Source organism: Scomber japonicus, chromosome 13 (assembly GCF_027409825.1).
Source record: "Scomber japonicus isolate fScoJap1 chromosome 13, fScoJap1.pri, whole genome shotgun sequence".
Lineage (NCBI taxonomy): Eukaryota > Metazoa > Chordata > Actinopteri > Scombriformes > Scombridae > Scomber > Scomber japonicus.
In genome coordinates this window covers 27113565-27177908 of record NC_070590.1, presented here as the reverse complement: position 1 = coordinate 27177908, position 64344 = coordinate 27113565, and the positions used below count along the sequence as shown (strand labels likewise).

The 64344-nt window shown below is 41.7% G+C and overlaps 1 protein-coding gene and 1 long non-coding RNA gene across 2 annotated transcripts; one reads left to right on the top strand and one right to left on the bottom strand.

Annotated features, from left to right (window-relative positions):
- Positions 1–15029: 15029 nt before the first annotated feature.
- Positions 15030–16024, bottom strand: LOC128371515 (uncharacterized). The gene is made up of 3 exons (XR_008322810.1): positions 15904–16024; positions 15215–15284; positions 15030–15105 (listed from the first exon to the last, which is right to left on the bottom strand). It is a non-coding gene; the product is annotated as an uncharacterized LOC128371515 (long non-coding RNA).
- A 21502-nt stretch (positions 16025–37526) lies between these two features.
- arhgap32b (Rho GTPase activating protein 32b) lies at positions 37527–63807 on the top strand. Its single transcript, XM_053331832.1, has 13 exons — positions 37527–37601; positions 49163–49312; positions 52549–52651; positions 53592–53736; positions 54346–54428; positions 55072–55179; positions 56870–57015; positions 57102–57303; positions 57694–57839; positions 57962–58036; positions 58137–58973; positions 59310–59989; positions 61219–63807. The coding sequence occupies exons 1-13, from the start codon at positions 37535–37537 to the stop codon at positions 63487–63489; spliced, it is 5013 nt and encodes a 1670-aa protein (XP_053187807.1). The 5' UTR covers positions 37527–37534; the 3' UTR covers positions 63490–63807.
- The last annotated feature ends 537 nt before the right edge of the window (positions 63808–64344 follow it).

The following is a 64344-nucleotide window of genomic DNA, read 5'->3' as shown; positions in this document are numbered from 1 at the left end:
GTCAGTTTATCCCTACCTTGCAAATTTAGTGGTGAAGCAGTCGACATTGAGTTTTATTTCTATTGTGTGTTAAGGGGATACACTGTCAGATCAGGTTTAGAACACAAGTCTAGTGTTGCAGCGGTGCTATCAATCAAAAAACACCATCAAAAAACTGTTAACCCCTTCAATTCAGCTTTATTAGGAGTCATTAAGTCCTTACATGTGTGCTCACTTATGCACCACAAGCACAGGAAGTCAGGCTTTGAAGCATCTTAATGAATATAAAAAAGAGCAGAGATGTAAAGTGATGGAGAGAAAGAGGAAAAATGGTTTCCATTAAGATGCTATTAAGAGAGGTTTGTACTACCTTAATAGTAAGTAATGGTCTGCTCATACAAACAGCTTTCAGATAATAGAGCAGTGAGATGCACTAAGAGACAATTAGTCAAAAAAGCTTTAACAATTTAGCTCCTGTGCAGTGCGTTGAACTACATTTGTAAACATTTGTGATTAATTTAATGACATGCAGTTGTAGAAATTGTATGCCATTCACTTCACTGAGGAAGAGAGTGTTTTAAATAAAGTTGGAAGTGATTCAGATCAGCATCACTTGAGCTCCGCAGGATGCAGGATATCCTCCATCTCACCTAACACAAAAGACCAAGAAGATGTTTCATTCTGTCAGCACGCTCCACTTTTGCCAATTTGAATGTCAGTGTGAAGCAAAGCCAAATGTAAAAAGTTGTCCAGCTGTGTAACGGCGATGTGATACAGATGTGTTTGGGTCCTGATGTTTGCCTGTGAATTTTTCAGGCGAGGAGCGCAGAGATCCCCGAGCTGAGGACAGAGCCCCTCATGCGCTCCTGCAGCAGCAGCACAGCCAGCATGAAGGTCAAGAATGTCAAGAAGTGAGAAGACACACACACACACACACACACACACACACACACACACACACACACACCTGCCTCTGCCAGTCTCCTCCGCCTCTTTCCTTCTTCATCGTTCTTCTATTTTATTGCTTCTGTTTCCTGCTGGAGTTCCTTCCATTCTCCCAGTCTATTTCTGTGTTCTTCCTCCTCCCTTCACTCCCCCTGTTTGCTTCTTATAGTCACACACACATACACACACACACACACACACACACACACACACACACACACACACACACACACACACACACACACACACACTCAATGTATTACCATGAGCAGAGGATGAAGCGCTAACCAAAAAACTCTCTCTCTGTGTGTGATGTTTTTTAGACTTTGCTTCACCAAGGGCCACTTCCCCAAACTGGCAGAGTGCGCTCACTTCCACTACGAAAATGTGGACTTTGGCACAATTCAGGTAAACAGCTTAGAGTTTTTATCACTTAATTTTACACCCAAATGACGATGGATTTAACCCACGACTCCCAGAGCAGCGTGTTTGCTTTCAAAAAAAGCAGTTTGAGAAATCACAGTGACATGGATGTCAATCACAGAGCAGACGAGCAGCTTTGAACTTAGCCTGACTCATGTTCTGTGCTAGTTATCCCCCTGCAGTCTGACACTAAGGAACAGAAAGATGATGCTCATAAAGACACAAGTTTGACTCGCACGTCTCTTACAATTCACATCAAGCGGAATATTTGCAGTTGATATCAAGGAGACGGTTGTTGATCTGCATTGATTTTGATATTCGTTCTGTAAGGTCGCCGTCGGCAACGGCTCGACCTGATTCACTCCAGCTTCGTACAACACAGATCGCCCAGGGGATTTGTGCCGGTTCTCTTAACTACCACTGGCCTACCTGATAATGAAACAAGTATCAGCTTTGATCAATGCTGTTAAAATTGCATTTCTGACATCAATATGCAACTCTCAACCCTTCACTCAACAATTATTGACACTTTGGTGCAGATTTCTCACAGAGATCATAGTTTTTCATTTGCTTTTACATCGACGTGTTTTATATCTCATAGAACTGTTTCTGCTCTACCTCCTGAGATGCAGTTGTCCACTTATCAAAAGATTGGTGGTTTGATTCCCAGGTCTTCCAGTCCACATAATGATGTGTCCATGGGCAAGATACTTAACCCCAAATTGCTCCCGATGGCTGCACCATCAGTGTATAAGCCTGTGTAAATGGGTGAATGTGATATGTAGTTTAAAAGCCCTTTGAGAGAAAAGTGCTATATAAGTACAGTCCATTTACTATCAAAATATCTCTCACAACTTTAATGACAGCAAATTGAATGACTTCAGTTTTCTAGCTAAAATATGTGTCTAGGTCATGGATTTGCAAGCGCACTGTGTTAATTGTCTTCTAGTTTGTCTGGAGTCTGAGTGTACAGCTAATACAGCTAATACAGCTAATCACTGTAAAATAGAGCAATTAAAGATTCACTGCACTGTTGTCCGTGCTCTATTTGCAGATGGTTCAGTTGTTCAACGTTCTGCTTTTCTTTCTTTCATGCTGGGATAGGCTTCAACCCCTTTGTGATGCTGAACAATGAATCGCTAGGTGTACATAATGAAAGAACGGTCATTTTTCTATAGTCTTTAAAACAATATATTATGTACTACTATAGTATATGAATGTTCAAAATGAGGATTTTCTTGCTGAATTTTGGCTTCTCATCATCATACAGCGTGCACCCAGGATTCTTACCTTTGTTAGACAACTTTGCCATTATGTTAAGAGACCAGTAGGGGTCAGCAGTCCATTAAATTTATCCCATGTTGCAGTGAGGAGAGCAGAAGAAGCCCTCCTCCACTTTACCTGCAGTGTTTGTGTTGAAAGAACTCAGGTTTCAACACAGAACCTGTTTGTTTATTCATAAGGGAAACTCCTTTAATATGAACGCTCTTTACTCAGTCAATCGATTGGTTCTGCTTTTTTTAGGTGTGTGTGTGTGTGTGTGTGTGTGTGTGTGTGTGTGTGTGTGTGTGTGTGTGTGTGCGTGCGATCATGAGCATGACGGTCTCACCATTGTGGTTTTTCAGATAGCTTTCAAGTAGTACTGCCTTTTTTTTCTCCTTGTTTGCTTCTCTGTGGTTTTAACATTCATCACAGCTCCCTGTTCTTCTTCTTGACTGAAGAGAACCCCGAGCAGTTTGTTTGCCACAGGATTAATTACTCTGTATGCTTTCTGTGTGCCAATCAGTATATTTTCTGTATAATCTCGCCACGACCAAACATGTTTGCTTGTTTAACGAGTGATTCTGACATGATATAAATACTTAAACATTTGCTCAGTTTAGTGTTTACTCCAATTAAAAGGACTGCTTTTCTGTTCAAAAACTATCAGTGCTTTTCCATTGAGCTCCACATTCTTGCATCGAGCCTCACAGATATTAAAGTGCAGAGTGCTGGGCTGAGGCAGGGTTAGGACCTGGACTCAGGCTGGCACACAGCCTACTGCTGGAAGTACACTGACATATTTTTTCATTTCCATAATAAAAAAAATTATCAAAAACTCGCCAGAGGAGAGTTTGAGTCAGACAAAAGTTTTTGTTGTGGAAACATTAGGATGGCTTAGTCACAGAAGGGATAGAGAGGAGTGTGTGCAGCACTTGCGTGGCAGGTTTTTCCTCATCATACTGGTATTTTAGATCATATTTGACTGGTAATCTGCCAGTACTGTCAGCAGAGAGGAATGTTTTTCTTCAGCAATTCATTGGATTTTGTAGATTTGTAGATTTTGTTACTCTCCAAGCGTTTCATATATTTCTGAATTACTGTTGAGAAAGAAGTTTGATCATTGGAATTTAACCCTTACGTACTGTTCATATTCTGACCCGGCTTCCTTTATAATTGTGCCTGTACAATCAGACTACATTATGAACTTATGTTATCTAAAATGAGAACATAACCATAATGATTTATTTCAAGTGAAGGATGCAACAATATTTGAATATCAGGCTTCATGGTAGCCTTTAACACCCTCTATGTGCAAAAATAGATGATTTTGAAGAAATACATTTCCATTTTTGGACATTGTAAGCCCCTATAGAAAAAATCTTAGCAGCTAATAAGATAGACACCATAATAACAGTCGATAACTTCATCATTTTACCCACAAAAGTTATACAATTTCATTTGAATGCAGAGATCTAACTGGAGATCTCAACATGTATTGTAGGCTTACCTGTAACTGTATAGAGTAACATACTGTCATCCTGCCAGCTGAGCTATGAGCGTGCTGCTACATCTGACGGCAGATCACCTCCCGACAGGGCCACTCACCACAAACACAGGCGTACAATTTCATGCAGATTGGAGGTAAAGTGTCTGCAAATGACATACGCTAAATGGCACACACACACGACCCCTGGCTGTGCATGAGTCAGCTCAGCCGCTAGCGTCACATGCACTTATGGTATATCGAGCAAAGTGAATGAACGAGAATGAAATACGATCATTATCATCAGTGAAAATTATATAATGACTGTAGTTTCCATTCTGCAGCAGCACTATTATAGATAGAGCCTCTTGAAAGAATAAAACAATGTATGATGCAGCTGTGCCATCACACATAATTGTACAGTCAGGCTGCCAGTCCAGTGTGAGAATGAAGCTCACCGTCATGCCTGTGGGAGATGAACTACTTGTAATTCTAAAATTCTGGAATCTCATGCTGCTCTTGAGAAACAGTTTCCTGTGTCGATGAAGGTGATTAGTCCAGCAGCACAGTAGACTTGGCAGAAGTATTTGCACCTGGGTTCTTATTTATCAGAGCATGTAGTTCTTTGTGTGAACCTAATGAGCAGTAATAAAACTCACCTGTCCAACTTCATCTGTTTGTAAATATACTGTACATAGAGAGGTCCATTAGTTTTTCACCTCTGTATCATACATTACACATTCCTTTAACCCTTATATACTGTTCAAGGTACAATTTGACCCTTTTTTTACACTTGAGAGAAGAAACATTTTTCCATCTCTCTCTCTTCCCAAACTGAAGAATACACTCTCTCAAAGCTTCAATAAGGATTAATCACCAATGTATTAATGATTGATGAGGTGTTCATGAATGATTTGAGGTTCTGAAATGATGTATAGAGAGGGATGCAGCGAAGTGCCCTAATATTAACAGTATGTAAGGGTTAAAGTTGCAATACGCAAAATTCAGCCACTAGATGTCGCACTATAGCACCAACATGTTAGACCTAAACAAACGTGTGTGTGTGTTGTTTATTGGATAAAGTTGAGGGGAAAAAAGAAGGAAAGCCAACAATTCACCAAACTGAGTTAAAAACTTCAAACTAAACCATTACTTCACTATATCTATACATAGAAAATAGTTGTATGCTGATATCTAGTGAGGCTGAATATTGTTTATTGCACCTTTTTAAAGTTGCACTTGTATTTGTTTTAGTTAAGTCAATGGAAATGTCCTCACCCAGAGTGTTTATATATGTAAAGAATAACTGGAATGTATGAGTGCAGGGAGGATACTTGACAATCTATAAATTATGCTTACATGGTTGAGGAAGAGTTGACTTTTTGTCTGTAATTTAGTAATCGCTTTACCCACAAAAGCTCTACATACCATTGGGGGGTTGTTGGTCGTCATGGTGAGGAGTGGATCTAAATACATGCACAAGCATCTCTGAAGCACCACGAGAAACTGCTCAATCACAGTCTGAGCGTTTAAGCACAACACTGTGTGGATGCATGGCTTAGAAATGAGCCAATCTCATGGCTTCATTGTTTGTGTTATTAGGAAAAATATATTTCAGGACACATTTTCAAGAACGAAATAAGTAGCACAGCTGTGACATCAACTACAGCGAGGCTCTGTGTAATTGCGCAGATTTCTAAATGAGTTAACAAACATTGCAGAGAAAGCAGTTTGTCTGACAGAGTGATGGCTGCAACATGTGTCGGCTCTGCTGCTCTCATCAGCGTGAGCCTTTCCTTCAGTCCAACTCACTGCAGGTGCTTTTATGCATCAGTTAAAAAAATAAAAATGGCAGTATATTATGACTAGACTGTTCTGGAAAGGTTTTTGTACTAATGAAGATGTTGAAGTAATCATACTCAGGACAGCTGTGGGAGTCTCTACTGATTTTGGCGTTGTAATGTTGATGCAGGCCATGGAAGCATATTGAATGTCAAAACGTCTGCGTGGGACAGCTTCAATCCTGACAATAAAGCTGGAAACTATCCAAAGAGAAAGAATTTATATCCCTGCAGTCTTGCTACATATTGTCTAAAAATGCTCCATTAGCTTGAAGTCTGGGGGTGGTAGAAACCACTTCAGCCACCTGAATTCTCTTTTGTCTCTATAACCTTCATGAGAGGATGAATGCTTTCTGCCAGTACACGAGTCTGCCAGAAGTCTGCTTTTGAAAAAGTTCTAGTGACGTGAAGGGACACAGATGGTCATGAACAAAGCTTAGGTACAGTGTGGCACTGAGAGGAAAATACAGATATATATACCACCAGTCTGTTCCACTGATACAGCACAGAATGGATCCACAGAATAATGCTGTTTATACTTCACTTGTAGGGTAAAAGAATGTAACATAATATACCTCCAACCAATCACATATGCACACAAACACATTTCACAACATTTAAAAAGAGGCAGTCAGATGATAATAAACTGTGCAAGACTGTCCCATAGCTAGAATCTTAGTCTGTAAATGTGGATGGTATTAATCACATATTAAACCACTGATGATGTAACAAGGTGTGATGTCACCCTTTGGTGTCATTGGATCCAGTTTAAAACCCAAAGTTGCAGCTTACGGTCAGCGCCATCTTTTCCATTTGGAGCCAGGACTGTCCATATAAGGAGTGCAGGGTGTTGCCTTTCACACGTAGTGCTGCACACTTGGGCTAAAGTTGGCTACTAAGTTGGTACTAAGTGCTTGCTAGCCTGTGAATAAGCCTTAGCAATGTCTTTCAGTAGCTAATGCTAGTTTGACAGGAGGAGAGGACCATACGTGTGTTAATGTTTTGATTGACAGCCATGAGCTCCTACTCTTGACTTGGGCCTTCTCCGATTGGTTAGAAGGGGCGAGACTCACTTAAAAACTTGAGACGGGAAATATCTTGTGTGCAGTGAGCCTGGCTAACAGACAACAGCTCTCTACATTAGGACTGTTGTAACTCACTGTTGTTTGCTGGATAAACTCCAGCTCACAGAACTTCTGCTGGCTGCATGTTTTTTATTTGTTGCTTTACTGCATCATTCCATTTATGATGGAACTGTCACAGTCCCTGGCAACAACAATTAACAAATAAAATCAAACAATAAACCTGTTGACCCGCTCCACATGCTTCTCATATTGAGTTGCAGCCACACAGTTTGTTGTCAGAATGAAATGGCTGTTTGCCTTAACTAACATGTGTATCTAATAAAGTAGCCGCTTTCTTTAAAACCTCACTTCACCTCATTCTCCCCCTTCTTCTCTAGCAGTATTTTTCAGCGAGCCTCTGCACTACTTGATGTCTCTCTTGAATGGCCTCCAGCTTTTTCCTCTATTCCTCTGCTTTCCCCTCAGTCCTCTCCCAGCCCCGCAGGCTGCCGGCTGCACAATCCAGTCAGCAGTCAGACACCAGGAAAACAACTTTATTGACTTCACTACTACTATCCCACTGTGCCAATCAGGTCCTGCTCTTCCATATGGTTTATGTGAAACCTAGCATTTTAGTCCCGGCCTTGTCGCACATAGACCACGCTGAGGTTCAGGCTCTTACACGTTTTACTATTACTGGCCTTCCAAACCGCATAAGCTGCTGCTGTCCAGGGTCTCAGGGTCACAGTTCTCAACTACTGAAAAGTTCTTTTTTAAAGATGTTATATATCAGCTACCTAATTAATCATAGAGCTGCGTCTCAATTTGTAGATAGTTTGCAGCTTTCATTATCAAACTGACATTCAGCATCTATCATGTCCCTACTGTTTGTTTCTATTTTCAGGGCTTCCATTGTGGTGTTAAGGTCACAGCCTGATAGCTTTTGTGTTGAAGGACTACCTTTCTCCTCTCATCCAGACAGCTAAGAGGCCATTTAATGGCTGTGCGTGCAGGAAATATCATGTAGCAATGAAACTGATATGAATTCAAATTTGAGATAAGAATTCTAAACTGCATTATGCAAAGTTTTTTAAAGATATTGATGTTCTGAGATATAGATCAATAATAAACACGGAGCGTGATGACTCACCCGAGATATTCTGTGTGTGCGTGTGTGAGAGAGAAAGACAAAGAGAACAGTGCGGTGTATCCAGCCCTCCGACAATAATCACGGTAATCAATCTGAGTTTAACAGCTGTGAAGGAGTGGCCCCCCCCCCCCCCCCCCCCCCCCCATCTCAAACAACACTGCGTGCACTTTTAAAAGGGTGTGATTCTTGTGTGTGTGGGTGAATGAGGGCCGTAGCTCGTGTGTATGCGTGCGGTCACGCGTGTGATGAAGAGTGACACCTCCTCCTCTGCCGTTCTTCAGGCCAGCTCGCTGCGGTGTCGCTGTACGACTGATGCGTCTCAGCTGTCTCCACCTTCAGACGATGTGGGGGGTAGGGTGGGGGGGGCACTCATCATTTTTATCCGTGCTCTTACGCATCTATCTATCCATCCATCCCTCCATCACTTTTCCTGCATTAGCCCCTGCTGGCAGAGCATCGTGACACAATATGCTCCCACTGCCCGCTCACCCACCCCTTTTTTTTTTTTTTTTACTCACAAAGGAGCAGGAGTGATGCATAGAATGAATTCCCTCCCCCCAGTGGGAACCAATCTATCAACTAGCAGCACCACACTGAAGACAGCACTGTCCAGAACCAGCACACACACAGCCAGGCTGCCCTTTTTTAAAGGCGCATGGTGGCAAAACAGCAGGAACACTCAAGACAACACTATGCAGCTTTTTTACAGGATGTAAAAGAAAACCAAAGACTGGTCTGATCTCTATAATTATATATGCATACATGTGTGTTAGTGTGGACAAAGCAAACTCAGAGCTTTGGCCCACAAAAAGATGATGTCAAACCTCTGTCACATGTTCACGCAGAGGTCCTCTGACCACTCCTTGTGAGCAGCGGATGATGTAACGCTTACATTCATTCTGCCCTTGTTAGAGGAAACAAAAGACCAGCCACACACACACACACACACACACACACACACACACACACACACACAGACACACATAACCTCTCTCTCTCTCTCTCTCTCTCTCTCTCTCTCTCTCTCTCTCTCTCTCTCTCTCTCTCTCTCTCTCTCTCTCTCTCTCTCTCTCTCTCTCTCTCTTCATCTCTTATGGTTGTTATTGGAGGACAACACTGTACAGCGGTCGGGTTGAAAATATGATGCTGTCTGTTAAGATATAATTCAAGAAAATAAGTCATAACATCATCAGTCACATCCTGGCAAATTGTATCATGACTTTTAATACAACGTCAGTTTGTATTTTACTGTGGAAGACTTGTTTTCATTTTCAAATGTTTGGATTTGGGTCTGAACATCGATGAATGAAATCTAGTAGACTGTGGAGAAAAGAAATGACAGTGAGGTGAAGCCAGCATGAGGGTGTGACACACATCATTCAGAATAAAGGAAGGTCAGCTGTGGCTACATGATGTTAGAGTGTATCATGTAAAATCTTGCTTCTTACATCTTGACTCTTAAAAGCAATGCAATGTCTATCTGCATTGCACAGCTTTGATATATCTCAGTTGTGACCTATAAGCGATGTTTCATATGAATAGTGAAAATGCACAAAACAGAATAAAAAAATGTGTAGCAGTGATGCCCATCCCTTTTTCTTTCTTTTTTTTTTTTTTTTACTAACTAATGTATAATCTTGCAACCTTATCTTATAAGTGATCTTGCTTATTTTAGAGGTTAATCACTGCTAATTTAGACAGACTTGAATTTTAAAGTGGTAATACTTAAGATTTTCAGGGGGCAGCATGTAGGTGCAATTAGTCATCATGATTGACTGTCATTCATTTCACTTAAGACCAAATTGCAAGAAAAATGACACACAAGCTGATATAAAAATGTACCAATCTTCAATGTTAATAACTGAAAATGTTATTATAGAGCAGTTCAAGCTTATAAAACTATTGTCAATAGATCAGAAACATATGTTAGAAATAAAACTGCAGTGTCTGTTTACATGTTAAACAGACACTGCAGCTCTCTTCTATCCCAACTCTCTTCTGTTTCTTTTTCATTAAACACACACTGTATATGCAGCTGTTAACTACTGTAAATACTAATAATTGACATCTTAAAAAAGTTTCATGGACATAAATGAGATATTGTCCCACATCAGCACTTTGAACTGGTTTTCAGCTTGAACAATAGTCAAAAGATTAGAAAAACGTTATATAAGTCTGGTCCATTTACCATTTGAACAATATAAATCCAGTTTTGTTACTATAAATAAAACAGTGTATTAACAGATGAATAGACTGAGGATTTAACTGACAATTTATGACGTAGATGGTCTGTGTTTCATGGTGCTTCTTATACCTCCCACTGAGCTACAAATATAAAACACATCACTTCCTGCTGGATGTTTCCAGGCAAGGCCCTCTGTGGCACTAACAGTTTAGATCAGCAAATGTTCTAAACATATGTTTGTGTTACGGCTCTATACAGATGTACATCCTCACTCAGAGGGATGTTCACCTTCTCCTTCACTGTTTGCGATTCGTCAACTGAACTGACATCCAGCCAGTCAGCGAGAAGCATTACTGACCCAAAACTCTGCTCCACACACACACACACTCTCTCTCTCTTGTTATGGCATTTGCAGCTAGACTAGACTGATTTATTTAACTTTCCTCCTTCACACTTGACAAACCCTCCTGTTTTCTCCTACCTGACCTGGTTGGGAGGGGGGGTTGAGGTGGGGTTTGGGCCTCCAGTGGGGAAATGCCTGGGACGTGGGAACATTTTAGGTTCCAGGAGCGCTGAAAGCATGTTTGGAACACCCCCCCCCCCCTCTGGCCTCATGAAAATGAAGCAGGGATAGAGGAGACAAAATTGCTCTATCCCCTTGACACTGATATGTTTTTATTGTTTTCTGCATTCCAGTCATTTCTGTCAAATAAGATCGTTGGAAGTGTCTAAAAAGGATACATGTAGCTCCTGCATCCCATTCCACTCTTTCTGGACATTATCTAACACATTGGTGTGTGTGAATGTAATGGGCCACAGATAACAGCAGTGTGCAGAGTGCCCTCAATGAGTAGGATTCACATATTGACAATAAACTCTCTGCACTGAGGTGGAAATCCATTTTTAGCCTCAGTGGGCTCTATCATCTGAGGGTTACTCTGCATTAGGTCACTCTCTCCCTTCAATCTGATTGTGTTTCTATGTGTGTGTATGTACAGTAAGCTAATCTATCTCAATGGGATTTGTTTGGTGAACTCGCTCCAAGTTATGATCTCACCCCCATTTTTTACAAGCGATCTCTCTTCGTTTAAATCCCTCCGCACTCCTCAGACCTTTACTAGAGTCATTTTTATAGCTTTAGTAATGATTTTAGACGTAGCTCCCTCACACTTCCTCCTGAAGTACTGCGGCAAAGCCCCACAGGCAGCCTCGCATTTGAAAAACCCCTCTAGTTCTGCAGTCTGACAAAAATAACGGTGTGAAAATAGTGTCATGGGAGAGCAGCCATTATTTTTAATCGTGGCATTACTCTATTTTCTGCAAACTTCCAACCCCCTGCAGTTGAAAATAACACATTAATGAGAGGCTTGGACTTATGTTATTCATAATGGGTGTAATGCTGTATAGCAGAGCAGCTGATGAATCACCAAGAACAATATCCTTGATTTAGAGTCATCATATTCTTAACTCAAGTCAGGCTGACAGTCTGGATAATGAATTGACTTGTTTTCCTATAATCAAATATGTTAAAAAAACAGCTGTGAATTTATATCACATCAGAAATTCTAGCACTCAGTAGCTACACTTTAGTATGCAGTGAGAAAAGTTGTAGCTCTTTGTCCTTGGTGTTGAGTTGTGTTGTTCTGATAATATTCTGATGAAAATATAATATAAAATGTAAAGTTTTTATCATTAGTTTATGTACATTTGTTACCCAGTGTGAAGCACTGTGTAACTTAGGTTTTGAAATGTGCCCTATGCATTATTTTTACTATCATTTAATAACAAATCCTCAAGGTCTCTGGTCAATGAGGTTAAATGAGGACTGAAGGGTCATTTGACCCTGGTAGCTCTTCTAGTACTTCTGCTGGCACAGTACTGAGATCATTTTATTAGCCACACCAGCAGTGCATCTCTGTGAATGGCAATGTCATTCTGTCAGTCAGACACTTTGGTCCAGACGGAAATATCTTGGAAATGTTTTGGCACAATATTTTGTACAGACATTCATGGCTTCCAGATGATGATGATGATGATGATGATGATGATGATGATCCTTATGACATTGGACTACCCTGGACTTTTCCTCTAGTGCCAGAATCAGGTCAAACTGTTAAAGACCGTGTAAAGTGAAATCAGACATTTTCTTCTAAACACATTAAATAGGTCATAAATGTATTTCTAAAAAAGGTGTAAAAAGCATTTCAACCATTTAGATTTGAATTGTGGAGCTAGGCTTCACAAACTGTGTTTCAAGATTTCTGTGTCAGGATTTAGTAGGCGGGTCTGAAATCTCCGCCGCGTTACGTAACGCGGCGGTAATTATCATAAACCCGCCCCTGCTGCTGTTGCAGTATAAATACACTCAGCGCATTAGCCTCAGTCGTTTTCCAGCTCGCTCTCGCGTTTTGGATAGCATCAATTACAGTAATTTTCAGCTAGCTAACTAGTCATGACTCCTCGTGTGTGCATCTTCACTGGAAGTCTGGATTTTTGAGCAGTCCGTTGTGTCTGGTTAGAGGTGCCGCACCGACCGTCTCCCTCCCCGGCTTACGTCCTCTCGTCCCGCCGGTGCTACTGGCATTACGTGCCCGCCACCGACCGTTCCCCTCCCCGGCTTACGTCCCCTGTCCCGCCGGCAGCAGGTGCTACTGGCATTACGTGCCCGCCACCGACCGTCTCCCTCCCCGGCTTATCCTCCCATCCCGCCGGCAGCAGGTGCCTATATCACCGCCACCAGCCCGCCACCGACCGTCTCCCTCCCCGGGTTACATCCTCCCGTCCCGCCGACAGCAGGTGCCATCATCACCGCCACCGGCATTATGTGCCCGTCAGAGAGTGTAAGTAACGTTATGTGCTTATAAGTTATAATACTGTACATTTAGGCAATTAAATGCATTTTGCTGAATGTGCAAATCCTGAAAGTGATTTTACATCATGCACCCTGTCATGCCCGTGTAATGTTAGCATGCATGTAATCGTGACATAATTTGGCCTTATTCCCTGAGCGTCATCCATCCGACAACACAATGATAACCGACAGGTAATATTTTATGTGCACCAATATAGCTATGACAAGGAATTATATGTAGACTGAGGTTTTACGTTTGTGTGTAATGTAAAACATGGACCGAGGGACACCTAAAATGAGCGTCAAAGTGGCTTCCGAGGTACCCACGAGGTATGTTGTGTGTATGTATGCAGTGGTCATGATGACAGCCTAATGTCTCTTTTCTTTTCCAATGTACAGGTCTCAGTGTCTTCCTCCAGCATATCTGGCAGCCACTGTTCCTGTGACTTACCTTGTGCCTAGACTTGGGCGGTATATATTTTTTTCAAGCCTTCATAGCTTCCAGACATTTACCTTGGTGTATGGTATTTATTACACATTTCTGGCGACTAATTTCCGTGGTGACTAAAACATTTGAAATTAAACCACTATAACAGTATGAAGCACTCAGAAAGCACCTTGGTATACTGCAACACCTTTATACCGCCCAAGCCTACTCCTGCCTCAGCCAATCTCAGGACCAGAGCTCCACCGGCCTCCATTGTAAAAGAAGTAAGTTGTGACACACACAAATATATCATTACTCAATAATACATTTATTTTACACATTGGACACATTTTATAAACAAATAACAATATAAGTAAGCAATAAACTATAAATAATAAAACAATCTAAAGGGGAGGTTTAAAACCTGTGTATTCCCCATCTTCATCAGGGTACTCCTGATGAATGCGGAGGACAACACAGGAGGGGATGACAACCCGGTTGTCCTTTCCCAGGTATCCCCAGCACCAGGACACAAAACTCCTGTAGGCCAGGTAGCGAGCACGCCTGTAATAAAAAATGTAGAAAAATACTTTGATTTATATTTTTATGTATGTTTCTTTTTGGTATGTTGTCCTCTGTGTAATCAAATTTGACACTGGAGCTGTCTTTCACAAAACATTATTGACATGTGTTGTCTTTTAGAAGAACCTATCCGAAACCAAACTGAACTTATTTGTTTGATTGATGTAATAAACAAAAAGCCTTTCCCTCCACATTTTTTGTCATGTCTTACAGATTGGGACCTCGGAAGATGAGTTTGATTCATCAACCTGCAGTCTACCTCCTCATATTGGCTAAATGGATGGACAAGAAAATGGACAGCAGTTTTTTTATTCCAAGGAATTTCCACGACCACACAGCTACATTTTCAGAAATAATAATAATGATAATCTAGTGATTGCTTGTATAAATGTCCAATCATGTGCATTCAGTTTATACATCTATATATCAAGGTGATGTACATGTTGGTTGATTTACTATGTAGTGAAAAACAGCTAAAGAATGAACCAGTATTTATCTGTCCAACATGAGAGTTTATATATAGCTCAGGAAGATGAAGGATTAAAATGGATACAGTCAAGCATCACTCATGTGCTTTAAGTGTAAATGAAATACACTGTATACATTAGTTAACTATAATATGATTGTATAAATGATGTAAGTTTATTCCCGGGTACTAAACCTTACCTCTCTTTGAAAGGCATGTCATTTGATCAACACAAGTGTAATTTATAAATATCCGAAATCAGTAAAACAAATATTATATTGTCTACGTTACCCAGATCTTTCCTTTTCCGCCAGTGGTCCATGGTCTGCCTGATAAATGTTTAGGGCATTCTGCAGGGAGTAGGGGTTCAGGCAGACTGGCTCCAAGCCTGGATGAAGAGTCATGCAGCGTGGCTCTTCAGGCAGCTCTCCACATCTACTCTGAACCTATAGGAATATGTGTAATAGGTGTTTTAGTGCTAGACATCTAGTATGCTGCTGCTTATGTATTCATTATTTGAATTATTATTGTGAAAAACAGTTTTCATTTACATACAGCATTCAGCTCCTTGCAGCAGACATTTTCAACCTCTGTGGGCATTGTTCTGCATTCTCCACATGTGCACCTGCACAAGTACATTTTTAATCACAGTGTGACAAATGTTAACCATTTCAGTTGTCAGTTCAGTATGAAGCCTGGTTCAGCAAAACGACCTAATCAGTTGAAGCATATTGTCTTATTCAGCCTGTGTAATGATGACATTCAGCAATCCACAAATTAATCAGAAGACACAAGTAAGTAACTGACTAAGTGAAACTGGCTAGTGTTATATTTTACTTTTTTGTAGTCTAATTAGTTACCTAATGCGTTTCCCCACATTTGTTGAATAATGTGATCTGAAAAAACGAGTAAACTGCCTCCTTTCAAAGCTGGACAAACTGAATTTAAATGGGTTTACCACCCACTACAGTCTAAAACAAATACTAGTACTACCTTTATTAGGTATAAACAAAAGGAGTAATTAAATTAACGAAACATTAATAAAAATCAAGTGTTGTTTAATCTGTGAACAGACAAAACAATCACAATTCTTCATTACATGAAACCCTAACGTTTTTGCTAGGCTATAATAGTCAGTGGGAGCGTAACTCGGTTGCTAGCTTGGCGGCTAACTCGGCTAACTGTAGACTCCCATAGTCAGTAATACATATTGCTAACTTGCATAAATAGGAGAAATACATTACCATTCTGTTGCAGACTGTGAGGCACGAGATTGTGCAGGTTCATTGTCTGAGTCAGTGTCTGGCTCTGATGGCTCGAACATGTAGGGCTGGGTCACTGCAATGCTGTTAGCGCGAGCGTCCATTGCTACTGTTGCTATGTTACACGGAGGCGGCCCCCTTCCGTGCGTAGGTGTGTTTCCAGCGCCTTCAGCAGACACGCCCCCAGCGTTTGACAGCACAGAGAAGTGCTTGATTTTTCATGATTTTAAAAGATAATTTTACATACTTAGACAATTTTTCTAGCATTCAAATTTGGAAGGATGGTTAATAACACATCTGTCTATGATGTGACTAACTCAGAACACAAATATATTTTCACTTTACACGGTCTTTAATGTGTTATGACCAAAAGCTAGCAAAGCTGATCACATTCACATTAGCCTCAGCTCTACTTTGTGTTTATGGCTATCAGGCGATTATTCCCAGTGGTCATCTGCGGTATTGCAGCGAAATATTGCCACTGCAGCCCAAAAAGCATTTTCTCCATAGACCACCATTGTAAAAGAGACGTCTGTAAAACTCCTGACAGGACACCACCAACTGTAAACAAAGTCAATTATGACTCTTTGTTTTATGAATTTTTGATCCATGGAGGTTTTTTGTTTGTAAAACGTTCCTCCAGCCAAGAAAACCAATTTTAAAAACAGTGACATCATTACAATGTAAAGTCTGTGGGCCGAGTAGGAACTCACTGGTGGGGCCAGCAGGGGAAACACGACTGTACATATCCAGTGGTCCAAAACACTGAAGTAAAACCCAGCTACAGACTTTCTTTGGCGTATGCGCCAGCCGAGCCTTTCTTATAGGACTGAATAGGCTCCATGTCTGGTATGGTATCCAGCTCTTACACTACATCCATGGCTGAATCTTAATCTAGCATTTCCACTATGAGCATGTTAGTATGCTGGCACTGCTCTGGATAGCCCCATAGAGCTGCTAGCATGGCTGTAGAGGTTTTGTCTTGTTTTTGTATCACTTTTGGACTCCCTGCATGTCATTAGTGGGTCACTAGTAGGTGCCAAAGAAAACACTGTTGTCCTCAGTTATGGAAGTGGAAGTTATCAGAAGATATTAATTTAATCCTCCCATTTGTGATTCAAGTTCATAACAGGTCTGATTGTAGGACGACAGCACTGTATGATCTTCAATCACAGAAGTTTGGTGAAAATCTATAACAGAAGAATCATAATCAGTAATTCTCAACTCAACTCAACTTTATTTATAAAGCACTTTAAAACAACCACAGCTGAAACAAAGTGCTGTACATAAATACATAAAAACAACACAGGAAACGTAAAAACAATTAACAGGAAATAAATACTAAGATAATTGTTTATTGTTTTTAAAACAAATTAAAAACAATAAAACTAATTAAAATAAACAAACCATAAAACCATAAAACACTAAAACAGGAGCAGAGTCTCATGCACGGTTGAAAGCCAAGGAATAAAAATGAGGAAAAACTACTCTAATAGACAATACCTAAATGACATGTAAAGCTAAGCTATGGTGAATAAATGTGTGCCCCAAGGGAAGATGCTTTTTTCTGTTTTCTTGGGAATTTTTCTCTTTTTTCCATTAATTAGAGTGGAGCTTCAGCTGTGGTTATTCCCCGGACCACATCTGACCTCCCCACATGTGGTCCAACCTGTCGCCGAGCAGAGCTGAAGCTGAACGATGAACTGGGTCATCATTGGATTATCATGCGATATTCATAAGCGGAGTTGTGGCGGCGAATGATTAAATGCTCCGGCAGCCAGTTAAACCAGATATCCCAGTTGGTTCCTCGTTGCTTTTCCTGGAAAGCTGGAACACTTCAGGGCTCGGCGGCGACTGTTTGCAAATTGACACTTTGCTGCATTTCCTCTGTAAATGCTCAGCAGCAGGTGTGGGTGGTGGTGGGCTTTTCTGACATTTTTATCACATATCATATACTTCAGGAATGAAGGTTGCAGCAGTAAAAGTAAGTAAATGATGTTTAAATCTGAAGTTTACTTGGAATGTGTGGATGCTTGATCTAGTCTGCTGTTGTTATTGTAAGATTTTCTTTCTCAAGTGCCACATGGAGAGATTCAGCTACAGGTTGCACGCAGCTCAGCGGCCCCTCTTGGCTCCCACATGTCCTCCTCAGTGAAGCTTGGTTGGCTGCTCTCCTCTCCACCAATAATTCTAGTTTTTTTGTTTTTTTTTAAATCCAGCTCCTGTGTGGATGGTACTATATGAAGTCATCACAGCTGATGCAACCTCCACTTTTTTATCTCCCCCTTTTTTTGTTTGAGGTATTTGGCTGCAACCTGAGAGCAAGGCTGTACAGCAGAGGGGAGGTTCACGTTATATTTTTGGTGACTCTATTTCTACTTTGCAAGTGCGGTGGAGTACACGCTACCACATCCATGCTTATTTATTGTAGGGCCAGTTTTTTTATTTTAAATACAGGGGTCCTCTAGAGTTTAAGCAGCTTCCTGTTTTTGTTGCATTTGCAAAGATGCGGAAAAATGGATGTAATGAATGCATTTAGATAGATTAGTCCTTTGACTCTGTTCATTTTCTACTTGCAAGAGCTGCAGGTTTCCTCACTGGAGCCCTCTCAGTGAAATGCCACTGTGTAAGAGGACAGCCGATAGAGGGACTGCACATGTGGAAGAAAAGAAATGTGCTCTCCTGCAAGTGCACCCCCTCCTCCCCTTTTATTTCTATTACCTCCTGCCCTCTCTCTCTCTCTCTCTCTCGCTCGCTCTCTCTCTCTCTCCCTCCATCCTAGCTCTTTGTCCCGGGGAATGTACCAACCAGAGAGGAGGAAGAGGAGGAAAGAAGGGGGGGAGGGGTGAGCCAGCATGTCAGACAGTGGAGAGAGGAGGAGAAAAAAAAAAGGGAGAGAATAGCATGTGGCGGAGGGACAGAGAAAGCAGACGGCGAGGTCGGCAGAGGATCAACACTGAAAGAAAATAGCTTTCCAAAAAAAAAAGAGAGAAAAGAACAATTGGGTGTTCCCACCTCTCATTATTTCCTGCTGCTAATCAAATTTGGTGTTAACAAAGTTCTGTTGGGTGCACGCCATCAGAGGGAAGGAAGCCAACAAAAGAAAGAAGGAGAGAGAGAGAGAGAGACAGAATCAGGATGGGGCATCACAACGGAGGGATGGGAGAGAGGGCAAAATGGAGGAGATGAAAGCTGTCCCATTATGGAATCCACCATACCTCCACCAGCAGTAACACCTCTCATCCTCCAATAGAGCAGCCGCTAATATCACTGCCTCCCTCCCTGCGTCTGACTCCCTCTCTCTGGGAGAGCTTTACACTGCTGTGTGAAAGAAAGTGGAGAGCTGACATTTACGTCCAGCCGAGGGGAATTGTGTTCCGAAACTGGTGAAACAGGACGAGGCGAGACGGTGGATGTAAATTGTCGAGGAACACGCTCGCGCTAGAGAAATAGAGAGCAGGGGGGACAGGTGTTGGAGTGTTAAAGGAGGGGCGAACTCTGAGCGCAGAGCTGCACGGCATGAAGGGAAGCAAAGTGTAATAACTAAAAAAGAAGGAAGGAGTGCAAACCAAACAGCTGTGAGTACAAAGTGTCTTTCTGCCTTTTTCTTACTCTAGCTTTTTGTTCTTCTCTTTGACTTTTCTGCTGCTGCTCTGCTCTGCAGTTATCGAAGCTAAACCTTCCTTGCTGTCCTTGTGTACCTGCAGGACTCATTACAATTGCGTCCGTCCAAAATCCGTGTGTTGGATTGAACTTTTTTTTTTTTCCTCAGCAGAAACCTTTTATTAGAACTGTTCAACTTTAAACTCTGTCTTTTACTTGCTGTCTTTGTAAAATGAGCACAGTGAATGGGATTTCTTTTGCTTTTAGGAATTGAATGACTCCACTCTTACAATGATGTAAACAAGGAGACAGTGCAGACCACCCATTTATGTGTATTTGTTTTCCAGTCTGACTATATACAGCTGGAGGACAGCGAGATCAGGAGCCCTGAATAAATCTGGAAGCTATGGTTTAATCATTATAAACAGTGCTCTGTCTGGTTGTCGTGGTGATCTTTATTGAGGTCTTAATGTCTACTTATTTTTCCCTTGTTACCACACATATGTAGAGTTTGAACTTTAACATCTATAATTACTTATTCTTTTATATTTAGCTTGTGAAAGTCAACCTGCACTCACTGTTTGCATGCTTTATGGTTTTTATTGAAATTCTAGATTGCAGTCTCACCTCTGTTCTCTCTGGCTACAGGAACAATGTGTGCTGGTGCAGAGCAGGTTGAAGTGAAATCAAATTATAATGTGGTGCGTGGCACGTATCGCACACTCAAGGCTGTGACAAGACCCAGAATGGCTGACAAACCTGTCTGTGTGCCATGTCAGTCCGGGTGCACGGTCAGGTCTTATCATAAGTTGTAATTTGGAAAAGAACTAGCGGCTAAAAGCAGAAGCACTCGCTGACTTTTGCTGCTATTTCCATAAATGGTGGAACTGTTACGTTGAAGCAGGCGCCGATCTTTGTATTTACGGTCTTCTACTCCACTTAGAATGTTTCTGCAACTACCAACTACACAATGTAAAAAAAAAAATGTTTGTAATTCAGTCCTGTTATTATACAGCTCTCATCCAACATGCAGTGCACTTCCCTGCTTCCTCGCTCGCTTGCTTTCTTAAATGCCATCCATAATTTGTAAAGCGCTCTGTCAGCAGATGTACTGTAGACTGTTGAAGACTTGGCACTAATGGCTAGATATGTCTTACACGTCATTCTCACAATCTGAGTGTCTCCTTTCAAAATCTATATGAAGGGCTGTACATGTTAGTACTGTGTTGATGCGCTGTATCATATGAAGGGTAGACCACTGAGATGTACAGGTAATCATTTGTAATGACCTGGACATTCTCTACAGAAAGGATAATGAATGTCATGTCACCCTCTGGTGGTAGTAGTCTTATATGTGGAGGTGTAGAGGGAGCTGGCTATAAAGTACCTAAAATAGAAAAGAAATGGATCTATTTTATAGTATTTGTATATATATTTAAGTATTAGTTTCTCACAAGAAGTTATCCTCTGTTTTAAATATCATTCTTTGTTGGTTGGTGTGTGAAATAATGCTCCTAAAGTGCTGAGTTAGATCTTCACTGTTATATTTTACTATGTTTTTGTCACTTTGCTAGCCTGTCTTTGCTATATACAGTACCAGTCAAAAGTTTGGAAACACTTTCTCATTGCAGTGAATGGAAAGGTGTGTCCAAACTTTTGCCTGGTACTGTATATACATTGTGGTTACTTTAGCCCCTTATACAAATTTAGTAGCATCTTTCTGGGGCGGCTGGGGTTCAGGAGATAGAGCAGGTCGTCGACCAATCAGAAGACCGGTGGCACCTCCAGTCCACATATTGATGTGTCCTTGGGCAAGATACTTCACCTCAAATTGCTCCCGATGTCTGCGCCAACGGTGTATGAATGTGTGAGAATGGGTAAATGTGACTTGTAGTTGTAAAAGCACTCGAGAGTATTCGAAAGACTAGAAAAGTGTTATATAAGTACATTCCATTTACTATTTCCTAGCAGCAGTAGTTCCCCATTTATGTTATTCACTACTGTCCTTTTTCAGTCATTCATGGTGCTTCTGAGCATACTGAGGTGAGCCCAGATGTTGTGTTAAAGATGCCCCACACGAGGCCTCATGTCAGCCAAGGCCTCTTCTGTGACTGCCTGTTACCGTCTGTCTCGACCTCCACACAATTTACGAGTTTTCAAACCTTTCGCCGTCCTGTTGCCAGAGAATCAGAGACAAAAATGTTTCTTCCCAGAGTCTCTTGTAGCTGGTCACATGAAAGTGTCAGGAACACCGCTGAGTCTTTTTTTTTTTGGTGGACCCCGAAGTCTCACAGCTTTCATCACAAAGGAAAAGCTCAATAATAGCAGATATATCACTTAATAAGCTGTTGTTGATGCTCCTGTCAACACATGAGCACCACATCAAACATTTCTAGATGATGTCTAGGTAGAGCTGCACCTGTGAAGGCACTTTTGAGATCTAGTTTCCCCATATGACATATTCATGTAATAGAATAGCGATACTGCATGAACACCATCGTGCATTATTAACTCACATACACACCACTTTAGAGTAGAATAGAGTAAAGCTTTGGAGTCCCTGAGGGGCAATTAGGCTTACATACAGCAGTCAGTAATAATAAAGACAGAACAGAGCAGCAGTTAATTAAAAAATGACAATTAAATCAAGAAAGAACAAAGGTTAACAACAACTTCATTATTCTCAGTGTCACTTACCAAACCAGCAGATCATATAAAATGCTTAAACCGACTTTACCACGTATAAGTCACCTGTGACAGAGACTTCTTCACTTCACTATTGAAACATCTAACCTGAAGAACAGTCTTAGTTTGTCAGTTTGCAGATATGTGTACTGCTGAACTCTTTACTGATAGTTGAAGAAGAGAAGTAGATCTCTTGGGATCATCTCTTTGTTCTTAGAAACTTTCAGCTATATAAAAGACTGATCACACCAACTGGACAGATTCTACTCATTGATTTTCATCTCTTGAGTCCAATCCCCAAACTCCTATTTTCAGACAACTACCTGTAAGATAACTCTGACAGTCGACCTCGCTGAAGCTAAGAGTTTACTAGACAGAGAACCATTCACTAAAACACTCTCAGTGATATGATAAAACTATTGTTAGAATCTGACAGCAGACTATGTGCAAGGACATGGATCTGATTACAATTAGAAACTGAAGCTGAAGAAGTTAAAGTGTTATTTTTGCAGAATATTCCAGAGAAGGAACATGTCGTGTTTTGTAATGCTTCTCTTGGCTTGCATGTCTCACAGCAGAGTTCAACAATCACTCTTGTCTCATCAGTCACAGTCGGTCATTGATTTTTCTTCATTTCCTAAAGCAGAAGTCCAAACCCATAAACCCCAAATCAGAGAACGCCTTTTCAATGATCTACTTCGGAAGTTCTGTTTTTCGGTTGTGCATCGACTGCAAAACGTTTGTGTGTTGCTCAGTTGGGATGCTGAACAACAAAGAGGTAATTAGGTCATTTGCTGTCATACTAGTTTGTGGAAAAAGAAGCACAGCCACAGAAAAAAAAAGGATATTGTTATTCCGTGAAGCTTCTATTTACCGCCACCCCTTTATTAACAACTCTCTTTAAATCAAGCCTCTTTTAATGGGAACAAAAACACTTCCACGTGTTTTCCTCCCCTCACTGGCACCATGACATTGCTCAGACAATATCTGTTTAGTGGACCTTCCAAGCATGTAAATACCTTTGGTCTCAGTTGTTGTGCTTGCTGGTGCAGATTTAACCTAATAAACTGAACCCAGTAGAACAGAGTAGCCAGAATTACCGTGTGTGTGTGTGTGTGTGTGTGTGTGTGTCTGAAAAGAAGAGGTGATTGACATATGTCATGCTCAGAACGTTGTTGTCTTTTTATACACAACAATATGAGAGTCTGTATCTGCCTACAAACTCTCTTTCATGATGGGAACTTAGTGACCCATAACCTGAACTCTGAACAACCTGTAAGACTTTGGTTCAGTCTTGTGTTTTACAAGCCAGAACATTTTGGATAAACATTTTTGAAATGACCACATCATTTCTCAGAACATATCTATTTCATTTTTATGTACTGTTAGGTAGGGATGGTCAGTTCACTTTCACAGTCTCACAAACTAACTCTCAAGACTCTCATGACAGTGTCAGTATCAGTAAGCTGAAGCTCAAAGAGGGGCAAAGAAGGACTTATTACAATGCAGCAAATTTCCTTCTTGTTCTTATCCAAACACATGTTCTGCTTTATTGATCATGAACCTCCTGACAATGACTACATGTTAAGTTATGGGCCATTAAAAGAGCTGAGGTGATACTTCGTGCCTCAATCGAAGAGAAATTGTCAGCAAAACAAAATATTTCAAAATTCTGTCCAAATGCATTAGTGGCCGCTGTGGATTACGTCTTTCAAATAATTAAATGTATGCAGTAGTATGGCCTGTGAAATTGCAGAGTCAGCTAAACCCAGTAAGTAAGGTAGTAGTAATTTACATTGGCCTGAAATAGATGCTGTCTCAAAAGACAAAGGAGAAAGAAATCCTGCAGTAGATAGAAAGCCAATCCACAGCCACTGTCTGGTTAGCAGTTCATCAGCTGATTAAAGGAAGTCAGTTTAAGCAAAAGTATTGATCCATATAGCGTAATACAGCGATGATTAGAAATGAGTCATGGATGATGTTACACTGGGAAAACGACCTGATTTTTTGCAAACTGCATCAACATTCATAATTAGTCACAACATCAAAGGTTAACATGGCAACACTGATTCTGAAAAAGATAGAAATAAATAGCTTTGTTATATAAGGCCATTTATAATTTACACAGCACGTGTAAGAGGACTAAGAACGGGGCTAACTGAGGTCAGTGGCAGTAAACAAGAACACAGGATCATACTGCACTGTGATAAAAGTTGATAGGAATATATACAGAATTATATAGAAATGATTCAGGGGTTTGAATGTTGGAGTTTACTGTGGGATTTCTTTAATGCACCTGAGTTGAATCAAATAGAGTCAGTTTTGTACTATAAGGGTGATGATTTGTCCTTAGAGAATTGAAGAGTTAAAATATGCCAATCAGTGTTATTGGGGGAAAAAAGAATATAGAAAAAAGGGTCACATTTAATCAAATAAGTCTATATACCTAACTCAGTTATATTGTGTTTATTTGGATTCATGAATAAAATAATTGATTCGTCTGACGGAATTGTAATATATTTAAAATAATTATATTAGTAATAAAAAAAGATCAAAATTGGAACAGGTGCAAATGATACATCTTTGAAATATGAGCCATAATCAGTCAGAATTTCCAAAGCGATCACAATCAACTGAGGTCTGTCTGTTTGTTAATATACACAAAATAGTCGGGTTGTAAATACGGAGCTGTCAGAGAAGACACCTGCCAGCAGCCTCTCTCCACCCAGCTCTCCATATGACTCCGTTAAACACTCTGTACTAAGTAGATGTGAGCTGTGCCAGCGTACGCAACTCCATACTCGTTTCCTCATCTATATTTCATCAAGATGTGGGCGGTCTGTGCTGTCCTACTGGAAGCTTATGACTATAATCATCATCATATACATGATCTTTTATTTTCAGAAGCTTTCCTTGTGTTTTCATTTAGAATAGATGAGTTGTGTGGTTAAAAACTGTCTTTCCTCCTTACTTGGGCTTGAAAGTGATATCAGAAGGAAAATAGAGATGTTTCCTTTCAGTCACAATATCTCGGACACCTGAAGTGAAGTAACCTAATATTCTTGATATTGCCTTGAAAGCTTCAAAAGGCTTTCTCTACACTATCGTACTGACAACAGCTCATATTTGTTTTAGATGCTGTGCCAGCACTTCATTAAAGCTACAGCATGTTACACTTATGACTGAAACACACACAGCTGCAGCACTGAATTAAATGAGAATGAAGCCCACAGTCAGAGGAAAGCTCAGGGTCATAATGTTATCTAAGTCACCACCATCTAGTTCTAGTTTCTTTTCTGGAATAACCCGATGGATGAAAAGATGTGTATGTCTAATGCTTCAACCTCTCTCTCTTTTTTTTTTCTTTCAGTTGACCCTCGGGGACGAACAGTGTGAAGTGACGCGAAACAGCTACGAATCTAAAGAGCTGGTGTACTTAGTTCATATTTACTGCCAGGTAAGACTGCACTTCTTACCTAACAGAACCATACAGAACTCCAGATATATACCTAAAGTCCCACAGGCACGCATACACTTATATACTATTATACATGAACTCCCACACACACCTGTTCATTTTTAAAAATCTGTATTCAAACTTTCAGCCTTTTCGCTATACTTGCCTTTAAGTGATTTCCATCCCACGTATAATGCATCAGTATAACCTGATCAGATACCCAGTGCTCTACTCAGCTTTGAGCAGAGCACTGGCCCAAATTCTAACATTTCTGAACACTTAACGTATTGTTTCAAAAATCTAAGTTATGTGGGAATTTGGAAGTAATTGAATAGAGCTGTGGATGAATGCCAGGATGGGTGAGCGATTCCGAAGAATGCTGGATCAAAATTGAATTCTTCAACCCCCTGAGCTTTAACCACAGTACTGTACATGTCTCTGCATATTTTAGGTAGATGTTACCTGGGCTGGACTACTTGGATTTAATCGATTATGTGTGTTTATCTGTAAACGACACATCCAGTCAATCATTGCAAAGTATCATTTTGTCATTATGGTGCAGCAGAGTTGGTGCAGAGTGTTCCTCTTCCTCTTACAGCTGGTTGTGCATTCCTGGTTTAGTTTTCACTGCAGGGGTCTCCTCAAAGTAGGAGAAAATTGGCTTAGTCATCTTCAAAATTCCCTTTTTTAGGGCGGGATGTCATAATAAAGTAACAAGCAAATTATTTACAATTACATCACACACTCAAGTTTTGCAAGATATTTGATTAAAACAAAAATTTGGACACGAGCTTGAAGAAGAACGCACACATGCACACCAGCTGCTCAGAAGCTTTGCCCCAACCTCCGCCAATGACATTTTTGATTCTGGTTTCATGCGTTTTCCCCTCTACAGATCATATTCCATTTGCACGACCTTGGCAATGCCACACAAGTATGCGGCTGCGTACTTGGAAATTCCAGCTTCTTACAGCCATCGGAAAACTGCTAAATCTACACCAGTTTTGTTAAAAAAAAAAAAAAAAAAGAACTGGCAAAGAGTTTGGCTCGATTTCTGCACTCAGAGCAAGTAGCACAGCAAAGTGAGATTGGTTCAGTTCCACAGACCCAGAAAGGAGAAGGGAAGGGGGCGGGGGTGACTAGAATCACCGTCTGAAAGTGGGGCAGGAAAAGCATAAAGAGTTCCCCGAGCCCACAGAGCCCTCCCAGCGCTGTCTGTCCCAGCCAGCACTTTAAAACACCACCAGAATCAGTGGGCTGAGCAGTGTGCTGCAGTCCTAGTCGTGCAGGTCCTGGCTTCAGTACACACGGATGTTTCTAGGCCAAATCAAAGCAAAAGATTTTTTCCACCACTAACTTTTCTCAGTGGGTTTGGAGGTTTGGAGCATCGTCTTACTGGATAAAAAAGAGACAACAAACCAATGGAAAAACTCACTTTATTTTTTTTTTTTAAAGTGAAGTTACATTAAATGTGGTGGATTGAAGGGCAAAGTTCTCTCGGTTGCACTTGCACTGTTGGCATTTAATCACTGCATTTGACTGGGAAGGGCTGAGTAAGCTGTTGCTGTTGTTTGTTTGTGAAGACATTTCTGATATCAATGCATAAACATCCACTAGAGACTTAATTCCCTTTTTTTATTTTTTTGAGACAGCGCCACTGCATTTGAGGTATGAAAAGACGAGACAATGCCAGGCGATGCCAAAACAGACAAGACAAAAAGCACAAGAGTCACAGCAGTGTGGGATGGGATTTTAAGTACTGGTAACATATTTTTTGGAGCAGTGGCACCAGAAGAAACATTAAATATTCGCAATAGAAGGATTATGTTCATTTGTTAGGTAGGTAGACATTCAGGTGGGTAAAAAATAAACACATGGAGATAAAAAGGAGGTTAAAATGACCTAATTTGAGAGAGTTTGATTTGAAAATACCATGACTGGACAGTATTCTTCACCTAAAGCAAGAAGTGGCATCAAAATTTACACCAGTGGCGGTGTTTAGCTCAGTGGGTAGAGCACCCGTCCCATGTGTTGACGCTACAGTCCTCACTACAGGCGACCCGGTTCGTACCCGGTCCTATCCTTCGTGTCAGTGCCCCCCCTCTCTGCCTCCCATTTCCTGTCTCTCTCTACTCACCTGTACAATAAAGGCAAAAGCCCCAAAAAATACACTTAAAAAAAACAACAAAACTCAATAGCCTCCTCGTTCAGACTCAACATAGATGAGAGAGTTGAGGTATTGGGTCAACAAGTGTAGACTGGGGGTTTTGTACGTTCTATCCCTTTTACTACATATCCCATAGGGTGCAGTGATGTAAAGCTGTATTTTACACGGGGGCGATACAGTGACTTTGTGGTTAGCACTGTTGCCTCACAGCAAGAAGGTCCTGGGTTTGATACCCAGCTTGGGCCTTTCTGTGTAGAGTTTCCATGTTCTCCCCATAGTTGCATGGGTTTTCCCAGGGTGCTCCATTTTCCTCCCATTGTCAAAAAAACGTAAAAATGTATTTTAGGTCAATTCTCATGTCAGTGCCCATGACCAAGGTACTGACATAGAATTGGAGTTGGTTCAGTTTAACCAACCTGTATAGTGGCTGCCCACTGCTCCTCGTACTTAGGATGGGTTAAATGTTCAAATTAAATCTCACTGTACATCTGTATGTGTAACAAATAAAGTACCTTTACCTTACCTTTATCTTTACTGCAGATCATTAGGTTAGTAAACTTTTTCCAAGCAGTCACTTGAATTGCTGTTGTACAGTCTGCTCTTAGGTACTCAAATGATAGATGCTTTCACTGACACCTGAAGAGTCTTCAAAACAGATTCAGTTACTGGATTACCATCTTGTGAAGTGAAGGGAAACCATTTACTACCTGAAGAGTAGGAAAACACATAAATCAAGCTAAAATGTTAATCTGTGCTTTAGTAACACTTGCCAGCAATGTAAAGTATACACAGTGTAGTGTGGGTAACGGCCCTGCTCTTTAATGACGTCTGCCTCCCCCACAACTGGAAGTGTCTTCATAAACTGTTTGAAACAGCTGGAGTGTCCTGAAGTGTCAGACGTGCTGTCACTACCACTTTTAAGGTTTTCATCTTGAGTGCTACATACATGCAGCAAGATGTTTTGTATCAAGATTTGTTTGGAAAGCATGAAATATTACTAACATGAGCTGACATGAGGGAACACTTTAACAACAACCCAGCTGGAGTTGAATGTCGTGAAGTCAGTCATGTTGTAAAAGCTCTTAGCTGACTGAGGTGTTCTCTGCATCTCTGCTTTATAGTTTCTTATTTTTTTTACTAATTTTACATTTTTGTTATGGAACTAAAGGGTCGAAGCTGGATTGTGAAGCGCAGCTATGAGGACTTCCGCGTACTGGACAAGCACCTGCACCTCTGTATCTATGACCGACGTTTCTCACAGCTGCCTGAGCTGCCTCGATTAGACAGCCTAACTGATCAGTCAGAGGTAAGCAGTGGAAATACACACATCTACACACATTTCTGACTGGAAACCCTGGTTTCCTGTATTCAAAGTTTTAATCTTGGTCACTGGAGCTTTATTTATGTTCTCACTGAGCTGTCCAGTGCTTAGTCATCTCCTAAATCAAATGAATGATAGCATTTGCTGCCCATACACTACTAAAGTACAAGGTAGGAAAGTATCAAGTCATCCAGATAAAAGCTATTCCAGTTACTGTGCTTTGATATTCAGTGTGATCTGCATGGCTTTTGATATTTTTCCAGTCATACCCCCTTCAGCCCTCCTCTGAAACGTACTCTGAGTCAGGCGAAACTTTTATGGTCAGTTTGAGGCTCTACAAGGAATGCAGAGGTATCAAACCAAACTCGCAAAACCAGTTTATCACTGAGGGGTATTGTGTGTGTGAGGACTCTTTCAGAATAATAGCCTTACAAGGCCCCCTGAACGACACTATTGTACCTTCACCAGAAGCTGCATTTAAAGGATTAATGGTTCCAACTAAATTTCCCTGGATTTTATGTTCCGCCAGTTTTAATACACACACCACCTCTTGACTTTAGACAAGAAGATCTCAACCACAACTTGCATCCAACACATTCTCCTCAGTAAGGCTTTAGTGTTAGCATTAGTGCAGATGTGGGGCACCAGAAACCATAAAAGTAAATTAGCCTTGTAATATGAAGTCATTGCTGCAATTGTCATTTCAAGTGCTGTGCTGCCAAGCAAAACTCTTTAGCTGCAAAATTAGCTGTATTTGTCATAGAGCAAACATGTAACAAAAGAAGTCAGTTACTGCTAATGGTGATTAGCAACACAGATGGAAAGCAGCTTCAGCTGAAATTACACACTGTAAAAGCTAAGTTTAATATTCAGTGCGTTGGTAGTGGATAAACATAGTACTAAATGGTACTATCTGAAGTAAATGTAATGACTTTAACTCGTCTGTTCATTTTCTTCCATGTTAGTCAGTTTCCCAGATGTTGTTGGCTTACCTCTCCCGGCTCTCAGCCATCGCTGACAACAAGATCAACTGTGGGCCTGCCCTCACATGGATGGAGGTAAAACTGTGCTGTCCTCTCTCTGAAAGGAGTACACTGACACATTTGGCAGATATGAAATATTTTTAAGTTATCTTGCAGGTTCTTATCCAGTAATTGGATTTTAAAGGTGCATTGTGTAGGATTAAGTGCCATCTAGGGGTGAGGTTACAGATTGCAACTGACTGAATACCCCTCTACGCTTTCAAGCATGTAGTAGAATCTACAGTGGCTGAAAAAAGCCCTTTCTATAGCCACTGTTTGTTGTGTCCATTCGGGGCCACTGTAGAAATATGGTGGGCTTTGTGGAAGAGGACCTGCTCGCTATGTGGATATAAAGGGCTCATTCTAAAGTCACCAAAACACACAGAAGATTATACACTAATTAAAACATATTTATCAATACTATAATCTATTTCTGCCCAGTCTGTTCCACTAGATGCCACTAAATTCTACACACTGCACCTTTAAATCTTGTTAGCCAAAAGGTTGGGGGTACAACTTAAAATGAATGCAAAGTGTCCAAAAGGAAAAACACAGTAGTCTTCTTTTCTTGCTACAAAACTGCAGGGTACAATACAACACAATATAATAGCCCTGCAGTGGTTGCTGCCTGAATTACTGCAGCGCTGCTGTCAAACACTGCAAAATTATGTAATATTTAAATATGCGGCAAAGTGAAAATTTTAATTTCTTTACACACCGCAAACTACATCTACACATGGGGAACAGTAAGACAAAAATAGCTGAAAGATTCCCCTTTTTTTCCCCCATGTTTGCTTTTAGTGTGAATATGAAACACACCTCAGGGCCCTGCTCCTGACTGGGGACTAGCAGTGTTCTACTTTTGTTATAAAAGATTAATATGGGGTTTGTATGAGTGCAACAAAATATTACAGTATTGCTGTAGGATTACTAGAATCTTGTAGTAGATATTTCTAGTCCTCCCAGCTAATAATTCATTCTTCTCAACAGCAAAAATACTTGAATAAGATGGTAGAGGATCAGTTGCAGAATATTTTTTTTCATGAGGTGAACAAACAGTTTTGAATATCCAGAGTAAACATTACAAATACCCCATTTCATGGACAGCACAAAGATGAATACAAAGTTTAACAGTGATGTGTGTGGAACTATAGATGGGTCTTGTGTGAACAGTGATGAACAGGTATTTATCTGTGGCCAGCAGTCTTGTGTGAAAGTCTTGTGTATTTGTGTGTGCACCAGGTTGACAATAAGGGAAATCATCTGTTGGTCCATGAGGAGTCGTCCATCAATGTGCCAGCTATTGCTGCTGCCCATGTCATCAAGCGTTACATTGCACAGGCCTCAGACGAGCTGTCCTTCGAGGTGACAACCTTCAACATCAACACTTCACACACTCTCTCTCTCTCTCTCTCTCTCTCTCTCTCTCTCTCTCTCTCTCTCTCTCTCTCTCTCTCTCTCTCTCTCTCTCTCGATAAACAGAGATTCCATTAAAATTCCTTCCAGATATTTCCTCATCTGTTGTTTTCGTCTGTATAAAGATTGCATAACAGTGAATTTGACAGACGGCGATAAAGAAAGAGAGAAAAAGAACTGCAGGAGCAATAAAGCTGTCTTTTCTGATACAAATGTTCGCTTTGAGCAAACTCGGCAGCTGAAAAGGTGTTTTTAGACATCAAGTCAGAACAAATGACTCTGAACATTCCCTGCCAAATTATGGTCTTGCAATCGAAAGCGTAAGCCTCACTTTTACAATGGCTTCAATTTCCACTACTGTTTTTTAGAGAGGTAAAGGCACAATCTCTGCTCTCTGCAGGTCGGCGACATTGTGTCAGTGATTGACATGCCTCCTAAAGAAGACACCACATGGTGGAGGGGCAAGCATGGCTTTCAGGTAGGTCAGAGCACAGAAAACACACAAACCTGCACTTACACACACACACACACACACACACACACACACGTTTTCTGTTTCGCTGTCTTTTCCTCCGGCTGTAAAGTTTTGATTAGTTTTGCACTTGAGGTATTTCAAGGACAAGGACAGAATGTTGCTGTTGTAAAGCTAGAGTCAGTTCAAAGACAAAGCTTGATACAAATGCTCTTTTATGTGAAGCTTTGGAGCAGATTAGGGTGTGTGTGTGTGTGTGTGTGTGTGTGTGTGTGTGTGTGTGTGTGTGTGTGTGTGTGTGTGTGTGTGTGTGTGTGTGTGTGTGTGTGTGTGTGTGTGTGTGTGTGTGTGTGTGTGTGTGTGTGTGTGTGTGTGTGTGTGTGACCCTGAACCCATTCATATTCCTACATGCTCTCCAGGACAATCCTATAATACACTGATACAACCCCCTCTTCTTCCTCATAGTTTCAGCTCTTTGCATCCTCCAGTCTAAGCATTGTGTTTGCTTACAGTTCACTTCTGGTTGGAATTAAACTCAAAATCATCAATACTTCATAATTTGAGTATAAATATTTTCCGAGGGTTTAACAGCCTCTTGTACTGTATATTTTGAGAAATAATCATTTGAAATGGAGGAAATGAAGTGTGTCTAGATTGTGTTTGTGTGCATAGGCCTGCACCCAAACAAATATGTACAGAACACTGCAGGCCAGATTTTTCTAAATCTTTTCAGACGCAGATGTGATGCATTCTGCCCCAAACACACGAGCAAACAAACAAACACAGCATGCCACAGTCTAAAGATTGCATGTCAGAGAGAACGCCTCTCTCCTTCATTGCACATGCATTTGAAGAAGGATCGTGCAAATATTAGGAGGAGTATATTACAATAATAACATGTAAGATTACAGAGATTAATTATGTATTTACTAACATCAAATGATGTGACCTTTTTGTTGGAGAATTCTGTCTCTCTGAAAAGCAGATGTAAACATAGCACAGATGAGGTTTACACAAGCTGGAAGGTTCTAGTGATGAGAAGTAACATGAATATATACAGCACATCATTCAAACAGTTATTATTATTAATGAGCCTAATGTCTGATTACTATAAAAGTAAAGAGTGGACGGTGTGTTATTACTTGATGTTCAGTGAGCTGTGAAATCAGTACAGGCTGCAACAGCAACTCTGGTTTCTTTTGATAAGACTCACTATTAACATCTGCCTCCATCTCCACCTGCTCCACTCTGAGCTGCTGGACCGACCGCTACATAAATATTATCACTGCATCTCCTTTATCTTTCAAATGAACATATTCAATGCCTCCTACTGCTTTAATAATTAGATGTATACATTATCATTTTCTACTTCTATCGATGATATTTAATGTTGTAACAGTTTCAGATCACTAGATTCAAGATTATTTCTTCTCTGAGGTCTGTTATCTGAGACAAATCCCACCGCTGTGCTACACTTGCTGAGCTCTCCTTCATTCACAAAATACATCTGGAGGTCAGAACCAGGTTCAGTCCAGGAGCTGACTGTGAATCGGTACCATTCAGTACAGTGGCATAGTCTTGATTTAGAGGCTCTGGCTGAACCTTCACTGACCTGTTTCCTCCCCACACACACACACACACACACACACACACACACACACACACACACACACACACACTGCCCTCTCTCCTCTTGTGTGTTTTGGCTACCTTCAAGAAGAAGTCCTGACATTCAGACTCACTGGCAGGCTCGTAGCCAGCAGGCAGATACTAATCAGCTCACTTATATTTCAGACAAATAGTCAGTAGATGGATTCCCCTGGTCTCCTCTGGATTACAGAGCTTCTAACAAGGCCCACCACTCTGGAAACCTGATTGTTATAAATATATCACATCTTCACATTTATAGGCTCACACGGGAATTAACTGATGAGCAGCAAATGTGACACACCTACCTGCAGTACCACTTATGTCCATCAGGGGGTAGTCAGTGAGACAGTCAGTGATGCCAGAGGTGGTGTTTGTTTGTGCAGCTTTCCACTGGGCTACATCTGGCACCCTTATACTCTACAATTTAGACCTAAAGTTAAAGTCTTACAAAAGAAAACACAGCTGTAGCAAAGAGATATTCACAAGAGGAGCAGGTGCACACATAAACGTATTGACCTGTATGTGTAATGTAATGTGAATACAAACGTATGGGGGGCAAACTAGATGAAATGGCAATAGGAAATCCTATTCAAAGGGACAGAATTAAGAAAGAAGTGAAATAAAGGAAAAGTAATATATTTTAAGATGATTCCTTAAAATATCAACAGACATTTCCAGGCAAACTTTTCCACAGTGTCCTCAGTGCCACAGCTAGACGTGCCCACTGCCTGTTCTACACTCATTTTAGAGGAGGAACTCAACACAAACACACACACTCTACATTCCAGTGATGTGGTCATTTCCATCACCTAATCACTAAATGTCCAAACTAAGTCCAGAATGCTTTGCTTCATAACAGGCCTTCTGATATCAAAAATCTGATTGTACTTCCTCCTACCTCCCACCTCCCTCTCTCTTGCTCCCGTGCTCTCTGCAGGTTGGCTTCTTTCCCAGCGAGTGTGTGGAGCTCATAAATGATAAAGTGCCGCAGTCCATGACCAACTCGGTGCCAAAACCAGGTACTCCTACTCCTCCTCCTCCTCCTCCTCCTTTTAAACCATTCACAGGAAATGTGTTGGAAGGAAGTTATCACTGATGGTGGATAATGTCTTCCTGATAAGGGTGGATTTTTAGGAAGTGGTTAGTTCTGTGACGGATAATGTGGCTCGAGGTGTGCGTGCGTGTGTGTGTGTGTGTGTGTGTGTGTGTGTGTGTGTGTGTGTGTGTGTGTGTGTGTGTGTGTGTGCGTGTGCGTTTGCGTGTGTGTGTGCGTGTGCGTGCGTGTGTGTGTGTGTGTCACACCTTGCCCACAAATATTAATGCTGGTCTCACACACTTGTTGCACCAAGGAAGTGATTTTGTATGAAAACTGGGGCTTAATTCTTACACTGTGTTTGATCATTTTGAATGCATTGGATATATCACTTTATGTCCAAACCCTCGACTCATTTTAAACATTTTATAATGATAGGTCTAATCTGAAAATGGAATGAAATCTAGAGATTTCTGTCTGTTTTCATAGAAGTGAATTGTAATACCTAATCATCAATGTAATTTAGTTTATGAGCATGTTACAGTGAAAGGAATCCCATAAATCTAACACAGCATCCCCTTCAATAGCAAGCTAATCATGTCATATTGACTCAGCACTATGCAAATAACTGTGCTAATCTATTGCTGTCCAGAGCAAACAGATAAGCTCTTTAGCACGCTCCCGACAGTGTCAAACACAAATGTATGAGCATAAACCGTCTTAACATCACTCTACAGTGTTTGGCAGCTGTGAAACTGAGCCCAACTTGAACTTCGCCCTCACCTCCTAACACACTGAATTACACAGTGAGGCTGCCAGCTGAAATAGCAGCTCGAGTCACATCGCTTTGACCGAGCCCTTTTGATCAGGCCTCAGTGTCTTTGCATGAATCCACGTCACATCTTCCAAATCCAAAAGACTGATGATCCTAACCATCAAAAAGCCCCCTGGGACTGAGGGGTCTGTATTAAGTGATGACACAGCGAAAAAAGCACTAACCCCACAAGATCCGCAATTACTGGGGATTGGGATATCATTACAGTCGCAGGGTTTCGGGTGCCTTTTGGACGCCTGTGTTATCATATGTGCCAATCTAGTGTTGGAACCAGAGTTATTATGCCTTTTTAGACTGTGTGACTGATTAGAAATTCATCTTGCAGTGTTGGGTTAACTGTTGCAGTGCACGCACAGCACACTCAAGGCTTGAATTAATCTGCCTGCCTGCACACTACCCTGCTTTTTAAGTAATATGTCAATGCTTGTGTCTGTTGTTGTTCATTTGTTTTTTGCATGTTCTTATTTGTTAACCACTCATTTGTTTCATTTCAGAGTATCCACAGGCCAAGTATATACTTTAAATACCACATATACAGAATTGCTCATTTTTGCATAGAATTGTTATTAATTAGTCATGTTATAATATGGGTCAGTGATGTTATTTTGTGTCCATGTGGTTTAGTCAAATTTAAAGGGGTTAAAATGTGAAAATACACATATGAATAACTTGCACACATTCTTTTTTTGTGGACCCAGCATCAAATTTCTGCTTTTAATCCATTTTGAGAGAATATATTAGAGGATTATGGCACAAATGTCTAAGTGGTGTAACCATTAAAACTTTGTACTAAATAATTCAACTTGCTTTAAATTGTCAATAAAACACCATATCAACTGGTTTGGCATGATCTCACATTATAACTTTTATATTAAATAAAGCTAATTGTTCTAAATATTACATTTAATCTGAGGACTCATGGAGATCAGGAACCATTCACATTTTTTTAAGTGAAGTAATTATTAGTATAAGTCCACTTAAATACACTGTAGGTGGATTCATCATTATATTGTGGTTACACCATTTGACATTTTCAGGAGCATTCAGTCTTACTTTTGGTAACAAAAATGATGAAAATGTAATTTCAAATGACATCAGGTTTGTTAAAATGTACACTTTGTATTTATGTTAGTTTTAACAAAAAACATTTTGGATATTTTTGAATTGCTTATCTTGCCAACCCTTATTTATCACTGACCCAATTATCAACCACATATACTGTATGTTGGTGATTTGTAATCAATCTTGGTTCACACAAAGTCTAATAATTGGTTTTCCAATAGCTGCGGATGCCCTGTTGTCAGTAATATTAACTTGGCATAAATAAGCACATCATCAGCGAAACAACAGATAACTTGTTAACAGTGCATTGCTTGTTTTCCACTCCCTGAATGCATCTTTGTTAATGCTGTTGTTGTCTCACTGCACAGGGATGATGTTCAATAGTGTTTGCATGTGTCTTGATTTGTTTGACTGTGACTCCTCTGCCTCAGCTTCCCCCTGCTCTGGCCTGCAGCCTGCTTCTTGGAGTCTCTTCCCCCCCTGTGCGTGTTGGTATACACACTTCCACCCCCCCCCCCCCCCCACCCGCCACCCACTTACCCCCTCCTTCACTCACTCACATACACACTCACACACATTTAAACTTGTAAAATCTGGATGATTGTAGTTAAAGTTAAATATTTACTTCTGTCATTAAGAGAACTATTTTTACAGATGTTGAGTTTTTATTGCAAGACATTTTTTTTAATACTGATTCACTAATTCTTTAGCGTCAATGTGTCGTTTCTATGCCAAAGCTTCTGACCCCACAGTCCCAAAATGCTTTGTTCTCTAACGTGAAGTGCTTCTCTCCCCTCTGCTGCTTCTCCCATGTCTCCATCCATCCATCCATCCATCCTTCCGTCTGTGTGTCGGTCCATCTGTCCATCGGGCTGCATGCAGACTTGGAGATGGAGAGTGTAATACAGGACAATGCATGGGTGGCCGACCCGCTAAACCACTACAGCCTAAGCTCAGGTAGACAAAAACCCCTTCAGTGTGCTGCCCTAACCAAAAACTACCTCCACACCTTCCCCACCCACCCCCACCCTAAGTGATGTGTTTGCACTGTGTGACTACAATAAGGACTAGTTTAAACGCCTGTCAGTAGCTTCAAATTGGGGGGAAAGTAGCTTCACTCTTCACACAGAGAAGTCTTTGGTATTGCACAACAAGAGGAGAGTCTTTCACAACCTAATAAACTGTCCCGTTTGTCACCTTAAACACATTTATTCCCATTGTCTTCACACTTAGTGGATCAATTAGCTCTTAGCCACATCTGGTTGTGCAGTTTACGTATGACACAGGATTGTAGAAATGGGTCTTTTTTTCCTGTGAGTGTGTTTGTGTGCATGTGTTAGAATTTTCTGTCATTTTATTTGCTTTAAATATGCTATAAGGAAAGGTCTGTGTGATGCGAATATATGCTAATGTTTCCCTTTAGGTTTGTTCTTATATTGCTGCATGTCTTTCAGGTTTGTCAGAGTAAATGTTTCAAGTTTTTCAATGAGATTCACCTGTAAAAGAAAACTGTATATAAAATAAGTTTTGCGATTAGATGTAACACCAACTCTGCTTCTCAAAGAGCTCTCTCAAAAGAGAACAATCTCATCCCTGCAGCTCCTCCTGTTCTTTTCTGTTTTGGCCCCTCAAGGTGAATGCAAATGTCTTCAGGGGTGAGCCAGGTTACTACAGCATTTCTCAAAGCGGCTGAATGTTCTCTGTGTCTGGACGAGGGCCAGCTGTGTTTGTGTGTGTCTGTTTGGTGGAAGCTGAAAGGCCGCGGCAGGGGTGCCGTGGCGCTAGGTCTCGACCGGCCTTGATTTATTTAATCCTTTTACAATGAGGGGGCCTGTAAACCCATCCATTGAGCGTTAAGCTTTGTTCTGCAACAGTAAGAATCTCTGTCTCCCTCTCCATGGCGACCGAAAGAGCACATTCCTGCAGGGAGCCACACAAGCGTCGGAAAAATAGGTTCGCTCTGCCTCGATCCAGTCCGCTCACCACTAACCTTTTTGCAGTTTCCCCAGTAAAAACGATGGAAATTGTTAACATGCTGCACTGCTCCAGTTAAAAAAAAAAAGGAGGCCAGGAGTTAGAAAAGTACTGCAGCACATGTGTGTTGCAGTGGAAGCTGTGAACAGAGTCTACTCTCTTCACAGTTAAAGCAAACTCTTTTGTTGACATCAATATGAGAATAAAAGTCTTCAGTCTTCTTTTTTACTCCCCAGACAGACCAATAGACCTACCACCAGTTACTGACCCAGATGTGGAGCCCACTCTCTCTCTCTCTCTGTCTCTGTCTCTCTCTCTCTCCCGCCCGCTCTCCTCAGTGCAGGCCTTCGTCATGTCTGGGGACCAGTGATTTGGGCAGCTGTGAGCGTATATGAGCCAGGACAGCTGCTTATGTGAGGGGGAGAGAGAAAGAAAGAGAGAGAGGGGAAGGGAAATGGGGAGAGAATGTGTGAGACAGAGCATGATTTGTCCTCCCCCGTTCCCGAGGATCTCAGATCATTTCCTGGTGCTCGGGCTCCGGGGCTGTGAAATCACGCAAAGCTCTCTTGTGGTAACGTGTTGCTCCAAAGCTTCAATAAGACACTGTTGCTTCACTGTAGGCCTCACCTTTGTTTTGGGGGGGGGGGGGGTTCACTTCAGACTGAGTCACTTTCTTACACCTTTGTCCTTGCAGTAAACTGCCCGCCAAACGCTTTCGAATGAATCTTTAATTGCATCACACAGAGCTACGTTGCATCATTATAGTGATGGATTGCTTCATTACTGAAACAAAACGCTCAGGTCCAACTGTGTTGTTGCAAAGCCGCAGAGCTTACAGGCATTTAAGCAGCAAGTAGGAATTCACTTTTTAAAGCCATGTTTATGTTTCAGACCACAGCGTTCTGCCTCTGTGCATTAAACTTGGCACCCAGCCGTACTTCCTCATTCTTCCCACATCCCAGCAGTGAGATAGATTATTCAAATCCACGCAGAACAGCAGCTGTAAGATAATTGAGCCTAACACGAGGCTCTCATGCTGTAATGTGGTATATATATATATATATATATGGCTCTACTTCCTGTATATGTGACTGATCCTGAGTGGACGCTTGTCACAAAGGTCAACTCCACCTGCTGTTTTACTGCCTCCTCCGTGTTCAGTGACAAGCCTCCCATTGTTTTAACAACAACACCAAAATCGCATTTATTACCACAGCCTTCAGAACATAAGTACACACGTTGAGTGCTGTTTATGAAGTGGGCAAACAATTTAGAGGAGGGAAAAGTCAAAACTGACAGTATCTTGTTTATTCAGCCTCACGCCATCTATTAGAGCACTTCCTCACAGTCAGGTCAGAGTGAAACAGTCAACAGGTTTCACTGCAGTATCAGAAGTTAATATGTCACCTTATTACTGGCCTGAAGGTAATAAGTGTAGGAGACATATAGTATGACCAGTGCTGACTTGTCTAAGTTGAATTTAGTTTGACTTTCTCGTGTTCCTGGAGGGTGATATTAGAGGAAGAACAGGTTATTAACATTACATATAGATGACATTTGAACAGTGGTGGAATATGTATTCTGATCCTTTAAATGAAGATGCCCTTTATTCTTGTTGGCTAAGAAACGTTCTGAAACTCATTGCGTGTGTCCTAGAAGTCTAACTCAATGTAAGTATTTAAAATCCTGTGTTGTTTACAGCCATGTTTACTGGCTTGCAGTGCCACCATTGCTGCCAGATTACAGCCTACTGTAGATCACTGGAGTAGTGTTACACTATTGGCAGGACTGTGTATCTCATCATGGTACATGTGCGTAGTGTCAAATAAGACGGGGACCAGCTCATTAAAAAACAGATGCTAGAATTCAGAGACTCCACCGTGTACTTTCAAGTTAAAGTACCTATAAAACTAAGTCCTGTATTCAGAATCCTATTGAAGTAAAAGTGCTGAAGTACTACCAGTAAAATGTACTTATAATACTGAAAAGTGGTAGTATGTTAGTATGTGGTATGTAAGTAAAATTTGGCTGTCATAGCTGCTGTACTTTAAAATATATCATATACAGTTAGTGGTTTAGCTCAGTGGTTCCCAGCTTGAAGTCAGGCCCCCTCAAAGGGTTAAAAGATAAATCTGCAGGGTCGTGAGATGAATAATTGGTTAGGAAATAAGGGGAGAAAAAGTTTTTTTGGGGGTGGGGAGACTTTGGACTCAATCTTTGCTTTTTTTTGATGAAATATTGGGTAATTATACCTCTTTGGGCCTCAAACTGTTATTTAAGTGAAAACATCTGACAAGTTTAGAGGGGGAAACTTTGGTTGAACTGCTAACAACTCAGCCATCTGAACTGTGACAAGAGGCCCCAAACATACTGCTTTAAAACAAGTCACAAGCCAAAAACAATGCCAAGCAAAAATGTTATAAACTGTAGAATCTGAAGCTGAATAATATTTATAACCTATAAGTGTAGCAGAATGAAAGAATACAGCACTGATGTATAACATAGCATCCAATGGAAATACTTAATTGAAGTGCTTTCAAATTGTGCTTAAGTACAGCACTTTAGTAAATGTACTTAGATACAGTCATCTATGGAACAAATAAGATTTCAGACATAAACACAGAATTATCTTAGGAAGGAGGCATGTAGGAACTTTCACATCAGCCCACACAAATGTCCATCTATGTGTAACTAGTTAAATGCATGTTGAGCTGAAATCACATGAAGTGGAAGAGACTAACTGCAGTCTTGTGATTCTGCACCAACAACAAATTAGTTTGACTTTATTTAGACGGGACATGTCTTCTTAGGGGCTAAGTTAGTTAAGGAATTAATAAGATAATGCTTCCAGGGGGGTTACGGGGGCCCCTCAGATGGGGAGAGGTAAGGTCGTCTTATATGTTGTTTAAGCCGGACTGAATCAATCTGTCAGTTGGAGGGTGTCAGCCTGGGGTCAGTCGGTCAGTAGGGAAAAGTTTGGGTTTGTTAGTCCGTCTTCTCCACTGACAGCAGACCAGCTGGAGCCTGAAAGGTTTTTTTTTAAATGTGTTTGACTTGATCAGTTCAGAGGACGTTGAAACTGAGAACATGACAGCAGCCGATGGGAGAGTTGGTCAAGAGGAAAGTAAATAAGTAGAGTAGAAGGTCATTTTAAAACCACTTCTACTCTCATTGTAACTATGAAAACAGTTTCTCTAATCCAGCCTCTCAGGTTTGTTTTGTTTGTCTGTTTTAACCTCGTATACAATCCATTCACATGAGTATATAATTAAAAATTCAAGAGTTATTAATATAATATAATACTGGAGGATTCTGACAGAGAATAAACTCAGTGGGGCTGCTTGTTAGGACTGTGTGTGTGTGTGTGTGTGTGTGCAGTTTGAAAGCATTTTCCAATGTGTTAAACCAGCAGTTTCCCGTGCTGCCTTCAAATGCTGTCAGAAATATTAGAATCAAGCACCTGAACAAGCCAGCAACACAATATGACTGTCAGGCAGGTATTTCCGGAAAGATTACAGAAACTTAATCGAAGACCACTAGTGCACACATCTTTAATACACATAGTATCCTCTTTTAAAACTGCAAAACAAAGGAGCTCCCAGCTGTTTAATCTTACATTTGTTACATGAGTCCATTTTGTTATAATTTCTTGATAGAAGTGCTCAAATGCAGAAAGGCTTTACAGCATTTACAGCTTCTTATCTTGGATATGGAGGCTTAGAGGAACTCTGTATGGTCTGTCTATGTGCAGACAAGCCACTAAGTACTTTGGTTTTAATCTCTTAACCTTGTGTCGTTTAGGGCGCCACCAATTCGTCACATTGACTTGATATAGAATCTGGGATAACAATTCCATTATTTCCCGGAGCACTTGAAAGCAGCATGAGTCGGGCTGTAAACCAATACGTTGAAACGGAGCTGAGAGTGTGTGCGTGTATGAGAGTGTGTGTTTGTGAATGTGTGTATGAGTGTGTGTGATAGTAGCTGACAGAGCAAAGAGGAAGGTCTGCGGCGCTCCTCTGCCCGCTGTGTCTAAACTTTAAACTTGAATTGTGTTCAACACTCTCGCTTCTCGTACATACATTCAAATTAGGGGTCGTCGATATTTTAAAGTCTTCGCGGTTAACGAAAGATAAGCGGATAGTTGCTCATTGGACCTTTTTTTCCACTTTTACATCCTGTCAGAAAGTCTCGTCATGGAGCGAAGGTAAGAAAATTGGTGCGAGTTGTTCGGAGGTTAAATTTAGTATCCACATATATGTATCCACTTTAATTAGGTAAATGTGTAAACTGTGTGACTGCTGTTGCATGTGTCGCGTTCATAAGAGTAAACAATGAGAGAGTGCAGTTTGACTGATGAAGGGTTTCCTGCGTCTTAAGGAAATATGGAAAATATTGCTCCTTCCCTTCATGACTCCTCATTTTTTCCAGCTCCTCTCTTCTTACGCGCATTTAGTAACTTAATATTGTGAATAATATTTCCCGCGAATGTCAGAAGCCGTTGAAGAGTAAGAACTTGAGAACATACAAAAACGAAATCCTGGGAATGTATTATTTGAATAAGACATTTATTTAGAGGAACAAGTTAAACATTCTAAGTGTGTGTGTTAAGCATCCTCATAAATATTTATCACTACCACTTTTTATTCACAGCCAATAAAAAGCATAAACTTTTCCATTACTGATATGTAAAACTTCTCATATTTGCCCAACTTATTTTATCATTTACATAATATGTGACTTTGGAGAAGTTTCACCTGTTTGCTGTTTATGGTAATGCTGCTGATATTTGTTGATCTTGAGTGGTTGTAGTTTTTTTTTTCAAGCACCATGTGGCATAATTATTGGGTGAGACCACACAGGGCTCAGCTGGCATCTTCCTTCTGTCCTCTCAAACCCCCCCCCCCCCCCCCCCCCCCCCCAAAAAAAAAAAAAAAGTCATGTTCACTGGTGCATTGAAAGATGGAACAATAAGGCCTTTTGCTCCAGCTATCATCGCACACTTAGGCTCTTATGTCCAAACAGAGGTCACTGTCACTCATGAGCAGCTTTTAACAGGCGGACACTGCTCTGTTGTTGACACAGTCTGAAAGGCCATCCAGAAACACCATCAGGGAGGTGGTTAGGACGCGTTGACGGGTGTAAACACAGTGTCCCCTGGTGTTCCGCTTAGTTTGACATGTAATGCAAACGTTATCTCTGGTAGTAGTGGCCTCTCTTTGGACAAATGTCCTTTCTTCAGTCACAGCAATCGAGAAAGCGATTCAAATGAAGGTGGCTGTGAAAGATAAGCCTCTCTGGAACAACTCACGCAAGTTAGTTTGTCATGATAAGTTATGGTGAAAGTTAAATCACTGAAAAACTCTTTATTTCTGCATTAATTGTTAACATTGTTGGAGATACTGTATATAACTTGGAACTTATGGCAGGAAAATTGGTTTTGAATGTCCCAACACTGTAGAAAAGGCATTTAACTAGTCTTCGGGTGCATACACCAATTACATTCCAGCCTCAGCCCTTGATCTCACAGCATGTGGGATTGTAGCATGCAGGATTTAATTATCATTGTCATAATGATTTTGTGAAGCTACCACAGTAAAAGGAAGGGGAGTTTGAATTTCCCGCTCGGCCGCCTACATGGGTGTGCGTGGCTGTGGAGTGTGGAGGAGGAGGGGGGGGGGGGGGGGTGCAGGTTGCGCTGGCTGTAGTGAAAAGGCTGAGCTGAGCTGTGATGGGAGCATTGTGAAGCCCCCAAGGAGCTGCGGTCACGCCTACTGGTGCTTGTGTATTCAGGGGGGCGGGGGGGGACTGACACGCACAGTAGCTGTATCAAATATCTCAGGTCAGAGTCTGCTGATTGGCTCTATGGTGTCACTGCTCTACTTTCGGAAGCAATGGCAACCTCGTGTTGCTATGAAGTTGGAATTTTCCTCCAATCTGCATCCTTTTGAAAAGCTCCTCGCTAATTGAAAGGAATGAGGCGGTGGGTTTGGGGTTGGAGCAGGGAGAAGACAGCATGATGTTTGCCATTACGTGTCTAATTGTTCCTGCTGTAATGTTTGGCCTCTTTTTTTCTCCTCGCCCCCTGCTCGCCTCTCTCGGTGGGGAAAAAGCCTCACCAGTCAGACAGGACTGCGACTGAAACCTGTCAGTGTTCGTCAGGCAATAAGAAGCCTTCACTGTGTTAAGCTTTGGATTTTATCTGCTATGTATGCAAATGTCAGGAATGAGCTGTTGGCTCTCATTTCCCTAACTGTGAGCATCTGGGCCTCCACCCCCTCCCAGAGTGTCACATGATAACAATAAATTCACCATCAGATTTGAGGATTTCGCAAATGTCCGGAAATATTTAACAAAAAAAACATGTTATCTCTGCTTTTAAAGGAGCAATCAACCAATTTGATAAATGAAGGTTACTGGTTAGGATTAGCCTTTGAACAGTTGTACAATGTGTTTTGTCAAAAGTGTAAAAACAAGCGTAAAGATGTCATAGTGTTATAACATCATTGGTGTTATCTCAACGTGGACTTACAATACATTTTAGACCTTGATTATTTAATTAGTTTATGGACCAAACAACTAATTGATTAATAGAAAAAAATATTCGACAGATGAATTGATAATGATAAAACTGTTAATTGCAGCACTATTTTGGAACAGTATACTTGGGTTCCAAACTGGTGGTGTGGTGTTTGATAGGCAGGCAGTAAGAGACTAATAAAAAGTGCTATCCACTTGCATTATGGGAAATGTAGTGTTTTTGGAGGTTGACCCATAATAGGGGGAAACATTCTTATCTTGTTCTCTTGCTTCTTCGATTTTAAGCACTCTTGTTTAAATGTGTCTTTTGTAAGACTTCCAACTTTGCGGGAGTGCAGAATTAAATCAGTGGAGTGCCTCCATAAGAACCTCCGAGCTATAAATCATGTAATAATGTGGCAGAAAGCAATTTTAAGGCTCCATCAGTCTTACTGTCCTTAAATGAAATGCATTTTACCCAGATGGATTTCGGCAGTGAGCATGTCAGAGGCAGTTTCAGTGCTGAGCAGGCTTGCTGCCCTTAGGCTGTCATCTGCCTGACAGTAAGCAGATGGGAGTCTCTGTCTGTCCTCTGGAGAGTCATGCTCACCATTGCACTCCTCTTCCTCACGTCTTACAGTGAGCTTGGGTTCCTAAATAAAAGCGACGTGTCAGTGTAAGCCACAACAGTTGCACAGTCAGCCCCACACACACACACACACACACACACACACACACACGATACTGAAGGACCTTTTTGATGCCTCAACAGTGAGTAAACAAAGCTGCCTCAGCGGTTTTGTGTGCGGGTACAGCAGCACAGAAGGAATTTCTCCCAGAGGGGTGAATTGTAGCTCCGCTTCTCTCTAAAAGGGAACGATGGGTCCTGTTTGCAGATGCTGGCTCAGAGGGCGGCTGTTGAATTGATTGAGCTGCTTCATAAAAACGGCAAGCAAAAGAGACTGAAGATTGAGAAGTTTGCTTCAGGCATCATTTACAAGGAAGAGGGAGTCAATTATAAAATAGTGTTAGGAAGGATTAGAGACACTAGTTTGTGTTTTGTTTTGAACTAGGGCTGCAACCACAAGTTATTTTTATTACAGATCAATCTGCTGATTTAGTTTCTCTATTGGTTAGTCTATATTAAAATGTCGGAATTTATTACTAATGTCTTCCTGAAGGCCAAGACGACACCACAAATTGTTTTGGTCTGCCAACAGATGAAAACTCTTAAGATATTCAGTTAACTATCAAAGACAAGACAAAGAAAAGCTGTAAATACTCACATTTCAGATGCCAGGACTGTGAAATAAAAGGCATTTCTCTTGAAAATGAGAAATCCGTAATCAAAATGATTTGTGATTATGTTTTGTTGTTCACTAATCAATTCATCAAATAAACATTGTAGATATGTTTTGAATATTGGCCAAAAGAATTTAACTTTAGTTAAAACTGACTGACAGAATAGATTAGAAGATCGTCTGCAAAGAAACATCTATCACACAGAGTAGAGTCACTTGTTTAACAATGAATAGCAATCTTATCCTAAACATTTTCTAAATTTCTTTGAGTTTAAAAGCACACATGAATACAAATTAACAAGTGGCACTGAACATACAGCAGTTAGTATCTCTTAAACATTTCTTCACGCTCTGTCACAGCATATATTGTTCTGCCAACACAAGAGAACCTGTTCAATTAATTCAGCTACAAAGTTACTTTCCCTTCCCATGAGCTCATTAGTTTTGCTCCGGTCTCAATGTTTGCATTCTAAATGTGCTCTATGGACTGTCAATTAAGTGTTCTGCACACAATTTATCTCCATGGTGTATATTTAGCATGCAAAACAGACAGCCTCTCATTAATTTTTACCTTATTGTCTCTGGGCAAGAGGGCCGTGTCTCACACAGTAGCTGCTTGATGCTTGTCTTTTTAATAACAGCATTCATCACAGCAGTATGGTTCATGATGCTGTCTCTTATATATTGTATATTTTCATCATAGTATCATCACTTTGGACAAATCATTGCTAAAAGAGCTGCGAATAAAGACACTGCCTTCACACTTTTATTGTATACTTGTTATCTTCCAAACCCACAGTGCAGCCTCTGCTTTCTTTAACTCAGCTTGTTTTGTTTCTGGAGATAGTCAGTGGCCTACTTTCTGCTGTTTTGCAATGGAAGCAGAGCTCAGCTTGGCAGAGCAAACAGCATCTCTCCAGAGATTACTTATTTATTTGACTGAATCCTAAAGTCTTTACTCTTTAAATTGCAACCTGTGCGTTTGTTTTGGTCTGAAGTCTGGAGCGGTTCAAACAAATATGATGTCAAATCTGCAAAACACACAAGAGAAGCGGAAGGGGTTGTGAGTTGTGACTGTATTTATAATCAGTTAAAAGAATGTGCCCTAGAATATAGATTCAAAAAACTGGTGCGACAGCAGTTTTTCCACTTCACCAGAGTACCTCAGACAGGAGATGCTGGTGTGATGATCACTCTCGTTTCAAAGATTTAGTGAAGTTCCAGATGCTGCGAGGCTGAAAGAACACAGTGGTTATAGATCACATAGGCAGTGGGTGTTTTTAATAGTCCTCAGTAATGAACCTTCAGCGAGTGTTCCTGGGTTTTTGTTTTTGTTGACTGAGCAAGATCGTCTGCTCTGTTTCAGTGTTTAAGATTTCAGTGGCGGGGACCACGTGGCCATTAGTGCTCCAGGTTCTTTTATTGGGTTTTCCAGATTGTGGAAGGATACTTGTGCTGTGGAAGATAGCAGAGTGAAGGAATAAGATGGGAGAGTTGTCGGTCAAAGTCGGCGTGAAGGGCAGGAGGATGTAAGTTCACTGAAGTGTCTACGGAGGATCAAAGAGAAACGACTAGAAGAAAGAGAAATCCTTTACTGAAGTAGTGACGGAAGCTGAGGGGCGGACAACAGACAGCTGCAAGAGAACAGAGAGGCATAAAAGATAAGATGGTCCACCTGGAAAATATCCTCTAATATCAGAAAGAGGTTTGTAGAATATGCATAAATATTGAACTTGGTACAGGTTTAACATATTGGAATAGTTTGTTTTCAACTCTGTGGTTAACCTAAATTTCCATAGAGCAGCACTATTTCTGTTTATGCAGTAACAGTCCAGAGTTTGGACACACCTTCCCATTCTTGTAAATGAGGAAGTGTGCCAAAACTTTTGACTGGTTTTGTATATCTCAACTGACATTTGATTGATTGACAGTAAGGCATCAGTGCACCTAGTGACATTTGATTGATTGACAGCAAGGTATCAGTACATCTACTGATGTTTGATTGATTGACAGGAAGATGTCAGTAGTCATTGTGTGAAAAAGACTTTAGCATGACTTATTCCATTTTTTATGATCACAAAATATTATAGCCTGTGTCTGTTAAACCAGGACTGATAGACAGCTGAAACTGGACTGAAAACTCAGTCAAAGGAAAATGTGTGTAATTTTCAGTGATGATTTTTTTCCCTTTTCTTTTTTGACCAAATGTGTAGAGTCGAGGCCAGCTTCATTGTTCCCCCCCTCCAAAAAAGCAAGACATTTTGATTCACTTGATAGCCTTTCCACATCTCTCTAAAGAGAAAACAACTGGTGTGTAGTTTAAGAGGCTTACGACCCTTTCCCAGACATAGTATCTGATTAATGCGGTTTGGGTTTTTTTTCTAAGTAGCTCTGCTCCCTTTTTTTGTCTTGTTTTGATGGGGAGCACAGGATACTGGTATTGGATGTGGAGGATTCTTTTGTAGTTGCCTGGGAGGTGGTATTTAAGAACGAAGCTTTCACTTCAAGGAAACTACACACGCATAAAGGAAGGGTTTGCATTAGAATGAAGCCGAAACGCACAAAGGGACAACCTTGAGCAGCTTGTTTGGGGTTTCATTCTAGTGCACGGACAGACCTTGTGTGAAAGCTGAGCCTGTGTCAAACCCACACTTACTGTGGAGTGTTGAACTGTTGTGCAAAGGGGACTAAGATGTGTCCTTCTTTCCTTCCCTCGTTCCTCAGTGTCTAAGAAGCACGGGAAGCTGATCACCTTCTTACGAACCTTCATGAAGTCCAGGCCCACCAAGCAGAAGCTGAAGCAGAGAGGCATCCTGAGGGAGAGGGTGTTCGGATGCGACCTGGGAGAACACCTCCTCAACTCAGGACATGATGGTAAGAAACCGTCACATGCAGACACACAGTTAGCATTTAGTGTTTACCAGCCTAATTTGGGTAATGACCAAGCAGCAACCTTTGGGGCTGAAAAATAAAGCGAACAAGGAAGTGCCAAAAACTGCAGTTCCCCTAATGGCCCTCAGGCTGGCTGTAAAAGTGAGTGAATCGCTATTAACCCCCCAAAAATTGCCCAACATTACAGCAGAAAAAAACATGTTTACAGTCTGGTACAAACAAACTCTGGTCTCTATAGCTAATATCCTATTGTATTTTTTATGTAACTCACCAATTTAAATTTTATTAAGGCTTAAGGTTATGCATACTTAATGGTGTGGCCACTTGAGTGGTATCACAGGCAGTTGGTTACATTGGTTAAATAACATAACAATGGCGTAAGCCCAGATTCACAGAGTGTAGCGTAGCCATTGCTATTTCAAGTGTTTTCAAGTCAATTAAGTTGCCTAAAAATAGGTGAGGTACAGGGTTTCTTGTAAGTACATTTTGTTTTAATACATTTTTTTTTTTATTATAGTGGAAATTAGCATTAGCATTTTCACAGCAACCATAGACTGTACATGCACCATGCCAACCAAGCTAGCAGCTAGTGTAAAGAAGATCAGCTCCATGATGGTCAGACCATATTAGCAATAGGCTTATATTAGAGACAGGCATATTTTCCTAATTTGTCCTGTTCCATCACTAAAGCAGACTTCCTCCATGTTTACCTTTCGTCTTATGAGTTCAGTGTGTCTATTTCCACAGCAACTATTATGAGTTAGAAGAGAAAATCAACACCAGTCACTTGTCTGTTCAGTAAATATGAAGCTATAATAAGCTATAGTAAATATACACCACACACTGTATGCAAACACCACCTGCACCTTTTGGTCTTAATTAAGATATTTGCTGCAGGCTCATTGATTGTGTGAGCGATCAGCAGCACAGCTTCTGGCCAGTGAGCTGATGTGGTGGTCTCAGTGACTGAGTGGAAAGATAATAGTGTCCTGATTACACTGTAACATCAGGTTGACGCAGCACAATGATGTTACTCATCTGTTGAGCCGTGATCAATAACTTAATTTCAGCTCATGTTGACACCAACTCGAAAATCTGTTTATTCAAGTTTATGGATCATATGTCGTGTCTGAACATGAGCGGTTCTCCTCTTCCTGGCACATTAGCTCACAGTTATCACACTGTGTCCATTAAACACCACTGGAGCGTTCTGCATCACAGCCACACATTCAAGAGTGAAGGAGTCAATCCTTGACCTGTGTAAATCCTGCCGTACCTTGACATGGAGAGATAAGCTATTCTGTCACACTTTGCTGGGTCAGACCATCAACTTTTTCTGACTGCAGCAGTGACTTGTAAGAAATGAAGTGGTACTGTGATCTTATGGAGCAAGAGAAACATTCAGACCCCCTCCAGACATGTTTTAGTTAAACAGAAATACTGTTTGGAATAATAACTTTTTTCTAATGAGATTTTCCTACAAAATAAAATTCAGTTAACCTTTTACTTAAAAGTTACTTCATCTAACTCATTGAGAAATCCAGAATCAGTAAAAATGTAAACATTGTTCATTTCAAAAGTTTAACTGCTGGACACAAGATGTCTCCTACTTATGTGTAAAGTCCATTCTCAGTGTTTCTGCACTGGAGGATTCAACTTTCCTCATCACACTTGTGTAAGTTTAATATTGGACTAGAATTGCCTTCTTGAACTAGATGATGATTTGTACCGAAACTCTCTGTGCCAAAAGGCTTTTTTCATTTCTTGCTGCACTTGAAGCGCCTGCAATCAATATTTTTTTATAATAACACTGTCTGAGCTGACAGTGTGTAATGTGTCGGCCGTGGCTCGTAGTGATGAACCTACAGAGAATTATCAGCAACTCTGCAGCTTTGCAAGCCAGCTCCGGCCCATTGTTTAGCTGTCCAGCTGCAACTTTCACTGTTTTGGTTCAGTCAGCATTCTCGTGGCTGTTTACTGTACACTACCTGCTCAGCACCAAACGGCAAACACACACATTTAGCTGTGGACCAGCTGGTGAACATAGTGGAGCATTTAGCAGCCAGATATTTCCCTCAAGAGTTTGTAAAGAGTAAAAACAGAGATAAAAGAGAATGAAAATTGGACTTGTGTTCAGCATGTGGATAGAAACACGGCTCCAAATGAATGATAATGTTTAATATCAACTTTAAAGATGATGATATGTCGTTGTTGTGTTGATTACTTGCTTCCACTGCAACAAGTCGCCATAATTTTTGAAGGTGTTTAAGCTTTCAAATCCATCAGAAAAATCAGTTGAAAGCAGCTGCTCTGATGTTGATGTTTTGACTAGAATTTTTAAGAGGATGACTTCTCGACATTCAAACATTATTGTGTATCTTTGTGATAAGAGAACTTGTAAGAAAGTCTTCCTACGTGAAGAACTTGGAGAGGATTTATCCGCCCTCGCAGCTCTCTGCTCTGCTGGTGAATGCCAACTAGTTTCCTCAAATCTCGCCTTGTTTTCTCTTTTGCTATGTGCGGAATCTATCTGAACAGCTGCTCCGGCGAATGTCCCACTCCCTGTCATCCTCTGAATGATGTGCGAGCTGTGGGAGGCCTGGGAACCTCCTTATACACATACACACAGTCCTTATCGCCCATATACACACTCTCTCACACACACACACACACACACACACACACACACACACACACACACACGGATAAATAACATGTCTGCATGATTCACGGTCTGCTGAGGGAGAATGAAGAAGCTCTGTGTGTTTTTCTGAGGTTTTTTTCTTTTGCCTGACCGTCTCTGAAGCCAGACGCAATGTGATTGTCTGCCTCACTCACAGACCTGCTATCTCACTATCTGCTTCACCCACAAAACTATGCTGATGTTGAGGAAAAAAAAGGTTAAAGGCCATGAAATATTTTAGAAACTCTTCAGGATATATTCGCCACTACTTTAGGAACAACATGAGTATGTTGAGGTACAGATTTCCCTCAGCTCAAGGGGCACAAGAAAGAAAGATCTCCTCGTTCAATATTCCCTCTTGTCCAAAAATCACCCTGAGCTCCAGCTCCGGCCGCACTGTACACACACTTCAAAAAATCAAAGCCGTCCCACTCTTGACCTCGCAGCACTCAGCGAAGACCAGACAAATATTGACTGAAAGAGATGTGTGATGTGATGACACACTGTTTCTTTTTCTCTCTCTCTCCGTCCACAGTTCCCCAGGTCCTTAAGAGCTGCACCGAGTTCATCGAGAAACACGGTGTGGTGGACGGCATCTACCGCCTCTCTGGAATCGCCTCAAATATCCAGAAACTGCGGTAGGTTACACACGCTGACCCCCAGATTACAGCTCAGAGGCAGCAGATATGATTGAAGTATTTATCAGAAGCTGCACTCTGGGTGCTTCTACAGAAATTCACTACAGCTCCCAAATCTCCTCTATATGTTATCAGCATTTAGATGATAAAAACATTAATTCTACCCAGGAGTATTGCATCTGTAAAAGCAAAAAAAAAAATCTAATGCCATACCAAGATAAGAACTTGTTCTTTAGTAATCTGAGCTTTAACAGCAGTTGAGGTCGTAAAAAGGCAACATACAGCATGTGTTGTAGAGTTATTGTGTTAGTTCTGCAGTGCTGAGAGCTGTATGAGGGTCATGCAGTGTTTACATGTAAATATATAGGATAGTGTGGGATAGGATAGGATAGGAATGTGCTTGTTTATGTGTAGAGGCCAACATGCAAGGGTTGAACTTTCCCCTGGGAATGACTGAGACATGTCCCTCTGTGTTCCACCTCTTCCTTAGTGTACACTTTTACTCTAATTTACTCACTAAAATGTCTCTAATTAGTGTCCTCTGTTTGTCCAGCCACTGCTCTTAATTGACCTCAATTATAAGTTTTTACACAGCAGTATGAAGCTTCATGCAGCAGCAGCACGTGCACACAGGACTTTTTTTTGCCTTGGGTTTTGCCTCAGGCGGATGCCCTTGCTCTCTGATTGGTGGAGCTTGTTGGGGGCTGTGTGCAGCCACATATAGGATGAGCACACATCACAGGAGACATGGCATTTGACTTTGTTAATGTGCAGCCTGATTATTATAAAATTGAATCGGTGTCATGTGTCACAGCAAACAATCAAATACAGCAAATAATTTTCCATCCATTAGACCTCAGCAGTTTTTAACTAATGTGTTATTCTTCAGTGTAAGTTAGAGTGTTGACTCTGTCTTTGACCTCTCTCTCTCTCTCATCAGGCACGAGTTTGACTCTGAGCAGATCCCCGACCTGACCAAAGATGTTTACATCCAGGACATCCACTGCGTTGGCTCGCTGTGCAAGCTCTACTTCAGAGAGCTGCCCAACCCCCTGCTCACCTACCAGCTCTACGAGAAATTCTCTGTAAGCAAAGCCCTGCCAAAGACTTCTCACACACCACTTTCTGACACCACGAGTCTGCTTACTTTGGTTTCAGTGCTTAATGATACTGAAACCAAAGTGCCTCAGAGACATTCCTTAATCCCAAAGGAAACTGATTGACTGTGACTGACAGCTCACTCATTTTCTAAATGTGTGCCTGATCTCTACAGAGAAGAAAAATGCTCAGATTTATCCATTGAAATTGATCAAATTTATCTTATAGTTATGATTCATAGACACCCTTAAAATAATAGCATTGTACTTGACACACCCTGTCATTACAATTGCAGCAAACCGCTTTCTGTGAAACTTGGAATAAAAACTCTCCAAGCACAACAGAGTCCCTGAAGATGAAGTAAATGTTAGCTGGTTGTTATGGCAGCTGGGGATAGGAGAAGGAGGAAGGGGGAGTGGGGGGGGGGAGTTGTGGCTTCAGACTGATGTACCGTCCGTGCTCCGTGTAGCAGTGTGGACCCGGCATGACAAGTAAATGAGTTTAATGGTGACACACTGCTACATTCCGCTATTTATCTCCCTCTCCCTATCTCAACGTCCCCCCCCCCCCCCCCCCTCTTGTTTTCACTCTTGAAGGAGGCTGTATCAGCAGCGACGGACGAAGAACGACTCATCAAAATCCATGATGTCATCCAGCAGCTTCCTCCACCGCATTACAGGTCAGAGTAGAGGCACACTGTCCCCCATTGGCAGAGCTAAGAACTGCCAGATTACAGATGTGCATTCACATAAATTTAATGGGTGTGTGTATGTGTGTGGCTGTCATATGCTACTTTTGTTGACATATCCCAGTTAATTGGGGAGAAAAGCTTTGTCTCTAATTGGGAAAAAGCTGATTCTTAGGTCAGTGGTGATGGTTGGAGTAGGTTAAGTCTCCAAGGAATGAATGTATGTCTATGTAATGGCCCCAAAAGTGATCGTGTGTGTGTGTGTGTGTGTGTGTGTGTGTGTGTGTGTGTGTGTGTGTGTGTGTGTGTGTGTGTGTGTGTGTGTGTGTGTGTGTGTGTGTGTGTGTGTGTGTGTGTGTGTTAGAGGTAAAATCAAGAGTTTTTCTAGTGCCACACTGTATTGAATGGAAGCATTTAACAGATCCCAGCTGTCCTCGGTGTCGCTGATGATGAACTGAATTTCCTGTCCTCTCTAAAAGCATACAAATGCAAATTTCTAAGTGACATCCCACAGGGAGTTGAGCACATAGTGAAATATTGATGCTCTGAAGAAAGTAGCTCGATCATTGCCATTAGTCTGCACATCACTAGTTGAAGCCAATTAAATCTGAATAAATGAATATTTGATTCACAGGACTCTGGAGTTCCTCATGAGACATCTCTCCCACCTGGCAGCGTACAGCTACATCACCAACATGCACAGCAAGAACCTGGCCATCGTTTGGGCTCCCAACCTGCTGAGGTGAGATGTCTTCCTCCAGTGTGAAATAGTTTTTTTTTCATTGTGGTGACAGCCTGATTGGATTAGATTTTTAAAGGAGCATTCTAGTGGTTTTTAGACAATAAGTCTAGTTTACAACTTACATCACCGCCAGTCATTTCTCAATTCAAATGATGCTGTCATTTCTATTGTTCTGAGTATTTTAGTACGCTGTCAGAATCAACTTACAGAGACTTGAAACTTGATCAGCATACCTAATGCGTCATAATGAAACACAAGTGTGCGCTGGTTTTCATTAAAGTTACTTCATTTTAGAGTTAATGTTAAAATGTCAGTGTGATCTGTGTGAATCCTTCGTGGTGGTGCACTCAGCACCCAGCGAGGATGCGAAATAGAGACACGAAGACGGAAGAGTTTAATACACCAAACAGGATGTTCTCCTTCAATGCAGTGTCAGTTTGGGGAGACGTCAACAACTCACGACACACAACGCCTTAGCTGTCAAATATGTAGAAATGAGAAAGTAACGGTTTAAACTCTAAGGTTTGCACTTAAAATTCATGTAGAATTCGTCAGCACTTTAAACTTGTTACTCAATTTATACATAGTAATAGATGAGAACTTAACGGTCCATTACTAAGGTTAGCTCATTCCTCTACATTGAACTTAGATGCACACTCATGGATGATCAGAGCTGGAGAGTCTGTATACTAGTTGGTAAAAAAAAAAGTAGCGAGCAAAATACAAAGTTGTGACATTTCCACCATAAAATTTCAGGCAGCAGATATGAAGATAACCGGCACTACTTATCAGTTTGAGTCAGAGTACACTGAGGAGGAAATGGTGCTGAGGTGAGCAGAGGGAGACAGGGAGGAGGGGACACAGCCACTACATGGTTGAATCAGCAGTACGCTGGAATAGACAGCAGCTGATGGTGTAGCTGGAACACACAGCAGACTGTGTGCATCCACAACAAAATGCTTTAGGACATTTTGGAGCTGCTGTGGGACGAGTTGGAATGTGGGTGCATCCCTCTCAGCGAGAGTATTTTCATGGTTTGCTTGAAGAGTCTGTCCAATTAGAATTACTTGTAGGCGGAACATCTGTCTTGCACACAGCAGGAATGTATATCTCCACCAGTTAAATCATAGTGTTTTGGTAGGTGAAGCACTGAATTTAAGGTGGGTGTCTCACCGAAAACATTTAATTTAATATATAGAAAATTCTACCAATCATTATAGAAGCTAAAATATTGTTGCTGCTTGTTAAGGGAAGCGTCTGGCAGTGACAGAATGTTTAATTATTTGGCTTAAACGTGTTAAAACCACTGGTAGGGTCCCTTAAATGATATTACGTAACGCGGTACATCTCAAGATAACTGTTATTATTTTCCCAGTTTGATGTATATGTATCAGAGGTTCTGTGGGCGTTTCTTTATAATCCATACATTAAGGATTTGTCAGACTTGAATCAGCAGTGATAATGGGCTCTGTGCAGCAGAAAGCACCGTGTCTCCTGCTTTAAATGACTCATTCAGCCTGAATGGAGGGATTTAAGCAGCTGTTTGTGGGAGGATGCTGATCAACAGAAAATGCTGGAAACGCATCTCAAAATAATTTACCACAGATTGTGTAACTTTAAATATGGATTCATGACAGAATGCATTAGTTTCAATACCGTGAGATTTTACACTTGTCCATTGTTGTCTCAGGTCTAAACAGATAGAATCTGCGTGCTTTAGCGGCACAGCAGCCTTCATGGAAGTCCGAATCCAGTCGGTGGTGGTGGAGTTCATTCTCAATCACGTGGACGTTCTCTTCAGCAGTAAACTCAGCTCACTAATACGAGAGGGAGCAGGTAAGCACACACATCACATAGATAAGTCTTCCTGCTGCCCGCTGTTGCTTCTACTTCTCAGTAATCGCTGCTCTCCACATTACCAGGTCACAACTCATTGTCACGACCCAAGTCCCTGCTGGTTTCATCGCCTTCCACCAAACTCCTGAGTCTGGAGGAGGCGCAGGCCAGGACCCAGGCTCAGATCAACTCTCCTGTCACTGAAGACAGCAAGTACATCGAGGTGGGCGAAGGTCCCGCCGCCCTGCAGGGGAAGTTCCACACGGTCATCGAGTTTCCCACTGAAAGGTTTGTTAACTCATTACCCTTTTATCATCTATTTGATTTAATTTGAAGGAGTGTATCCATGAGAGTGACACAAAGAAATTGGAATTTAGAGTCATAGATTGAGACAAAAACATTTATTTTACATTTTATTTTCAGTTGGAATTAAATGATAATGCTGGAGTGTGTCTCCCTCTGCTGGTTGATGTAAACACTGCAGCAGGTTGCTAACATCTCTCAGGCTGGACCCCAACTCACTCCAGTTTCACATAGAGGCAGATATCTTAAAAAGAATGATTGGACACAGAAATTCAAATATATTAATGTGGCTGATCGTTTTGTCTGTTATCTCTAAGGATTTATCATTGAGATTTTCATGTAAATTAGTCAACCTAAATGTTCCTTGCCTCACAGGAAAAGGCCTCCTATTAAATCCAAGAAGTCTCCTGTGGGTAGTTGGCGTTCCTTCTTCAACCTGGGCAAGTCTTCCTCCATGTCCAAGCGGAAGCTGCACCGCAACCCCAGTGAGCCCAATGAACTGAAGGCCATGGCTCTAGCTGGTGAGTCCTTCCTCCCCAACAGGAGGGAAACCTGTTTGTATTTCAGCCAACTTAAAACTGCTTGATGGGGAAAACATGTTTTGACTGTACAACTCTGAAGGCTGGTACCTGTTATGTTTCAGGAGGCAGAGGGGATACAGCAACATTAAGATCTGCCAAAAGTGAAGAGTCATTGAGTTCTCTGCACAATGTTGAAGGTATCAGTCTATTATAAATGCTCTTTTTACAGTGTATCCTACTCTCATACAAAGTGCCTTTTAAAAAAACACTTTCTGATCATATTCTTTTCCTCTTCAGGAGAATCCAAAGTGTACCGTCCTCGGCGGCCGCGCTCCAGCAGCGACGCCCTGTCGGCCTCCTTCAACGGTGAGCTGCTGGACAGCCGGCAGCACTGCAACTCCTATGATAACCTGAACGCCACAGAGGACAGCGACGCGGACGACGGGCCCATCTGTGTGCCTGCTCTCATCTCACCTCCCCGCTCAGCAGGTGAAGATGTGGACCTCAGCCCGCCAGACATCGGCATGGCCTCCTTGGACTTTGACCCTATGTCTTTCCAGTGCAGCCTCCCAGACACCTCCTACGCCTTCCCGTTAGATGACTCACCGGCAGGGGCCGAGGGCTCCACGTTAAAGAGGAGCCCCGGCAGCATCTGTGGCAAGACCAACGGTGCCGACTTCATCTCTGCTTCCTTCCTGGGCAACTTGACCTCCTCCATGTTGTCCACTGACTTCAGCCCGGCTGTCAGAGAGAGGATGGAAAACAAGAGGCTGACCACCTCCTATTCTTACACTGATAAACCCACACAGGCTGTGTCACCTATTAAATGTGGAAAGGCCACTAGTTTGACACCATTTGCCACCTCAGACTTTTTCCCCACAGAGATGCCTGACAGGAATACAGCTGGACAGGCTGTCCCCCCTAAACCATTATCTCCTCCATCACGACCAAAGGACTCTCCTCCCCTGATGGGCAGCGTGCTGTTGAAGTCGGCCGAGCCATCGCTAAGTGAAGCTTTTCAAATGGAGCTGCACACTAAGCTGGCAGCCTCTGACAGCGTGGACAGTCGAGAACTGAAGGGAGAGGACAGTGTGGAGCAGGCGGGAGCAGAAAGCAGCAGCCAAGAGCACCTAGGTAAGGAGCAGAGAGTGATCTTTTTAAAGTTCAGTTTTTGTTTCTGACTGTTTTGTTTAAACTGTGTAGATTGAAAAGGTTATTTGTTTTACAAAAGACTTATATTATAAATCATGTTATAAATGACTGAAATGCTTTTTTTCCTATAGGTTTAGTTTCCCAGGTTTGCATGGATTTCATTTTATATAAATCTTTTCCTATAATGTCCAAGCACCACACTTAACTTTTCCCTTCTTTCCTACTCTTCAAGCACCTTAAACCTGCCTGCTGCCGTCATTTCTCTCACTTCTTCATTCTTCATACTATAGATCCCTTGTGTTTTTGTGTCCCTGCTAGGAGTTGTAGCTCCGGACTCTTCAAAGGACCTCACCCTTCGTTCCCTCAGCTCATCAGCTGACTCTTCCGCCCCTCCTCCTCCCCCTCCTAAAAACGCTGCCCGCATGTTGGCCCTGGCCCTCGCTGAGTCTGCCCAGCAGGTCTCCATACAGTCTCATTCTCGGTCCTCTGAGCCCCCGACACCAGTGTCCCCTCTGCAGCCACAGGAGGCCTTTGACTTTCAGGACCTGCCGGGACTTCCGCTGATCCCGCATTTCCAGGTTTTCTCAGAGGAGGAGGGAGCTGGTAGAGGAAGTTCCCCACCACCAAACATCACTGTTCCAACCAACACCACAGCCTCATCTTATCCCTCTACTTCCAGTCCTCCAATCAGACAGCAGCATTTAGAGTTAACCAGCATGATTACCAAACCATCAGAAAGTGCCAAGTCCTCTACATCTCCACCTGGAACACAGCCAGAAACAGATTTCTCCCCACCAGGCAGCCCACTTTACAAGTGCACCCCCCTCTCCAGTTCAACCAGCCTGGTTTCTCCAACCAGGAAGAGTCCAGACAGGCAGCAGCCTGTTACAGGACAGGTTCCAGTCCGTACCAGCTCAACCAGTAGCACTCCAGCCACCACCCCCAGCAGCAGCAGCTGCAAAGACTCTGTAGTCTTATCACCACAGTCTGTCCCTGAGGTGAGTGTCATATCACTTTAATATGAATTTAGACAGTTATGAATTATTCAGGGTCATTGTGTTCAGTTATTGTGCTGCAGTATACATGATCCCAATTTATTAATAATTCATATGATAACATGAATGACACATGCAATACAGTATATCTCTGGGTTAGTGATGCTGGTTTAATGATAAGGAATGATCTGCATTCTTTCATCAAAGTAATGTAACTGTCACTGCCAGGGTGATATGACTACATAGCGCTATAATATCTATATCTGTGTGCATCTTCCCTGCACTCTGCACTGTATGACATTTTCACATTTTGATATTTTGTTTGGATTTGTTTTTTGCTTTCTTTTTGTGGATGTTTTTTAGTATTGAAGGAACATAAACATTTGATTCAGGATTGAGTTTCTTCCATATCTTAATATAGGAACACACGTGATGCACTTTGCCAAGCATTTAAAGTTTAAACATAGTCACAAAACAGCCAAACAATCATCAGACGACATTATTTTTCTCACAGAAGTCCAGACCCAAGGATGGTAAGCCATTAGATGTAAAAAATAATTTAGATGACCATGAAAAAACTACAGAGCAGCTTCACCATGTTCAACCAAAAAAAGCAACTGAATATCAATAAAGTGAAGAATGAACCTACTTCCACCTCCCAGGCATCAAAGTGATTCAACAATCCAAGAATAACAAACCAAGCATATTGCATTCTTTGTGCAGTTTTTTGAAGCAGAGTGATAGAAAGATGAGTAACCGTAAGAGTAAGCTGTTTCACCCCAACAGCTGTAGTATTATATATAGTATGTGAAGGTAACTCATACCACTGCCACCTTACTATTAATAAAAAAAACCTCACCTGTTCTTGAGCTTTTAAAAAGCTGCTGTGTTGCCAACTGTGAAAAAGCAGAGTTTGGCTAAAATTTGCACTATAAGCTCCTTGGATGTTTTATAGAGAAAAATCAGCTAAATTTCACCTGTAATAGTCCTGCAATAAGCACAATACAGTCCGAAAGTTTTGGAATACTGATTAGATTAGATTAGATTAGATACCCAGGTAAAACAGTGTTACATGTTTGGACATGTTTTTCCCTGTGATTAAATTGAGCCACAAGAGATTAAAACTCTTTTTTGTTTTGGGAGTGTCAGGTGTTCATAATAATTTCTTGTCCCACTGCAGCAACTCTCAAAGTCCCTCAGTAAATAATGCTGTTTATTTGTGTTTTTCTCAGGTCAAAGCAGAGGAGACCGCACCACCCCCATTCTTTCCAAAACCATCAGAACAGCAGCCACCCACAGCTCAGAAGCCCAAAAAGCAGTCCGTGTCTCTGCCCCAGCATCAAACACAAACGCAGCAGACTCAGCAGAACCAGGCTCAGACCCAACTTCATCTTCCAGCACAGCCTCAACCTCACCCGCAGTCACAGCCTCACATGCAATCTCAGACACAAACCCAACCCCAACCTCATCCACCCTCAAAGGCCAGCGCAAGAGTGGCCCCCACCTCCGCTGAGCCCGCTGAGAAGCCTTGGGAGGCCATAAAGCCAGTACAGCCCTGCACAGAGTCTGCAAAATACCACGACTCCTACGGTTCCCTCCCTCCTGCCCCTCCTGTCCGCACCATCGAGAGCAAACTAGCCACAGCAGCACTCAGCCAAAGTGAAGCCTCCTACCACATCCTGGCTGAGGGCCCTGCGCCCGGCCATATGGAGGATGCCCTGCCTCACCATCCTCTTTCACCTCGTAAGTCCTCCACGCACCAGCCACAGCCAGCCTACCTGTACCACACTAAAGGAGAACCGGTCTTAATCGAACCTCCAGGAGCTGCATACTACCACCAGAGGCCTGTTCCCCTGGTCCAACAATCCATTCCACACCACTATCGACCTGACAGCGTCCCCCCACACCTCTCCTACGTGTCAAAGTCTGAGCCTCAGATACCTTACAGTGCCCGAGTAGACAACAGATACAGCACTTTAGGCCCCAGGTCCTACCACCACTCTATAAAGTCCAGAGGTAACCCCCGCAGTGTGTACGTGACTCCAGGGCCGGGGCATCCAGGTTACAGTCATGACAGAACCCACGGCTACCCCACCATCCGCAGAGTGCACTCACTCCATGTTCCTTCCACTATCCGCTCAGTGCCCATCCAAAGGACTGAAGTTCCTCCAGACGACGAAATGTTCTTTTACCACCGACCGGTGTTTCAGTGCAAAGCCTACCAGCAACCTCCGCAGCAGTCCTCACAAGGCACCGACTACCATGTCACCCAGCTGCAGCCTTACTTTGAGAATGGACGTGTGCAGTATCGCTATAGTCCCTACTCTGGTTCTAGCCCTTTAGAGGCGCCTTTCTATGACATTGACCCTTACGGCACGGTCAGAGTCCGGCACGTCCACTCCTACAGCAGAGGAGATGCGGGAGCTGTTGCTGGGCGGCCGGGTGGAAAGGCGACTGGGTACCATTACCTCAGTCGCCACGTTCTCCCACCTGGGAAGGAGCACAGCTTCGTGAGCAGGGACATGCCCCCCAGTCACGGATCCAAGGAAGCCGCTGCTTACCTGGCCTGGGACCCCGAGGAGTCCGAAAGGCTCCGTATGCACTCCATCCGCAGGGAGAGCAGGGCCAGACAGAAGATTAAAGGCCCCGTCCTGTCACAGTATGACAACGTAGGCCTGTTTGCACCAGCAGATATATCAGGCTATGAAACCCTGCACCTGCGCAGTAAATCTGACCCAGGTAAAGCTGTGCTGGTTGCAGCCGATAGCAAAGATGGGCGCTACCTTCCCAGACACATGGTGTCAGACCCTGACGTCCTCATGTACATGGAGACTGACAAGCACGTCCAGAGCAGTCCAATGGGAGACAAGTCGGACGGGCTTGCCAAGCAAAGTGGCTCCAAGAAATGTCAATCCTCTCACTCCCTTCCTGCTACTCTGAGCCACGGTCTCTCACATCAGCAGGAGAGCAGCCGACACGAGGCCAAGCACGAGACTGGAGAAGAGAAACTCTGTGGAGACAGCAGCAGGTCCAAACACTGGCAGCATGAGCACCCCAACAAGAGGAACTTCCAACCGCGTTACGAGTGCCCTGATCCTGACCACCACCAGAGTAAGGGTAAAACATCAAGTAGCTACCACAGTACAGACGACCAGCCGTCAGCTCCCAGGGAACAACTCGCCCGCTCCAAACCAGAGCGCTCACACAGCGTCCGGGAGCAGCAGCACTACAGCCAGAGCAAAGCCGACCTGGACAGAGACTACTCATATCAGCAACACGGCAGTAAAACGGTGCAGTCCCACTACGACAACTTGGACGATTACCACCCAGTACCTCAGCCTCAGGCCCCTGTTCAAAAACGTGGAGGTTCCAGCACCTACCCCGCCCCAGGATTCACAGTCAGCCACAACAACAGAGCGTACTCCACAGCACTGGGCCAGGGAGCCTATATCCAGACTGACCTGGCCATCCAGAGGCCAGAGACAGAGATTCGTACAGAATGAAGCATTTAGGTGGGGGAATGTGTTAAATTATCTTTAGCTGTGTTGAAGAAAGACTCTAATGAGCTACGGTTGAGCAGCCTCTGCAGGACAGTGGACTGTCATATAATCAATATTTTTGCTCCTCTGTATTTTTAATGAATTGTAAAGAAAATTGTAAGACTTTTTACAGAAAGTCCTGAATGTACCTGAAGTTATTGTCCAAGCGGTCATATTGCTGTGATTGACTGAGACAGTAGCCAGTCATAAATGTATATGATATGAAAGACATAAAGGTACTTTTAACAGGAACTTCAAAAATGTAAAGTGTGTATATATATATATATATATATATATATATATATATATATATATATATATATATATATATATATATATATATATGTATATGTATATGTATATGTATATATGTATATGTATATGTATATGTATGTATATATATATATGTGTATATGTATATGTATATGTATGTATATATATATATATATATGTATATGTATATGTATATGTATATATGTATATGTATATGTATATGTATGTATATATATATATGTGTATATGTATATGTATATGTATGTATATATATATATATATATGTATATGTATATGTATATGTATGTATGTATATATATATATATATATACATACATATATATTTATATATACACATACATATATGAATAGAATCACTAGTAAAAAGGGATTTTTAGTTGTATTTTGTTTTTTTAGGTGTGGCGCTGGGTATGAGCTTCAACTGGGATTAAGGTTTGCATTTTAGAAATGCATGCATTCTCTATCTCTTACAGAACAGTTCTGTGTACTTCACTGTTCATTGCGTTCTTTCTGGATGTTACAGCA

What these genes read in the sequence shown, in the direction of transcription:
- arhgap32b (XM_053331832.1), top strand. Translation starts at nt 37,535, where the DNA reads ATGGAGAGTGTAATACAGGACAATGCATGGGTGGCCGACCCGCTAAAC. An exon ending in CCTCAACTCAGGACATGATG is followed by an intron (nt 49,313 to 52,548) that starts GTAAGAAACCGT and finishes CTCCGTCCACAG; the next exon opens with TTCCCCAGGTCCTTAAGAGC. An exon ending in CTTCCTCCACCGCATTACAG is followed by an intron (nt 54,429 to 55,071) that starts GTCAGAGTAGAG and finishes TTTGATTCACAG; the next exon opens with GACTCTGGAGTTCCTCATGA.